Source organism: Cupressus sempervirens, chromosome 5, assembly GCF_028749045.1.
Source record: "Cupressus sempervirens isolate cs-2001-9-10 chromosome 5, ASM2874904v1, whole genome shotgun sequence".
Classification (NCBI taxonomy): Eukaryota; Viridiplantae; Streptophyta; class Pinopsida; order Cupressales; family Cupressaceae; genus Cupressus; species Cupressus sempervirens.
In genome coordinates, this window is record NC_143122.1 from 428,720,208 (window position 1) to 428,792,296 (window position 72,089).

A 72,089-nucleotide genomic window follows, 5' to 3' on the forward strand; every position below is an offset into this window, starting at 1 on the left:
CCTATTTGGGACTTGAGACTATCTCCTCAGCGTGGTGGGAGGCGGTTGGGTGGTAGTGCTTTTTCCTCTTACCATTGAGATCTATCCATAGTCACCATGGCTGGAGAATTCTTTGTCTGCATTTCCTTTCATTCTTTCTATGTATCATTATGATGGATGGTTATATTTCATGATGGATGATTATATCTTTTATGATGGATGGATATATCATGTATGGTGGATGGTTTCCTTTTTTATTGTACTTTGTATCATGGATCTGAGGATGATGATGTATTTCTATTTCTACATATGTTTATTCTTTGTCTTTCATACCCTATGACATGTACAATGGATGATTGAGCATGCTAAATTTTATTTGCCAAGAGGCATTCAGAACAAATGTATATTATTTAAGCAAACATTGGACTTTTAAATTATTCTTTCATATGGATGTGGTATTTGATGGACTTAGTATTAATTAAATTTAAATGTGATTCAATGTCATGGGATCCTTAAGGAATGTAACTTGTTATGTATGCTTTTAGTTGATTGTATGTTATTGCTTCTGCTACTATGTGTTTGATGTGTATGTTTTATCTTTCTTGTTAAAAAAAAATGCTGGCAAACTTAGTAAAACTTTAAGTTATTTCTTGTGGATCCCTTGGTGGGGCGTTACAGAGTAAAAAATAATATGTTTACCAACAATATTGATTATCATTATGCACTTGTATATTATCATGTTATGGACTAAACTTATGAAATTTTGGATTAAATAAATGAAGTTAGTGTTATTTAATCAATTTATGCATTGCTTAGTAGCAATGTTGGGGAATCTAAGAAACATGATGTAGTATTTTGATGTTTAAAACTTATGCTTTAGTAAGATATGCATCATTTAGTTGGTTGTCATTATGTATATCATTGTGTTAAAATTTAAATGTTAGTGTTGTTAGGAATTTTTTTTTTTGGTATGTTCTTTCTAGTGAATTCATGTTGTCCTCTCTTGTTCCCAGGTGAGGACTTATATTTAGATTCCATGAGTGTTTCCTCTAGGCATGTGATTTAGATTATATATTATCAAATATTGTCAAGCTCTACTAGGTAATAATTGAAGATGAAAATTGACTGAGGTGAACTAATTCTACTTATAACACAATTCGTTAATCTCAAGTTGTCCATAAGTTCATAATCTAAAAGTTTGACTTCTTGGAATAATCGCTTATTCAAAATCAAACTTAAAGATGTGCACAAACGTACCTAATATATTAATCTCTATAATTTATTGAAAAGAAGGAGAACATTTAATTATATAGGAATGGTTGTATGTGTCACATGATAATTAGAAATTTATATTTTCTATAAACTACAATTTGAATAAATGTTAATAGTTAATAATGTGAATGTACTTAGATTGTATGTAAACATCATCCAATATAATGTGGTGTAAACTTATTTTAATAATTATATTATTTATTTTATTTTATTATGTTTAGGGAAAAAAATATTGAGAATTCAATAGCTTCTTAGAAATGGAAATATATAAAAACAATTGAAAAACTAAATGAGCACGCTTTCGAAGATTACAAAGAGATATGGATGAGGTTTGAAAAAAAAAAAACAAGTGTCACATAGTGGCTAAGTACTTGCCTTTAGTTATGTAGTGTATATGTTACTATAAAGCTATATATAATATAAAAAGTCATATACATAAGGTGAATAGATATATGATAATAATAATTTTAATGTCTAATATATAGTCCTTGGCAATATAATGTAATGAGCTAAATATTTATTTTGTATATATGATTTTGATTTTACATACGAGATAATTAACATATAAATTTCAAAACTATATAGATTTTCAAAACTATTGTAAAAATAGAAATTTAATCCACTTTTGAATAAATAGATAATGGAGAGGCAATATGGCTCTATAATATAGATAAGGGAGAGACAATATGGTCCTATAATATAGACAAATGGGGCAAAAAAAAGTGCTGAAAATTAGGGATAAGAGAAACCAATTTAAATATTTTATAAAGAATCGCATCTTACAAATTCACAAATAGACATATAAGACTCCAAAACATTCATCCAATCAAAATATGAAAAACTAATATATAAAAATCTTAGAATTAAAAAATTAACGTGTAAACATAATATTTATTTTAAAACATTTAAAAAAATAAATTTTAATTAGTAGAACAAAGCTCATTTAATAACGTAATCCAAAAATACAGCAATACTAATAAATAATAGAAGTGGATAAGTCATACATTTGATTCTATTACAAGATGATCTATAAGTGTTTGATTTGTTTTGGTCATATGAGTGCCATGTTTTTTATTCGTTGTCATGGAAAGACTAACATAAGATTATCAACACAGTTCACAGTTGTGCCTGCCCGGGCAACAAGAACCTTATAATTTTATAACATTTACAAAATAGATTTCACATGATGTTAGATTATAAGTAGAATCTTATTAAAAAGTAAGGTTCAGACTTTTTCTGAACATATTCAACGCTAGTTGTAGTAGGCCAGCAAACATTAACGTGAAGTTGAAGAGATATAAGGAAGAAAAATACTACTTAATAAGTCATTAAACATGTGTCTTTCTGGTATGACTGATTCATGGATTCATCTTTTGAACACCAATTTATCAGATGTAACTAAATTGATCAATTCATACCAAAGTAAATTTATAACTAAATTTATCAAGCTTAATTCAATACATAATCACTTTGAAACTTTGATACGATACTAATTAAAAGTAAAATTTATCATTATCCAAGTCAAAATTCTATCATTTGCAATACGTCATTGTAATATGATTTATAATCTTCTTGTTCATGTTTAAAGTTTGTCTTCTCTCTTATTCATCTTAACGCTTTAGTACATATTATTATTACAAATCTATCGAGAATCTGAAATTGAAAATGAGACATTACATCTCCAAAGTGTATCATTGTTCTTGTTTTGAAAAATAATTGTTATGACTCATTTTAAGATTTTTAATAAATATTAAATCATATTAAAAAAATGACGCACCCAAGTACCTCTATCCCCTTGCAACCTTGATAAACACTATCAAATATGCATCAACTATTGTTATGGTAGGTTGTGTTGTGTCAAATAATAAAAAGAAATGATTTTTTTGTAGGACTTCAAGAGAAACAATTTTGGATAACAGTTAGAATAAAATATTTATTTATGTTCCATGTATGCATGTTAAATAATAAAATATGATAATTGATTATATCTATATATTCTAATAGTTTAGAGAAGTGGTTTGTTAGAGAATATAACAGTTTAAAGTCAAAAATGTTTACCCAAGTAATTATATTTTTATCTCCTATTATATATAGAGATATCATATTATATAACTTTTTTTGAATGGAAACATCTATTGAAACTAAAATTCTAATTCTTCTTGATAAGTGTATATGTATGTATTTGGATACACACACACACAAATAGATATGTGTGTGTGTGTAAAACTAAATAAATAAAAATAGACAACGTATCATAAAGTTCTCTATTTTTAATTATTTAGTCTCTCTCTCACACACACACACCGCGCGCGCACACACACACAAATGAAAACTAAGGTTGTAATCTTCAGTATAGTACACCTTCAGCGTAATTACCGTCAGTGCTATGTCTCAGGTGCCATGCCATTGACAATTGTTTACTTTGACAATTCAATTGTAGTAGTACCCACATTTATTCTGCTTATTTATGTCGGGGCTTTTTTTTCTTCTTATCAAGCATTTATATCTCTTTTATTTTTGTTTTTTTTAAGGTTATGAATTCTAAAAATATAATCGAATTGTTTTTTAAAACTTTTAAATAAACAATTTTCAAAATATGATATAAAAGTTTGACAATCATCATTTCACTATTAAAATATTAGAATGTTTATTTTATTTTATAAATTCAAGCATATATTGAATTATGATAAGATTGATTAATATAATGAAGTACTGCTCAAAACAAAAAAGCAAAAAAAAAGAAAAGCATTTGATGCCTCTCATTTTATATTTCAGATTTTGTACGTATCTTATATATTCTCAAATATGAAATGAAAAAAATTAATATAAGATTAGGCAAGAAATTAAGTCTCTTTTTAATTGATGAATGAATTGGACAATTAAATCAGTCTTTTTTGAATGAATATGTGTTTTAATTTAATAACATGTATAACTATTATAATTGTGGGAGAAAATTTTCTAAGTCCATGTTAGTAAAATAAGTACTATTAAAGCAAAATAACAAGATACCAAGGAAATTGGCCTTCAAACAAACTAAACATAAATACTACAAATGAACAACAGTGGTATCTACATCAAAACAACATAGTAGCATAGAACAACTTCTATTTTCTACATACACACATCCATATTCTATTTCTCACAAAAGACATGGACCCTACCTACCATGATAGTGGTTAATCAAATCTCATCATAATAAATGTCGCTGAGTTTTAAGATACATGTTTGATACCATGATCTAATATAAAATTAATTAGATTTAGATTAAAAACACTGTCTATTCTTATTTTGAATTAATAATTAGTGAACCGAATGCAATTGAAAAATGGGTCTTGATAGACACTAGGGAAAGAATGGCAGGGAATGAAAAAATGAAAACCAATTTAAGTGGCATACATACCCACAAACTAACCTTAAAAACCTATAAAACCTCCAAATTTTAAAGCACTCCATCCCTTCTCCATACGAGTAAAATTCTTGGTAATAGAAGATATCATAATTTGAAGATTACTTATTTGATATTAACTGACGTGTTGTGTGGGGAAACATTAAAAAATAGAAGGCAAGATATTGAGATAAGAGCTTTTGGTCAAGCTCAAGAGATAGAAGGAAGAGATTGCTTGTTTATTTATAATTTAATATAGTGCAGGCTAATCTTACAAAAGGGATGACGATTAATTAGCCACACTAGGTACCCAATTGTCAATTTCCCCACATCATTCAACGTTGAGAGCTTATTTTTCATACACTAGTTATGCTTCACAATCAAATATTAAAATATCACACACAATGTAATCTTCCATCACACTTTGGTACAAATCGATTGGTTTTGTTTAGTTTTTATATGCTCTTGGAGATGTTTACCTATATTAATGGTGGATCTTAAGCACATAATAATAGATCACTCAAGTATACATAGTCAACTCTAGGCAAGAAAAATAAAGGGAGCAACCTATATTGGAAAAATAGAACAACATAAACAAGAGCTTTGTTTGAGCACAAGTCCTTGCGTATTGCGACATTTAGAAGGGAATATAAGAGTCAATAATAAGATGGTAATTACAGCTTAAAGTTCAATTTGAGATAAAGTTCTTAGTTAAAAGAGATATTAATAAGATTCATGGTCCCTAAATTGCCAAGTTCAAATGCTTTAATTTGACGCCAGAAGAAGAAGCTATGTAAAAGTTCGTAACTATTTTCATATATGCCAATCATCTTAGATTTGACAAAGAATATACATAAACAATTATATAATTAATTTTTTAATTTTTTAATTTTTTAATATTGGAAGAGAAAATTTTAATTTTATGGCTATTGTTGCAAGGTGTTTATACTCTTTAATACTCTTATAAAGAAAATCTAAGATCTTAGCTTAATATTATATATAAAGCTAATATGTTTCATTTTTTAATTACATATACATATCGTATATTTCAATATTTCAAAGAACAAAATTTTAAAATGTAAATAAAAAATTTAGCTTAGCTGCAAGACTATTAATTAAATAATGGAAAAGTAGAGAACATTCCTGAATCATTTTAAATATATTTTATTTCATTGTTCCCTATATTTAAAAAAAATAAAAATCAACTAATAAATATTAAAAAATTGTGAAAATATAGTAAATTTTGAATTTTGAATTAAAAAACAAAACAAAAAATTAACTTGTTGCACTTTCACATCTTATATGTCTTACATCATCATGTTTCTAAATTAAATAAGGAGAAAATAACAAAAACAATCAATTTGTAAGTTTTGATTCACAACACCCAAAGTCAATGAATTTTAACTCTGCATCATTCCAACTAATTTTTATATAATTGAATTTATTTTAAAATTTGATTTAAACGAAGAAAATCATTAAATCTTAGAAGTTAAAGTAGAAAATTTAAATTCATTTATAATTACAATTTATTTTTTAATTATTAATTTAGAAAATATTGAAATTATAATAATAATTATTATTGAAAGTTAAAAATATTTAAAAAATCATCCAAATCAAGCAAAATATATACTTCCATTTTATAAAAGTGTACCATTTTAAAAAACTATTTTACTATAGTTACTACTGGCTATGAAAACGATGTGGCAGTGACTTTCAAAGCATGTACGATATAAGCACCATAATTTTCCCAACGCCATTTTGCCCACCGCCATAGTCATTAATATTTTGATGAAATTGAAGGGATTTTCGCTAGATGTTCAATGCAATCAAAATAAAACAAGGAAGTAGCAATAAAAAGTGCAGAAATATCGGGTGGACTAAACAATAAAGAATCGACTCAACTTCAACGCTACTGATATTCTCCCCGCTGAAAATAATAACGTCCTTTGTCCGGTCCTTTATATCGACACATCCGTCACTATTGTCATTTCTCTATTTTTTTAAACAAAAAACTAATAAAAGCACTAGGAAAATCAAATGAACCAATAGGAAAATAAAGAAATTCATTTTGACCTCAAAATTAGAAATATCAAACACGGTGAACCATATCATATATTAATGTTTTCAAAGTTTGAAGGGCGAATTAATTGTCTATAGGCAAAGCGAAAACAATAGTCGCTGCCTTTATAAAGGCAGGGACTAACAAAATAGGGAGAAAGAACTTTCAGCTTGTTTTTTTATTGAATAGTAGATGCTAATTTATACAATAGCTTAACTCAACAACATTCCTAAATGACTGCTAATTAGATTGACAACAAACTACTTGAACTTTCAGCTTGTTTTTTTATTGAATAATAGATGCCAATTTATACAATAGCTTAACTCAACAACATTCCTAAATGACTGCTAATTAGATTGACAACAAAATACTTCATGATTGACAACACATACAAACTTGACAGCTAACTGAAACTTATGGACGCCTAACTCAAACACATCTACAATAAGAACTTGATTCAAACTAGAACTCTTTAACTCAATCCTAAACTAAACTTGTGTTGCCAACAACTCAACAAGGTTTGCCACATGTGCAATGATTATTATTGACTATTGTTGGAACATTAACTCCAACAACCTAAACCCACCCAACCAATATTTGAATATACATAGATAACACGGTAGATCAACAATATAAACAAAAAAATAGAACTTAAATATATAAAAAATATAAGAATTAGCATAGATTAACGTTAGTGATTAACAAATAAATTAAATTACCCTGTAGCTATCTTGATTCCTTACCTGCCCCTTAATATATGACTTGAGTGAATTACAACTGTGGACTGTATTGTATTAATAAGTGTACGATATAAATTTTTTTGGGGTTAAATATAAATTGCAGTAAAAATAATGGATAAGTTTTTTCTATTTTGACGGTTCACATGAAATTATTCCATGTGAATATCATTCTTTCTATCTTTCCAACTTCACATGATTGTTTTTGGCTTGTTGTATGTCAGTGTCATTACTATGTCGATCATCAAATTGATCATAGAGATGTTTGGACTTCTTTGCTAGGACCATATGTAAAAATGTGCATAAAATTATGATCTTGTATAGAGATTGACTTCTTCGTTTGAACCATAATTGGACCGTATGTGGATAAGTGTTCAGATATGACTTCTATGTTGAAACTTGTTTGTGGATTTATAACCTTCATATTGGACAAATTTATTGTAATGTCATCATGTAATGTGTTTTTCTATGATAAATAGTAATAATTAAATTAACATGTTATTTTATTTATAAATTTTTTTGTATGATCAATATTAATATAAAAATGAACCTTTTTTGTTTAGAATTAGTTTTTGTATGATAATGTGTCAAAGAATAAAATTTAGCTTTTATTTACAATTTTGTATACTGTTTATGTCAAATTTATAGTAACATCGTGACTACTTTGTTATTTGCAACTAGTTTTTATAACTTAAAAAATTAACCTTATTCATAAATAGATCTAAAAATTAATACTTAATAAATAATAAATAAATTTAATAAATAGGAAAAATTAAGCAATAATTTTTTTCAAATTTTAAAAAAGTAAATAAAAAAATTTTAAAAATTGATTTAAAAAAATTTTTGATTCCAATTTTACAAACTAAATGTGGAAGATATATATTCCCACCCATCTTCCAAGTTAACCAAACAATTTTTTCAAAATCAGATTTTGAAATTCAAAACCTGATTTTGACAACACCAGGTTTTGAATCAAAACCCACTTTTGCTAATTCCATGAGCCAAATGAGCCCTTAATGACTTGGGGCTTTTCCACCTTTGAACCCATTATGCCACATATTTGATGTCACATGGCTTGAAGGATAGCTTGACCCACCTTTGAGTTGTATGAAGCTTCTCCTTATTAATTTGGATGATTAGTACATGATATTGACTCACCTTTCCTTTGTAATTAATTATTTTTGAATGGGCTTGTTCACTACCCATGTCACTTCATTGAGTGTCCAATAGACCTGTCTCTCCCCTTGTCATTTGTTACTAGTAAGCATTCTCTGCTTCATTAATGGTGGGTCCATTTTGTGAGCTGAGATCGACTTAGATTCTACTTTATTTCTTAGCTTATGATGGACTTTATCTATGTTCCCCTCTAATGTTTATCTTTTACTACTTCTATGCCAATGTCTATCTATCGATCCCACACGTAGAGTTTAATCTACTTATAGTCTTGCAACTCAGCAATGAGTCTTCTTTTCACTTTAAGTGTATCTAATGTTATGATGCAAGAGCATCTTGGGTTTGCTTAGTGACTACTTTGGAGTTCATGGGAGGAGGCTCAATAGTTTCTTTGGAGGGTGCTTGGACTAGTACTTGGTCAAAGAAGGACTGGTGCTCCTCATGGTCTATGGAGCTCAACATGGTCTTGGAGCTTGACATGGTCTGGGAGCTCGGCATGGTCTTGGAGCTTGGCATGGTCTATTGTGTTCAACATGTATTGGGAGTTCAATGATGCTTGGGAGTTTGTTGTCACTCGGTAGTTTGTTGGTGTTGACTAGAGTTCTTGGTGTATTTAATGCATGTAGTGTGTGATCATGTCATGGATCAATCTGGGAGTTTGTGTGGACCTATTTGTGGTCTTGGTTATCTCTCTTATGTGCATTTAAATCTGTATTGTAAACTTGGGGCTTGTCCTAAGTATTTTGTGTGGTTATTGTATGTTAACTATAGGTTAATGCAAGGGTTAAAATTTTGTATTAATGTTTTTTATGAGCTGACCTATGGCTTAAATATGCATTTAATGCAAGGGGTTTATTTAATTTGTAATTTCTAGGCTGACTTGTGGCTTAGACTGGTATAAGTAGGGGTTGTGGTGAAGTCTTTAGTCATTATTCATCCATCTTGGAGAAGAGGAGGTGGTAGAGGAGTGAATTTTGAAGAGAGCTAGTAGCTGAGGCTTGGGAAACAAGGAGATTGCTTGGTGGGCTTGCGAGTACCAGTTGGATCTTCCTTGGAGGTTTCTACTAGAGCGTGGATCTGAACTAGCTAATGTTTGGGTTGGATCTTGAGGGATCTTGCAGAGTTGTTATTATAATTGCTATTGTATTCAGTCGTAACCGGGAAGGCCTTACAACCTAACACATTGCATGTAATAGTTATCTTATGAATAAAGAGTTGTTACTTGGCTTCAAATCTTGCATTGTTATTGTGTTTCTATCATGTGGTTATTTGCTGGGGGCTAGTACATCTTCTACCTTGCATTACATCAAGTGGTATCAGAGCCAAGGTTGTTCCCAAGTGTGTAAACATATCACCAAAGTTGTGGTAGTTCATACCAGGACTTGGGTTGAGAGATGTTCATCTGAGTAGATCTTGATCTAGTGGTGGATTTTATTTCTAGAGTCCTCGATCTCTTGGTTGTGAGGTGACAAATTGTGGTTCTAAATTGGGAATTGCAGAGGGCTTGTAGATGGAACGATGGATGCAAAGATGGAAGACTGATCTTGTTGAGGCATGATCGTAGATAGTTTGTGGATTGTGTATCTGTGGTCTGGGACTTATGATGTGGTTTTTGGTTGTTAGTGCGAGGTGTCAGGTTGCAATTTGACTTGCAAACAATTCGGTTTTATCACAAGGAGCATGGGAAGGATTTGTTGTAGAGGATTTATGAAGATCTTGGGAGATGGCTCCAAGAGGATTGAACCTTGAGATGATTGTGAATCTTCATAATGTGGTGGAGAGGAGGTTTACTGGGATGTCCACTCAATTTGAAGCTAGCTTGGCTGATCGAGTTAAGGACAGGGTGAGGAAGGCATTATGTGGATTTTTGTGGAGTTGGAGTCTACCGATCTGGAAGAGAATTGTCTAGCCAATTAAGAGACTTGTTTGTGAGAGAAGATGGCATGGAAAGGTTGAGGTGGAAGAGGTTGGTTTTGTTGATCAGTTTGTGGAGTCTGATACAAAACCTGCAGAGAAACTTGAGGTTATTGTTGAGGATATTCCTAACCTTGTTGATGTTGGGATGGAGATTGGTTTTCATGATCAGTTGGTTGAGTCTGACATGGAGATTGCAAAACACTTGGTCGTGGATGATCCGATTGCTATTGGTGGTGAGTTATGTGTTGCAAAGCATCTTTTTGTGAGCAATGAGATTGTTGGTGTTGTGAGTTTGGCATGTGTTGATGGAGATCTACATATTATTGTTAATGTGGAGTTTGTTGCCGCTGGTGTGGATTCACTAGTTGTTGCTATGGATGAGGATTCATTGATGAAGCATTATGTTCAGTTTGTTCCTAGGAGTGAGCATGTTGATTGGATGATTGAGATTTTGGTGTTTGATAGATGGATGTGGACGTGGATGATGTGCAAATTAGTTTTCTTGTCCCTATTGGAGTGGAAGCCTTTGGTGAAGATGAAGATGGTTGTTGATCTTTCTTTAGACATCAAAGTGTTCAACACACTTTTCTATTTCCCTAGGGAGTCTAATGTAGGAACATCTTGGGTTTGCTCGGTGACTACTTTGGAGTTCATGGGAGGAGGCTTGGTAGTTTCTTTGGAGGGTGCTTGGACTGGTACTCGGTTGAAGAAGGATTGGTGATCAACATGGTCTGGGAGCTTGACATGGTCTGTAGAGCTCAACATGGTCTGGGAGCTCAACATGGTCTTGGAGCTTGGCATGGTTTGTTGTGCTCAACATGTATTGGGAGTTCGGCGATGCTTGGGAGTTTGTCGTCACTTGACAATCTATTGGTGCTGATTGGAGTTCTTGATGTATTTAATGCATGTAGTGTGTGATCATGTCATGGATCAATTTGGGAGTTTGTGTGGACCTATTTGTGGTCTTGGTTATCTCTCCTATGTGCATTTAAATCTGTATTGTAAATTTGGGGCTTGTCTTAATTATTATGTGTGGTTATTGTGTGTTAACTGTGGGTTAACACAAGGGTTAACATTTCGTATTTAATGTTTTTTGTGAGCCGACCTATGGCTTAAATATACATTTAATGCAAGGGGTTTATTTAATTTGTAATTTCTAGGCTGACTTGTGGCTTAGATTGGTATAAATAGGGGTCTTGGTGAAGTCTTTAGTCATTATTTATCCATCTTGGAGAAGAGGAGGTGGTAGATGAGTGAATTTTGAAGAGAGCTAGTAGCTGAGGCTTGGGAAAAAAGGAGATTTCTTTGGTGTACTTGTGAGTACTAGTTGGATCCTCCTTGGAGGTTTCTACCAGAGTGTGGATTTGGACTAGCTAGTGTTTCGGTTGGATCTTGAGGGATCTTGTAGAATTGTTATTGTAATTGCTATTGTATTCGACCATAACCAGGAAGGCCTTATAGCCCAACACATTGCATGTAACAATTATTTTATGAATAAAGAGTTGTGACTTGGCTTCAAATCTTGCATTGTTATTGTGTTTCCACCGTGTGGTTATTTGCCAGGGGCTAGTACATCTCCTTTAAGGATTCTCCTACCTTGCACTGCATCATATTAATATCTTCTATTTATTATGGGATATTCGTACATCCATGTCACTTCCTTTATGACTCTACCAAGTTATTGGTGAGTCTATTTTTTCAACTTATCTTCTTCACATAAGATGCATGTTGATTAGAGATATTTTTAGATCATTGATCGTTTCTATGTATCAATTGTATATCTCAATCATGGATGTCGTTGAGTGAATCAATGGTTCACATGATTCTCTTCCTTTTTATTTATTTAAATTTCAAACTCCTCTTACTCAGATTTCCTTTGACATTGACTTTTTTGTTCATTGTATCCATTTATTGTCTCCATTCGATAGTTGACAAACTTCTCGTATATTAGGTAAGGATTTTTTACATTTGTAGTTGGCTTTGATACCATGTTGAGGTTGATGGGATCATTGCAAATGTATCAACATTTCCTCTATGGTATATGTTTTCTAAGAGTGACGATCTCTCTCTTATATTGTAGAAAAAACATGGACAGACATGTCCCATGAAGAGACATGTTTATTCATTATTATTTAAATAGTTATATATATATATATATATATATATATATATATATATATATTCAATTTAGTCTCATGGGTTTATCCAACTGAAGCTACCAAACATTAACAATAATTCCCTACTCATTGGTTTGTTATCAATCTCCACTAAAACGTTTGTGACTCATCTAGAACATCACATATTATACTATGACCATAGGCATAATGTCTATACTCCCCTTGCAACATAAATGTGTTCTTGTATTTAAAATTTCCATTCACTATTCGTATGCTACTGACCAATATCATGTAACATATAACCTAAGTACATTAGCAACCACAAAACATATGTTGGCATAAATGACAAAACATGTCACCAATACAACATGTTTGTCATCATAACAATATCTCCAAGTGCCAAACTCTCAACATGCCATGGATCAAATGCTCCATTTTGTATGAATAAACAAACAATTAAGTAGCTATTTTGGGCTTATGAGCATCATGGTGGGTTCCCTTCTCAAAAAAAATGCCCATAAATACTGGGTACCTTGTGGATCTAGTAACTACCTTTAAACTTGAAACCTTCATGGATTTCTTGACAATTTGATTTAAACAAAACAAAAGGAGATCTTAGCTAATTTTGACCTTTTACGTACAATGTTGACCTTAATTTTGAATTGGCAAACTCCAATTTTTATTTTCAATACAAAGTTACAAAGAGGATGTTGGAAGTGGATGTTATTTTGAGAGGGGAGGGGGGGGTGTGAATTAGAACAGTAAGCTTCTATATGAGTTTTAATCCTTTAGTACAGCATTGAAATACCAAATATAACTTTCACTTCAATCTTTTATTTAAGAATGATTGACCGTAAACTGAAACATAACTCTCATTTCAAAATAAATAATCATGAATGGAAACTTAGCCAATCAAAGGAAATATTACAACTCACAAAAGATATGCAGATTTGTGCGGAGTGGGAAACCCTCAAAAATCTGTACGGTTTCATCATAGGGATAAAAATCACTCCATAACCTGTAGCTTTATTAAGTAACAAATCTTTTTACAACAACAAGTTCACTTGCCTGGGCTACAACCCTTCCTTCTCCTTTTTACAATTTTCTTACACATACAACTGCATGTTGCTTATACATACATTTATGCATATAACCAATCTTAAAATTTTCTTTCAAAGTTTCAGTTATGTATTTCAAGCATACATAAAGAAATATGCCTCTCACTTGCATTTTCTACAGACACATTTGCTTATATAGGAAAGTATGATATACAGTAATCTATTACAAGAACTATTCATATTTGAATAGTTGAGAAACCATTTGAGATAATACATTTAACATCTCTATCAATTTGTAGCAATTCGTGCATTGGACAGTTTTAAATTTTTTATAACATGTATAATGTTTATACACCCTTGTTGAAGATTTGATACAAAGAATAGACTCATAATGTTCACCGGTACTAAGAACTCTTCAACGTATTAACACACTTTCAAAACTAATATATATATATATATATATATATATATATATATATATATATATATATATATATATATATATATATATATATATATATATATATATATATATATATATATATATATATATATATATATATATATATATATATATATATATAGAAAATCCTTTATAACTAATGTTCAGAGCTAGAATAAAACTATATCAATAACTAATATAATGAATGATAGAAATTGCCACAATATACATGTTCCCAGATTCATAAAATCTCCTTAATTTTTTATTACCTCATGCAGATTCAAGTGAATCAATCTTCTTGTCATTCTTATATTTTCATAGTAGGCCCACAAATATCTAAGAAAAAAGATGCATACCTTCTCATAGTGTAAAAAAAAAGCATTTTCATACCAGACATAGAAGTAATAATTACTTAGGAGAAAATATTTTTCTTTTTTTGATGGACTTCATCTTTGTAGAAATATTGCAAAACTTTTGATTCTCCATAGACACAACACAAACTACAACAACTGAATATTAACTTGCAAAGAGAAACCTAAAAAGACAGGCTTGTTGAAGATATCCATACAGAGAACATCAAAAATGACTTTAATGTTGTTACCTTGCTGGGAGATGCATTAGATTTACTTGAACAAACATATGTATTTTTCCATAGCAATTGAAACCCTATTAGGGTTGAAGAAAATGATTAAAATGAAGTCTCTTTTCTTTGTTGACAAAATATCAACTCTCTTAAGAAAAATATAATTCCCACCGTACTGAGCCAACACGTGGTTGTATCATGCCCAAATGAAATAACTCAAGATCAAACATTGTTTTAATCATGGGTTTAATAGAATATATGTGAAAAGAGCATATGCAATGACGTTCCATCATTTAACCTTTATTACTGTTGGTAAAGTGGCCTTTAGTCAACTTGCATTAGATATTCATAAGACAATGTGCCAGCATTAACCTTTTGAAACCATACATCAAGGACAAACACAAGTCCAACAAAGTCCCCCATTTGTCCTTGAGGAAAAATTATTTGTTCATTTTAAACATTTCAACTGAATCATAGTCATATACAAAAGATGCCAAGAGCCAGAAATAATATACTAAATACCATGCTCCAAACTGTTACTATATCTAAAACCTTTACCTAATCTTGTTTTAGGAAAATTGTCACTGAAAACCAGTACTTGTTACTGAAACAAATTATAATTACTGCAAAAATATTCTCCCCCATTTTGCATCAAGGACCAAAAAATGATTATGCAGATAGAAACATTGTAACACTACTTTTGTACATTTGACATGTCTAAATAGGAGTAGAAAATATCAGACTCCCCGAGAATTAGAGAATTAGTGCAAGAGAGATTGAGAAATAACTCCCAATTGTGCTCAGAATTGCTCAAAACTATCTTGAGACAAAATGTTTTTAAAAATATCTACAACTTGTCATTGAGCTAGAACATATACCAGTTGAAACTCATTATCAATGACCTTATCATGAAGAAAGTGAAGTTTCACAACATCATGCTTGGTTCTAGAGTGTAAAACAAGATTTTTACCTAACTGAATGACACTCATATTATCACACAAAATGGTGATAGGTTTTGAAACTTGAATGCCTAAGTTAGATAATTGATAATCCATCCAAATTAACCAAGTACAACATACTGTAGAAGCAATAAATTTAGACTCACAAGTAGATAATGTAACACAATCTTGTTTCTTGCTATGCCGGGAAACCAACTAGGCACTAAGAAAGAATGCAACACCACTAGTGCTCTTTTTATCTTCATAACCACCCCAATCTGCATATGTATAACCAAGTAGAGTAAAATCATCATTATGTGGATACCATAAACCAAAATCAAGAGTAACTTGAATATAATTAAATATTTGATTAAAAACATTAAGATGGGATTGTTTTGGACAAGATTGAAACCAAGAAACCATACAAACTGCTTGCATTATGTCAGGTCTAGAAGCTATAAGATACAAGAGACTACTAATCATGGATCTGCATGCAGTTTGATTAACAGAAGGGGAATCATCATCTTTAATCAATTTGCAACCCATTTCCATAGGTGTACTAATAGGTTTACATTGAGTCATGTTAAATTTCTTCAACATTTCTTTAGCATATTTAATTTGAGACAAAAATAGACCATGTTCAAGTCGTGAGACTTGCAAACCAAGGAAGATTGTAAGTTCGCCCAAAAAAGTGACATCTCAAATTCAGATTCCATGATGTTAGAGAAATGTTTTCCCAATTCATCATTAGTGGATCCAAAATAATATCATCTACATAAATTTCAATTGCTAAAATATCATCATTGACAACTTTAATATATAAATTGTTATTTGCACTGCCACAAGAGAAACCATTTGTAGTCATATGTTTATCCAGCCTAAAGTACCAAGCTCTAGGAGCCCATTTTAGACCATATAGTGCCTTTTTAAGGCGATACACATAATTTGGTTTATCAAAAGATTCAAAACCTTCTAGCTGTTCCATAAACTTCCTCTTCAAGATAGCCATTTAAGAATGTTGTTTTCAAGTCCATTTGATAAACAATGAACTTTTTATAACTAGCATATGCAAGAAAAATTCTAATAGATTCCATTCTCGCAATTTGTACAAAAGTTTCACCAAAATCAATTTCTTCCTGTTGAACATAACCTTTACATACAAATCTAGCTTTGTTTCTTACCACTTTACCATCTTCATTCAATTTATTTTGAAACACCCATTTTTCGTGCCTATGACGTTCTTGTCATTAGGTCTAGGAACAAGTTCCCATGTTTTATTTTTCTCAATCTTCTTTATTTCATCTTGTATAGCATTCAACTAGCAATAATCTATTAGTGCTTCAATCACTATTTTTGGTTCAAAATCTGATATCAGACATAAATGTTCAACAATATGAGCATGCTCATCTATTTTGGCTTCTCTTCTGGCTAGAATCCCTCCTACATCTCCAATGACTTGAGATTCGAGATGTATTTTAGCAATGATCCTCGATGGAGTGTTAGTCATTTTCAGACCAATATTTGTTATTTTAGGATTTGAACAACTTTCTTGTTTGTTTTCATCAGGTGTATCTAAATCAACATCATCTAATTTTTGGTTTATTAGAAGATTCAAAACCTTCTAGTTATTCCCTAAAATTCCTCTTCAAGATAGCCATTTAAGAATGTTGTTTTAACATCCATTAGATAAACAATGAACTTTTTATAACTAGCATATGCAAGAAAAAATTTAATAGATTCTATTCTTGCAATTAGTGCAAAATTTTCACCAAAATCAATTTCTTCCTGTTGAGCATAACCTTTACATACAAATCTGGCTTTGTTTCTTACCACTTTACCATCTTCATTCAATTTATTTTGAAACACCCATTTTCCACCTATGACGTTCTTGTCATTATGTCTAGGAACAAGTTCCCATGTTTTATTTTTCACAATTTGATTTATTTCATCTTGCATAACATTCAACTAGCAAGAATCTATTAGTGCTTCAGTTACTAGTTTTGGTTCAAAATCTGATATCAGATAGAAATGTTCAACAATATGAGCATGCTCATGTATTTTGGCTTTTCTTCTAGTTAGAATCCCTCCTTCTACATCTCCAATGACTTGAGACTTGAGCTGTCTTTTAGCAATGATACTGGATGGAGTTTTAGTCATTTTCAAACCAGTATTTGTTATTTTAGGATTTGAACAACTTTCTTGTTCGTTTTCATTAGGTGTATCTAAATCAACATCATTTGATTTTTGGTTTATGAAAAGATTCAAAACCTTCTAGCTGTTCCATAAACTTCCTCTTTAAGATTCCCATTTAAGAATGTTATTTTAACATCCATTTGATAAACAGTGAACTTTTTTAAACTATCATATGCAAGAAAAATTCTAATAGATTCCAGTCTCATAACTGGTGCAAAAGTTTCACCAAAATCAATTTCTTCCTGTTGAGCATAACCTTTACATACAAATCTGGCTTTGTTTCTTACCACTTTACCATCTTTATTCAATTTATTTTGAAACACTCATTTTCCACCTATGACGCTCTTGTCATTAGGTCTAGGAACAAATTCCCATGTTTATAACCATCATATGCAAGAAAAATTCTAATAGATTCCAGTCTCGCAACTGGTGCAAAATTTTCGCCAAAATCAATTTCTTCCTGTTGAGCATAACCTTTACATACAAATTGGCTTTGTTTCTTACCACTTTACCATATTTATTCAATTTATTTTGAAACACTCATTTTCCACCTATGACATTCTTTTCATTAGGTCTAGGAAGAAATTCCCATGTTTTATTTTTCTCAATCTGATTTATTTCATCTTGCATAGCATTCAACCAACAATAATCTATTAGTGCTTTAGTCAATATTTTTGGTTCAAAATTTGATATCAGACAGAAATGTTCAACAATATGAGCATGCTCATGCATTTTGGCTTTTCTTTTAGTTAGAATCCCTCCTTCTATGTCTCCAATGACTTGAGACTCGAGATGTCTCTTAGCAATGATCCTAGATGGAGTTTTAGTCATTTTCAGACCAGTATTTGTTATTTTAGGATTTGAACAACTTTCTTGTTCATTTTCATTAGGTGTATCTAAATCCGCATCATCTGATTTTTTATTATCAAATATGGTTTATGTTCTTTGAAAATAAATATTTTCAAGATCATCATTATTATTGTTGTGTAAAAAAGAACTTTCATCAAACACTACATAGCTTCTACAATCTTATTCAATCTTTTATTGTAGCATTTAAAAGCTTTACTATGTGTAGAATACCCAAGGAACATTCCTTCATTAGATCTTGCATTAAAACTTTCCAAAGAATCATTATCCTTTTTAATGAAACATTTACAACCAAATATTTTAAAACTTCTTTACATTTGTTGTTTTCCAATTCCACAACTCATAAGGAGTATGAGCTGTCCTTACTCTTATTTGAGCTCTATTTAAAATATTCACAGTTGTATGAAAAACTTCTTTCTAGTATTTGATAGGTAATTTGGCTTCATTGAACATAGTTCTAGCCATTTCTTTAATAGTTCTATTCTTTCTTTCCACAACACCATTTTGTTGTGGTGTACATGCAGTTGAATACCGCCTCTTAATGCCACATTTCCCACAATATTCAATGAATTCCCAAGAGGTGAATTCACCACCTCTATTTGACCTCAAACACTTTAATTCAAATATGTTTCTCTTTCCACCATTTTTCTAAAGACTTTAAAATGATTGAATGGTTCACATTTGGTCTTCAAGAATGTTACCTAAACCATTCTTGAATAGTCATCTACAAACAACATGAAGTATTTTTGGTCAAGGATGGAGTTTTAGTTGGTCCACATAAATCTGTATGGACAAGTTCTAATGACCTTTTTGATAGATATTCTTTTGTTTGAAAGATACTCTAGTTTGTTTTCCTTTTACACATTCTTCACAAATTTTTTCTGGTTTACTAATATGAGGTAATCCTCTGACCTTCTTATTCTTACTAATTCTAATAAGATTATCAAAGTTTAGATGTCCTAGTCGTTAATGCCATAACCAATTTTCTTCAACTTAACTCACTAGACAAGTATTAATTAACAGAGATTCTTGAACTGTAGAATCAATTAAATTGTATAGATTTCCTCCTATCTAGACCACTGGCAATGACTATATTTTTCTCATCTTTGATTGAGCATCCTTGAGCATTGGAGGAAATTGAGTATCCACTATCACAAATTTGACTGACACTTAGAAGATTATGTTTTAAACCTTCTACATAATACAAATCATGAATAAGTGTTTCTTTATTAAGTATTATTGAACCACGACCTATAATATATGCACCTGAATTATCTCCAAAATGAACAAATCCTCCATCAAAATCCTTTAAGGTTTTGAATTTATTTTTATAGCCAATCATGTTATGAGAACAACCATTGTCGAGAACCTAGGTTGTCAGTTTATGAGCAAATAGGGTTGTTTCAACAATTAATGATTTTTCAACCTTCTTGACAATAGGTTTGCATGCCTGTTTAGAATTTAAATTCAATTTGTATTGGTTAGCAAAATGACCATAATGGAAACATTTGAAACACCTGACAATTTTCTTCAAACCATAACTAGTATTGCTCATATTACATTGAAATGCCTTATGATCAAAGATATTATAATTGAAGCAATAATCCTTAAAAAGTTTGTTTTGTCCTCTGTCTTGAGGCCTTCTCTTCTTTTATGTTTAAATCAGATTTATTAAAAAAAAATTGTAAAGAAATAAGCTTCTTGTCCTTTTCATCAAGTGACAACTATTGGTTTTCAATTAATTTATTTGCTTCCTCCAAATATGCAAGAAGTTTCTTGTTACTTATTTCATGACTAGAGATTAATTTCTTTAATCTCTTCAATTCTTGCAAGGAATGAATAAGTTATTCTTCAAGGTCAACTTCTTCATCTAGATCAGATGAATATTTAGATAGTTTTGATTCTATACTGGGAATATTGACTCTTTAACCCATAAATAATATTTCTTCTTCCTCATCTGGTTCACTTGATTCTTTATTTGAGTCTTCTTTGGACAAGAGACTCTTCTTTTTAAAGTTCTCGAATCTTGAATCTTTTGTTTTGATTCCAAGGCTTCCTTTTGGAAAACTTTTGAATTTTCTCATCATTATCATCTTGATCAACATAGGGACATTTTGTAGAAAAATGTCCTAATTGACCACAGCTAAAACATTTTGGTTTTCCTTGATATTTCTTTTTCATTTTCCTAACCAATAATTCTTCTAAGGCTTCTAGTAAATCTGAATCACTTTCTTCTTTTTTCTTAGCCTTAAAGACTATCTCTTTTGATGTAGAACTAGTTTGATTGCTAATTCTCATTTCATAGGCAGTTAAGGTTCCTTGTAACTAATGTAGAGTCATTTTAGAGAAGTTTTTCTTCTCTTCCAAGGTCAAGATTTTGGTTTTAAACTTTGGTAGGACAGACCTTATGACTTTTGAAACTATGTCTTATTCTTTTATCCTTTCTCCTAAACCTCGTCTAGCTTTAACTGTTTCATCAACTCTCAAGAAATAGGTTGCTATGTTTTCATCTTCATTCATTTTAAGATTGTCAAACTGAGTTTTAAGAGTTATTAGTTTTTCTTCTTTTACCTTCTCATCTCCTTGATAGATGGTCTCTAATTTAACCCAAATGCCATTTGTAGACTGATAATATACTACTTTGGCAAACACATCTTTAGTAAGACCACATAGAAGAGCATAGCTTGCCTTTTTGTCCAACTCACATGTAAGTTTATCATTTGGATTAATAGGTGCTATTTTTTGAATAGTATAATTAGTAACAACAACATCCTACATTCTAACATCTAAAGAATGTATGAAGGCTTCCATCATAACCTTCCAGAAAACATAGTCATTTCCATCAAATAATGGAACCCGATTAAAAGAAGCACCTTTGGCTTGAGCCATTATACTTTCAAGAATCCCAAGAACAGTTCCTATAGGCAGACCTAGGAAGGAACTCCTACGCTTTGATACCACTTGTTGGAAGTGGATGTTGTTCTAAGGTGGGGGGGGCGGTGGTGTGAATCAGAACAATAAGCTTCTATATAAGTTTTAATCCTTTAGTACAAAATTGAAATACCAAATATAACTTTCACTTCAATCTTTTATTTAAGAATGATTGACCCTAAACTGAAACATAGCTCTCATTTCAAAATAAATAATCATGAAAGGAAACTTAGCCAATCAAAGGAAATATTACAACTCACGAAAGATATGCAAGATTTGTACCAAGTGGGAAACCCTCGAAAATCCTTATAGTTTCGTCATAGGGAGAAAAACCACTCCATAATCTGTAGCTTTATTGAGTAACAAATCTTTTTACTACAACAACTTCAACTACCTGGGCTACAACCCTTCCTTCTCCTTTTTACAAATTGCTTACACACATAATTGCATGTTGCTTATGCATACATTTATGCATATAACCAATCTTAAAATTTGCTTTCAAAGTTTTAGTTATGTATTTCAAACATACATAAAGAAAAATGCCTCTCATTTGCATTTTTTACAGACACATTTCCTTATATAGGAAAGTATGATATTTAGTAAAATCAGTTACAAGAACTGTTCATATTTGAATAGTTGAGAAACCATTTGAGATAATACATTTAACATCTTTGTCAATTTGTAATTGTTTGTACATTGGACAGTTTAAAATTTTTTTAAACATGTATAATGTTTATACACCCTTGTTGAATATTTGATACAAAGAATAGACTCATAATGTTCACCGGTACTGAGAACTCTTCAACATATTAACACATTTTCAAAACTATTTTTTTTATAGAAAAAAATCCTTTATAAGTGTTGTTCGGAACCAGAAAAACTGTCTTAATAACTGATATAATGAATGATAGAAATTGCCACAATATATATGTTCCTAGAATCACGAAATCTCCTTAATTTATTTTTTACCTCATGCAACAACAAGTGAATCAATCTTCTTGCCATTCTGATGCAGAAGCATCTTGTGTTAGGTAAGATTTTTTAAAAAATTGGAGGAGAGAGAAAGTGACAAAAATTAGAGGAAAAATAATTAAAAATAAAAAAATATGCGTAAACAAAAAAAATAAAAAATGGTTGTCATTCCATATATCGAGGTGTGTAGGTGGAATTCTAGAATTTTGTGGACATTTCCTTAAATCATGCATTTAATATTTGTTGAGCCATATGGTGGTGCTTAGTTGTATTTTAGTGGGAATTAAATATTTGTTGTAAGGTATTTGTATTTACCTTTTATCCCACATTGGTTGTGTTTGTAACATCTTGGGTGGTAAGTGCATATTTAAGCAAGGCATATGAGCATTTCTAATCAAGCTTCAAGGTGTGATCTCTTCTTAGTAGAAGCTTGGAGAGAAAGAGGAAGCTAAAGGGTGAGTTTTCTTGAGTTTTTGGATAGAGCGTTGAATGTGAGGTTGTTTATAACAAGATTGTGGTGGAGTTGTGAGTGTGTGGATAGAGTGCCGAATGTGAGGCAGTTTACACTTGGATCTTGGATAAAGTTGGAGAAGAGCTAGTGGTTGTGGTTTAGAAATAAGGAGGTTGCTTGGTGGCTTGCAAGCACAAGTTGAGATCTTGGAGGTTTCTACGAGAGTGTGAATCTGGACTAGCTAGTGGTTGGGTTGGATCTTGAGGGATCTTGCAGAACTATTATTGTAATTACTTTATATTTAGCTGCAACTGGGAAGGCCTTACAACCCAACATATTGCATGTAACAGTTATTTTATGAATAAAGAGTCATGATTTGGTATCATATCTTGTGTTGTTATTGTGTTTCCTTTGTGTGGTTATTTGCTGGGGGTTAGGAAATATCCTTTGGGGATTTTCCTACCTTTCACTACATCAAGTGGTATCAAATTGAAGGTCGTTCCTAAGTGTGCAGACAAATCGTTGAAGTTGAGGTAGTTTGCACCAGGACCTTAGGAGGGCATGCAAATGGATCTATAGTTTTGAAGATGGAAGGTTGATCTTGTTTAGGAAGATTGATCTATTGGTGATTTGTTGCAGAGGGTTTACGAATATCTTAGAAGATGGCTCTGAGAGGATTGGACCTTAGGATGATTGCGAATCTCCATGATATAGTGGAGAGGAGGATTAATGAGACAATAGTTCAGGTGGATGTTGTTGTGGATGTCGCTTTTTCTAAAAGAGTTCAGAAACAAAAGAAGGAAGTTTTATGCTATTGGAGTTGGAGTCTATCGATCCAGAAGAGAGTTTTCGGCCAGTTAGAAGACTTTTTCAAGAGAGAAGATGGCATCACAAGGTCGAGGTGGAAGAGTTTGGTTTTGTTGATCAATTTGTGGAGTCTGATACAGAAACTGCAGAGCAACTTAAGGTTTTTGCTGAGGATATTCCTAACCTTGTTGATGTTGGGATGGAGATTAGTTTTCATGGTCAATTGGTTGAGTCTGACATGGAGATTGCAGAGCATTGGGTTGTGGATGATCCGGTTGCTGTTGGTGGTGACTTGTATGTTGTAGAGCATTTTGTTGTGAGCAGTGAGACTACTAGTGTGGATTCACTAGTTGCTTATGTGGATGAGGATTTTTTGGTGAAGAATTATGTTTAGTTTGTTCTTGGGAGTGAGCATGCTAATTGTATGGTTGAGATTCTAGTGTTTGACAAAGTGATGCAGATGCAGATGATTTGCATGGTGGTTTTCTTGTTCCTGATGAAGTAGAAACCTTTGATGAAGATGGAGATGGTTGTAGATCTTTCTTTTGGCATCAAAGTATGGGACATAAATTTTTAATCTACCTGGGAAGTCTGATGTAGGAGCATCTTGTGTCATATTATAAAAAAAAATGGAGAGAGAAAGTGACAAAATAAGAGGAAAAAAAAAGAAAAAAAAAGGCGTAAATAGAAAAATAAAAATGGTTATTATTCCATTTATCGAGGTGTGTAGGTGGAATTCTAAAAGTTTGTGGACATTTCCTTAAATTATGCATTTAATATTTGTTGGGCCACATGGTGGTGCTTAGTTGTATTTGGGTGGGAATTAAATATTTGTTATAAGGTATTTGTATTTACCTTTTATCCCACATTGATTGTGTTTGTGACATCTTCGGTGGTAAGTGGCTATTTAAGCAAGGAAAATGAGCATTTCTAATCAAGCTTCAAGGTGTGATTTCTTCTTAGTAGAAGCTTGGAGAGAAAGAGGAAGCTAAAGGGCGAGTTTTCCTGAGTTTGTGGATAGAGTGCCAAATATGAGGCAATTTACAATAGGATTGTGATGTAGTTGTGAGTGTGTGGACAGAGCACCAAATGTGAGATAGTTTACACTTGGATCTTGGATAAAGTTGGAGAAGAGCTAGTGGTTGTGGTTTAGAAATAAGAGGTTGTTGGGTGGCTTGCGAGCACAAGTTGAGATCTTGGAGGTTTCTACTAGAGTGTGGATCTGGACTAGCTAGTGTTTGGGCTGGATCTTGAGGGATCTTGCAGAACTATTATTGTAATTACTTTGTATTTGACCATAACAGGGAAGGCCTTATAGCCTGACACATTGCATGTAACAATTATTTTATGAATGAAGAGTCGTGATTTGGTACTAGATCTTGCATTATTATTGTGTTTCTACTGTGTGGTTATTTGTTGGGGGCTAGGACATCTCCTTTGGGGATTCTCCTACCTTTCACTGCATCACATTCTTATATTTTCATAGTAAGCCCACAAATATCTTTAACAAAAGATGCGTACCTTCTCATAGTGTTAAAAAAATCATTTCCATACTAGACATAGAAGCAACATTTACTTAGGATAAAATATTTTTCTCTTTCCTTTGGACTCCATCTTTGTAGAAATATTGCAAAACCTCTTATTCTCCTCAAACACAACACATAAACCACAAAAACTGAATATTAACTTGCAAAGAGAAACCTAAACAGGTAGGCTTGCTGAAGATATCCATAGAGAGAACATAAAAAATGACTTTAATGTTGTTACCTTGTTGGGAGATAGATCAGATTTACCTAAACAAAAATATGTATATTTCCATAGTAGTTGAAACCCTGTTAGGGTTAAAGAAAATGATTAAAATGAAGTCTCTTTTATTTCTTGACAAAATATCAACACTCTTAAGAAAAATATAATTATTTTGAAGTCCACCATATTGAGCCAACATGTGGTTATATCATGCCCAAATGAAATAACTCAAGGTCAAGCATTGTTTTAGTCATGGGTTTAATAGAATACGTGTGCAAAGAGCATATGCAATGACTTGCCATCATTTAAGCTTTATTGTTGTTGGTAAAGTGGCCTTTAGACAACTTGCATTAGATATTCCTAAGACAATGTGCCAGTATTAACCTTTTGAAACCGTGCATCAAGGACAAACAAAAGTCCAACAGAGGATCCCATAAGATTGACCAAGAATGTACTCAAGGTCTAACAAAACTATTTAAAGGTACTCAACAAGCTCTGATACCACGCAAGGTTTGGATATGGAGATATCCACCGAAGATCTAGAGGCCTAATGGAAAGTGCAATAAGATGAGTCAATTAATGTAACAAGAAAAAATGTATCCATATAAAAAATGCAATAGATTAGAGCAATAGAATTAACAAAATGATAGTATGTAGGAGACTTCTTGATTCTATACAAGTCAAGTTGAGAAATAGTAAGACATGAAATTATGATAAGTGTGTTAAGCTTATGACATGATACATAAAATGTTAGTGTGACACTTTGAGTAAAAGTAGAAAAGTGATAATACTACTGAAAGTGAGAATTGTAACACCTCGCCAAGAGATCCAAAAGGATTAACCTAAAATTCCACTAAGTTTGGTAGCATTTTTTTTTTGAAACATGAAAGTTAAACCATTCACATCAAACACCTAGTAGCGGAAGCAATAACATTCATTCAACTAAAACATACATAATAAGTACATTCCTTAAGGATCCCATGACGTTGAATCATATTCTAAATTAACTAATACTAATTCCATCAAATACCACATCCACATGAAATAATAATGAAAAGTCCAATGTCCTTAAACAATATACATTTGTTCTAAATGTCTCTTGACAAATTAATTTTTAGAATGCTCAGTCATCGACTGTACATGTCACAGGGTATGAAAGGCTTAAAAGAATATACATATGTGAAAGTAAAGTACATCATCATATTCTAATCCATGATACAAGTGAAATAAAGTAAATGAAACCATATACCATACATGAAACATCCATCATCATAAAAGATATATCATCCATTGCAAAAGATAACCATACATCATAAAACACAATTATCCAAGTGTGTGGTTCCTCCCAACCATCAATAGCATCATTAGACCATCGTGGACCCTAGCCATCCCTCTGTGCGTAACATCCCAAGTCACCGAAGAGATCATCGGTATTATCATAGTAGAAATGTCACTCCTAAAACATACTACTACATATACAAAAAGAAATCCAACATGCTACAACATATACGTAAAGACATCTAACATGAAAATTAAGCATAAGATGACTCTACAGTAGATAATCATCATTTATCACATGCTAATCATCAATATAAGGATACGTGTCCATCATAATGATCCAAGAACAAAATGAAGATAAATGCCAACAAAGAATGCTCCAGCCGTGGTGTCTTAGACGGATCCCAAATGGTAAGAGTGAAAAGGCACTACCACCCAACTGCATAGAACCTAAATGGCCCACTCCCACCGCGCTGAGGAGATAGTCTCAAGTCCCAAACAAGATCTCAAATCACATAACACAAGTACTCTCTAAGTCCAGGAATCCTAAAAGTATACTAACTCAAAGGTTCCAACAAAAAGGGTCGACACCTATACCCAGAGGCACACAAGACACGTAGGAAACCTACTATGTAAGTGGGAAAGTGTCATCACACGAATCACGCTAGAGTTACCCTAGTAGTCTCTCAATAGAGCTCGGCCCCCCAGTGATCCCTATGCGGCCACTAGTATCCTCTCGTACTGATGAGGCATACTACGAAACGCAAGGTCGCAACCAAACGTTCTCTCTACTCCCATCCTAGTTTGTACTAGCACTCGAGGCATGGGCGAGAACATGCAATTATCTTATTAGGTTCATTTAAGTTAGTATTTAGTGTAATATTTTCACTTATTAAACAACTTACAATGAGTTACCCTGGCAGCCACTTAGGGCCTTGACCCCCATTGCAAGCCACTTCTCGACACTACATGCAGATAACCTACCCTAAGCTCATGAAATCACAAAATCACAGAATTACCTCAGTCCTATACAAGCGACTAGATAACATCATAAAGATAATCATAATATCATATCGGTTCTCTACGAGCAACTGAAAAGCATCAAATGATAAATCACAATATCCATCGGTTCTCAATGAGCAACTAGAAAATATCTCAAAATAATACTGATCAAAGACTTCCAAAATGGTCAAGTCATACAAGTCACAACATGACATCATCAAGATCAAGCAAACACTTCAGTCCCTTCAAGGCGATTGGAAAGTAACCCAAATATAGCTGATCGATGACTCAAAAGTGGTTAAGTCAAGTATCTCACCATATATATATCAGAGCTTACACAAGAAGACTGGAAAGCAGTAACAACCAATAACCATACACATCATAGAGCATGCCATCGCATTACCATGGTTGGGTTTAAAAAGATCGAGACCAAATAACATCAGCATGACATCACATATCATAACCCCTGAGCCTCTGGTAGACGTCCTATAACTGGTCAACAATCTAGTCAACCTAAAAACCCAAAACAGATATCATAGAGAAACACAAAATGTAAGCACATATTTTGGTTTCATTAAAATCACATAGTTGAATTAAGTATGGGGTTTCAGTTTTCGTTTCAGATTTAGATATCAAGTGAAGGAACATTGTTCGTCTTCCTTATAACTAACCCATGTATTAGTTTCAATAGGCTAAGACTTTTTCCCTCCTAACTCATTTGAAACAATTTTCTAAAGTGTCCAAAAGATAAATTGTATATGCGTTATTTTGGAAATAACTCCCATCGTATTTCACTTAGAACAATAGAAAATTTAATATGAGCAAATATAAGTTTCCTCTTATTATTTACTATCCCTAATTTAAGAAAAAAAATATTATAACTTTAATTAAAATAAATATAATTTAATTAGCCATTATTCAAACATAAAATAATTAAATCTTAATTAATTATTTAAATTTAAATTAGCATTTAATAAATTTTATTTAAAACAATAATATATGTAAAAAGTAACAATTAACAATGATTATTAATCATATTTTAAATAAGTTTTAAAAAAAATTAAATTAAATTTAAACTACTAAATATACTAGCATTTCTTTTAAAAGGTCCCCGCCTTTAAAGAACAAGTCACGCAGCCCTGCCTGTCGTCGCAGGGCTTGTGCATTGCAGATATGCAAGTACCCTGCAATTGATTTCTCTGCCATCGCATGGGATTGTGGGGGTACGGGTCTGTCCCTCCCCAACTTATTATTATTATTTTCATAAAAGCGTTTTGTTTAAAAAACAGTTCAAAATTATGTATATATATTTTTAATAAATAATCATATTCACAAAGACCCCGACCAAGTTTAAAGCTTTTTCCACTGCAACATTTTTTTAATATAAATTCTTTTATTTATAATTCAAATTATAAAATTGCACAACCAAATTTTATTCTTAAAGGGTTTATATATATATATATATAAATCAAGATCAAATATGAGATATGACTACAACATAACCTCTTTTCTTAAATTTATTTATTTATTCCTCCTAAGAAGATTTGACCATAGACATTTAAACCCTATCCCAATACATTTCTCAGATCTACTGAAGAGAGCTATACACATGTGGTGTTTTAATTTCCATACAAAAAATTAAATATTCACAATCGGGAATGCATACAACTGAAAACATTCATTTCAAGAATTCCTCAGAAAGCATTCAGAAGACACGAAGAAGACATGAAGTAAAAATGAGTGAAATAATGCGAAAATTACGAGTGTCTACCTAGACACTGATGCTAATTCGCCACTCCTCAGAAATTGTAGAGAAAAGATCCCTTCCTTCTCCAACATTCACAGATCCACCCAAAAATGCACCCTGAGCTACTAGGAGTGCCTAAATATAAGGACCTCTCAGGAAGCACCTAGAACGTCTCTAGAAACAATCAGAAGATAAGATAAGTGTTGACAATTAAGCACGAGCCTTTTCCAACCTTCTAGATGAGTCACAAGGTTGTAGACACCATGTGCTTAATTTGTGCACTAACTCTTGCGTTGTAGACACACCTACATAAAAGAGGCGTGCATACTCCTAAGCAAACTTATGACTTTTATTTTAATTCTTTTAATATTATTTATTTATTATTATTATTATTTAATTTCTTTTATTTATTTAATTTCCTATTTAATTAATTAAAATCAAAATATCATAAATATCATAACATCTTATTAATTTTTTTATTTTTTATTTTTTTCCAAATAATTAAATCTTTTTTTAATTTAGACTTAGTTAATAGAAAATTCATCAAAGACCTCCAAAATAAAATATGAAAACCCATCATAGAACAATCCATGCAAAATCAATCTAAAGGGTTAAAATCACAAATTACGTCATCTGACGCATTCAGAAGGTAAAACAAGTTAGATACTTGTCCTACCTTTCTAGGACAAATGGTTTAAGGGTTTAGGATTTGAACTTGAGAATTTATCTCCCCTCTCTTACCATTGAGGTAGTGTGATAGGGTACGCTCATCTTGGCAATTCAGAGAAGTCGATACCCAATACTTGCAACCTGCATAAAATCCATACATGTACATACATAGTATATATATGCTAAGCTAAACAGGGAATGGCAGGAAGTGGTGCATCGTGTAGATCTCGACTAGCAGGTGACTACGACTCCCTTCCTTAACCACATTAGAAACGCCATACATAAATAAAACAAACATGCACACCATACACATGCAGTATGGGGTAAGTATGCATAAGACAACACATATAATAATCCATTTAGCTAAACATCATCAATAACTGAGAATAATGTAATAATCATCATGCATACATGAAAAGTAGAGTCCAAGTAATCTCATCATATATCAACTGAATCTGAAACACAATATCTGATAATCTCAAAACAATGCTACTAACCATCAGAAATGAAACTCGCCTAACACAGTTCAGTAATGATAGCAACAATGTAACTAAAAAAAATGTAAACTAGGGCAAGCACTACAAGAATGTAGACTTAATCAACATGTGTCTTTAAAACCTAAGATTTATCGTACAACTTCCCTCTCCTCACAAACAATACTTCAATGCATTGTAATGTTATGATGCATTAAAGTAAATTTGTTTGCTATATACTCCCAAAATCTCTTAATTTATTGTATCCATAGAAAGGTCTCTTTGATAGTCCATAATATCAAGAGAGGTCTCCATATGAATCTTATATTTATAGACAGTAAGGAACATTCATAAATGGTCTTTATATAAACCAACACCAAGAAATCTATAAATTGTGTTATTTCTCTTCAGAATAAACACATTTGTACAATATCTGATCTGAATTTCAATCAATTAATAAATTACAACCCCCAAAATTAGAGGGAGGAAACCAATATATGGCTTCCGCGTGTCATATTCCAAACGGTTAGAAATTCTATACCTATCCAAAATGTGTGTGAGACTGGACGGAAGACGATATTAATTTGAATTAATCAAATTTCTCCTCTTTCAACTCAGGCCTGCAAATCTTGCGCAGCTCTGCATATCTCGCCGCGTCAAAATTTCTGAGTTTCATGAGTTTTCTCTGTTTACAATTGAATCGAAACGCGTGAAAACTCTCAAAGCTAAGATCCCTCTTTGTAACCAGGGAAAATACATATCTTGCACACAGAAAAAATGATGCAACACAGAAACACACGGGTTCCATTACATCCCATGAAAGCTCCCAGTAAGTTAACCAGAACAAAATCCCCGATTCCAGACAGAAATATCCCAACCCACAATACATTTCACGGCGTACTCGTTTTTCCGATTCAATGTCAATTGCCCTCTTTTCCTCTTCTAAAATCTTCAATTCCTTCATCCACCTGCTCTCTTCCGAATTCAGAAGCAGAAAATTTTCCGCTGCTATGGCTACCTGTAAATGAATCCGCAAAAACGGTCAGAAGAATCACAGACATTCAAAAATGGCATAAAATTTGAAGCACAGACATTAAGATTCGACAATTTTAATGAAATGGGTACCTGCTGAGGATGAATATAAACCCTTTCCCCTGTTATAATAACATTCCCTGATTGCTCCAGAGAATTTACGATCTCTAAACCTTGTTCCGCATTTTGAGCACAATTTGTGCAAAGTTCCAGCAATTTTTTGTACGAAATGCAGGCCTCTGAGATTGTCTGCAGCTTTCTCTTTGCGGTCTCTGTTTGTACAAATCTCTGTGTTCTTGACGCCTCTTCTGTAGAAGACGAGGGGCATTCTGATCTGGGGGAAGTGTGGGTATTTTCAATGGGCGGATTGATGAAATGATCGGAGAAAACAATTGATTTGAGGAAAGAATGGAGATGGGAATGTGAGGGGGAAGAAGTGATTTGAGCTAATTGACGGTGGTGAAGGAAGTACGGAACAGGCTTCTGCATAAAGCAGCTGGGTGGAGGCAAGATTGAATCTTGAGAATGGCGAATGAAGGGTATTATTCCGTGGAGGGTACTTGGGGATTTTCCAGAGAGCAAGGTTCGTATTGCTTGTCTTACGGTTCTGTAAATGATGGCCATGGAAATGGATCGAAAGGTGCGAGAGAGGGGGTTTGGATTTATGAGAGAATGAAAGATGTCGCCATTAATGGCACCGTCCCGCGTGAAGGTTGAGAAAGACCACGGAGCCAACGAGGAAAATGCTTGGAAGGGTAGGAAAATGTAAATTCTCTCAGAATGAGATGTACACGCTTCATGCTATTTCCTTTTGGATGGAGATTAGCCTATTCCTTTTCTTTTCAGCTTTACAAGTATGTGTTTATAAGTAACCATCATATTTTTTATTTGCACAATCACGTTCAATTACATAATGACTATTCATGGACTAAATGAGCCCAATTGGTAAGTATTACATAAAGTATGTGTGTTTAACTAAAGTCTTTTATAGACAAGTACCAAACAACTACCCACTCTCATTCAACTTATACCATCTTCCCTGTGACATCGTTGAAATAGGGAAAATATCACATAAAGAAAACTCCCTCCTCATTATGTCTCTCTTGACCTCTATATATTATTTTATTTTTCTTTCATTTGTCATTATTAACATCTATGCAATATAGAGACCAATTTGAGATGAGAGGTATGTAATGTCCCCATTTTAGCAGTTGACCAAGTGTGTGCGCGTTAGCCTTGTTCTACATGGTCCCGAGGGCTAGCGAAGGGTTTAATGGGACCTTGGAGTGTTTTGGCCTAGTCATTTTCAGTTTGGGCCAAAACGAAGTTGATTTACTTAGTTTCAGGCATACTTACTATTTTTAGTAAGTCGGCAGGACACAGTGCAGGTCAATTTTGGTGATTGGATTCGATACTCCTCGGTGAGAGCTTTCCGATGAGCTATCACTCGCATTATTCGGAGTCCGATTGCTAATACATTTTAATGCCTAAAATTTTATTAAAGTAACGTCTAATTTAATTGTAAAATATTAAAGTGTTACTTTAATATTTATTTTATGGTGATGTGTACCCAAGGGAGACATAAGGGGTATTTTAATATATGTTTTATATTACACATCTTTTATCCCACATTGCCCATAAGAGTTGAGGGGACCCGTGGGAATAGAATAAAAGGAAGCATTTGTGGCTTCATTAGACAGGTTGAATATGAGAAGAAATTGGTATGTGAGTTGCAGCTCAGTTCTTGGCATTTGAGGACGTCTATCCTCTCTTGTAACATTCTAGACGTCATTCCCTTGGGGTTTGGCCTTTGGAATTCTTTGTTTTTGGCTTCATTATCAGGCAGTTTAGTTGCATTTCCGGCTACAGGCAGATTTGGTATTTTGCTCATATCTTCTTCACTACTTGTCCGACGCTTATGCCGCTTTGAGGGAATGGTATTACGAAGGTAGTGGACTGATTGAAGGACAAAGTATTGTAGCAGCAAGTTCGTAAGCATGGGCTGGAGTATTATGACAATATTGCTGAAGTAATTAGTGAGTTGATAAATCTGCCATGTATTTGGTTTTATGAATTCTGAAAATAAGATTTTATTAGCAGCAGTTCATTTCCGCTTTGCATATTATTGTAGTTCCTTTCTTGTTTATGTTGTATGATACCAATTCCATGCATGGAACACAACAAACAAATAAACGTTTGATTTTCGGAGTTATAAGGGGTTTTAAGAAGTTGAATGCAAACTGTTTGACATAATTCCTTTCAGCAATTTGGTTTAGTTTTTTTGGGACATCCAGGGGTGCCCATTACAGTGGTATCAGAGCTATAAGTCCTGCCATCCTGTGGAGGTCTTATAGGGAATTTGGAACAGCCGGATAGAGGGAAAAAGTAAGTAAAAAAAACACAGGCTAAGCATTTATGTTTGAGCATGCGACAGGGGTCTTATAATTTCCGCGATACCAGAGCAAGACAAAATAGGATTTCAGACTTGCAAAGCAAACAGTCTAGTACATCCGTGCAGGGGGACATTAAATTCAACCATACAGACATAGAGGAGATATTCTGTGATCAGGACAATAATATGGGTGATCGAGATGACAGAAATACAGGATTAGGCGGAGGCAGAAATGCTGGTCCAGATCAAGGGGAGGTACTATTCCGACAGTTACTGGATACATTAGAGCAGGGGCAGCGTATGCAGCAGGAGCAGAATAGGCGAATGGACATGATGTTGCAACTCATGGCTAGACAGATGGGTGTCAATATTAATCCAGGTGATGCCAACAACAGAAACAATAACAACGAGGGAAACAATAACAACGGGGGAAACAATAACCATGAAGGCCAAGGCAACAACAATGGTCCTGAGAATAACATTAATGGTAATAATGGACACGACAACAATGGGAATGAGGCTGATAACTTTAGACATGTTGCACGCCCAGCACAGACTGTGAGCTCGAGACCTCTTCTACCCACTTTTCCACCCAGAGATCCGGTTCATCCAGTAAACGAACCGCAGATTACCGAGTTACAGGATCAGTTCAGGAGGGACTGGGAGGCTAGTGGACCAGAGTTTCAGGCGGATATTTCTCTTAGAGATTATATGGACTTGAGGATGAGACACATGCCTAAAGCAGGAGGGAGGAATCAAAACTTTGAGCTGAGGAAGAAAGTTGGAAAACTTTCTTTACCTTATTATGATGCTTCAGGGAAGATGTCTGCACGAGCTTGGGTGCAGAAGGTAGATACATACTTGCAGCTTAATCCTATGCCTGAGGAGGAGGCTATCAAGTATGCGGCTATGCACTTGGATGGCGTTGCACATGAATGGTGGCATCATGGCATGGCGACTTTGGGGCATAATCAGATTACATCTTATGAGGAATTCACCGAAACATTGATTGGGAGATTTGACACTAAGGATCCCGAGTTACATTTCAAGGAGCTAGCACAGTTAAAACAGTCAGGTTCTGTGGATGCTTACATTGCCAAGTTTCAGCGCTTGTCTGTACTTGTTACTGATATCTCTCCTAGGAGATTGGTGGTGTTATTTTGTGATGGTCTTGCTGATCCATTACGAGGTTGGGTGAAGGGACATGATCCACTCACGTTAGCTGAAGCAACTAAAAAGGCACGAGATTTAGCCCCTTCGGTATACAAAGGAAAAAATCATTCAACAGATTCTTCCTACCGCAAGGACAAAGACAAAAAATCATTTCAGAAAGAGTATAGCAAACCCAAAGAAGGATCGAAAGGACTAGACAATGAAACCTTGAATGAACTTCGAAAGAAGAAGCTGTGCTTCCATTGTAGAGAGCCTTGGGACTTATCTCATAAATGTTCTCTCAAGGCTAAGGCAAATCAAATGGAGTATTTTTCAGCAGAAGAGTCAAAGTCAGAAGGGGAGGATCAGCACTCCGATTCAGATGAGGGTAACACTATAGAGGAGAGCAACATTCCTAAGGATGATAGATCGTTGGCACGCTTGACAGGGGCCCAAAAGGCAATCACATTTAAGGTTAGGGGTACTATCCAGGGGCAGAAAGTGATATCTCTTATTGACACTGGGGCTACACATAACTTCATAGATCCACAGTTGGTAGCCAGGAGAGGGTTACAGACAGAGGAGCATGATGGGTTTAGAGTCATGGTGGCTAACGGTGATAAGTTATTATGCACTCGGAAGATATCTAATCTTCGCATCAGGTTTGGAGATGGCTACGAGTTGGAAGATGAGTTCTATGTTGTGGACATGGGAGATTATGATGTCATCCTCGGCATGACATGGATGGCTTCACTAGTTGAGTTCACACTCAATCTAGCGAAATTGGAGATGAGATTCCAGCATGAGGGGAGAACTGTGGTACTTAGAGGGCTTTCAGATGGAGGTTGCAGAATAGTGTCCTTGAGGAGAATGCAGAGACTTTTTCGTCATGATGACATAGAGTGGGCGGCAGAGTGCCACATTATGCCAACTTCACCAGAGCCACAAGAAAAGAGTCATCCACTAGATGTCCAGAAGATACTTGATAGACACGCTAAAGTATTTAGCGATATTCCTCATGGGGTTCCTCCTGACAGAGGGATGGAACATGTTATTGAGCTCGAGGAGGGAGCCAAACCAGTTATGATTACTCCCTATCGTCATCCTAAGAAACACAAGGATGAGATAGAGAAGGCGATTAAGGATTTGTTGGAGATGGGGCATATCAGGCCCAGTATGAGCCCTTTTGCTTCAGCAGTAGTATTGGTAAAGAAGAAGGATGGGACAATGCGCATGTGCATCGATTACAGGGCACTGAATAAGAAAACAATTAAAAACAGGTATCCCATTCCTAGGATTGATGAGCTGATTGATGAGTTGCATGGGGCATGCTTCTTCACCAAAATTGATTTGCGATCCGGATACCATCAGATCAGGATGAGAGCAAAGGACATTGAGAAAACAGCCTTCCGATGTCACTATGGCCACTTTGAGTTCATGGTTATGCCATTTGGTCTAACCAATGCACCTGCTACATTTCAAAGTTGTATGAACCAGGTATTCAGGAAGCAGCTGAGGAGATTTGTCTTGATCTTCTTTGATGACATCTTGGTCTTCAGTAAGACCTAGGAGGAGCACTTACATCATCTGGAGGAGGTGTTATCTATTCTGGAGAGAGAGTCATTGTATGCCAAGGAATCTAAATGTGAGTTTGGCATGACTGAGCTCCTTTACCTGGGGCATATCATTAGTGCAGATGGCGTTCGGGTTGATCCTGAAAAGATTAGAGCTATTGTAGAGTGGCCTACTCCCACAAACCTTACACAGCTTAAGGGATTCTTTGGTTTATGTGGTTTTTATAGAAGGTTTGTTAAGGGATTCTCACAGATTGCTACACCCTTGACAGATCTTACCAGGAAAGGAGCCTTCGTGTGGACAGGGGCAGCACAGAGGTGTTTTGAGCATTTCAAGCAGGTAATGTCTTCATGTCCAGTTCTAGCTCTACCGGATTTCACAAAGCCTTTTGAGCTTCATTGTGATGCATCAGGTGATGGGATTGGAGCAGTATTGATGCAGGAGAAGCATCCCATTGCATTCGAGAGTAGGAAGCTCCGAGGAGTTGAGAAAAGTTATTCTGTCTATGACCGAGAGATGTTGGCCATAATGCATGCATTGGCCAAATTTCGATCATATTTGGTAGGTGGACGTTTTGTGATCAAGACTGATCACAACAGTATTAAATACTTCATGAGCCAGCGTGATCTTAATGACCGGCAACAAAAATGGGTGACTAAATTGCAGGCTTATGACTTTGACATAGAGTTTGTCAAAGGTAAGAAAAATGTGGTGGCTGATGCCTTATCTCGGAGACCTCACTTATGTGCTCTGGCAGAGATTTCAGGAGATTGGAGAGATCAGATTATAGCAGAGTATGTCGGAGATGCTTGGGCTTCTAGATTGATTTCAGGTACCATACAGGATGATCGCTATGAGGTGATAGATGGATTGATCAGAGTTCATGACAAGGTTTATTTGATTCCGTCATCACATTTGAGAGAGGCGATATTGAAGGCATTTCATGATGCACCCACAGCAGGACATCCGGGGGTCTTCAAGACCTACAGGCAGATCCGAGAGCGGTTTTCATGGAAAGGGCTCAAGGATGATGTTCAGAGGTATGTCAGGGAGTGTATGGTTTGTCAACAGAATAAGGGAGAACACACATTTCCTGCAGGTTTATTACAGCCCTTGCCCATTCCTGATAGGAAATGGGAAAGTATTTTGATGGACTTCATCACTGGTTTACCACGAGTGCAGGGAAGGGATTGCATCTATGTGGTGGTGGACCGCTTGACGAAGTTTGCTCACTTATTTGCTATTCTGTCCACTTACACAGCAGCACAGGTGGCAGATCTTTTCTTTAAAGAGATATTTAGGTTACATGGGCTGCCCAGATTCATTGTCAGTGACCGGGATAGTAAGTTTATGAGTGTTTTTTGGCAAGAGTTGTTTAGGTTGTGTGGTACAGATCTTACACCTAGCACTAGTTATCATCCGCAAACAGATGGGCAAACAGAGATTGTGAATAAATGGGCGGAAGGATATTTGAGGAACTATGTAACTACACAACAAAAGGCTTGGATCAGATGGTTGCATATGGGAGAGTATTGTTATAACACCACTTATCATATGTCCATCAAGATGACTCCTTTCATGGCACTCTATGGTTATGAAGCACCTAGCTTCATGGATTTAGTTTTGGGGGACAGTAGAGTGCCCAAAGCCAAAAACTTATTGCAGGATAGTCAGGACATCCTGAAAGTGCTCAAAGAGAATATACAACAGGCCCAGAATCAACAGAAATTGTATGCTGATCAGCACCGAATAGAGCGTAGCTTCGAGGTAGGGGATATGGTTTACTTGAGGCTACAACCATATAGACAGTCATCGCTCAAGAAGAGCGGAGCTGAAAAGTTGAAACCTAGATTTTATGGTCCCTACAGGGTGATTCGCAAAGTGGGCAAAGTCGCCTATGAGCTTGAGCTTCCAGAGGGCAATCGAGTGCACAATGTGTTTCATGTGTCTAGGCTTAAGAAAGCCATTGGTCAGAGTGTAGTGCCTTCTGCAGATTTACCCCCTTTGGATGAGGAGGGGAAGCTTGTGTTAGTACCTGAGGCTATTGTGGATACCAGAGAGAGGAAGCTTAGAAACAGGATAGTGAAGGAGTATTTGGTCAAATGGAAAGACCTGCCGGAGGAAGATTCTACATGGGAGAGTGAGCAGGTTATTCAGCAGGCTGGACTGAGATTGCTTGAGGACAAGCAATTTCAAGGGGGGCGGACTGTAATGTCCCCATTTTAGCAGTTGACCAAGTGTGTGCGCGTTAGCCTTGTTCTACATGGTCCCGAGGGCTAACGAAGGGTTTAATGGGACCTTGGAGTGTTTTGGCCTAGTCATTTCCAGTTTGGGCCAAAACGAAGTTGATTTACTTAGTTTCAGGCATACTTACTATTTTTAGTAAGTCGGCAGGACACAGTGCAGGTCAATTTTGGTGATTGGATTCGATACTCCTCGGTGAGAGCTTTCCGATGAGCTATCACTCGCATTATTCGGAGTCTGATTGCTAATACATTTTAATGCCTAAAGTTTTATTAAAGTAACGTCTAATTTAATTGTAAAATATTAAAGTGTTACTTTAATATTTATTTTATGGTGATGTGTACCCAAGGGAGACATAAGGGGTATTTTAATATATGTTTTATATTACACATCTTTTATCCCACATTGCCCATAAGAGTTGAGGGGACCCGTGGGAATAGAATAAAAGGAAGCATTTGTGGCTTCATTAGACATGTTGAATATGAGAAGAAATTGGTATGTGAGTTGCAGCTCAGTTCTTGGCATTTGAGGACGTCTATCCTCTCTTGTAACATTCTAGACGTCATTCCCTTGGGGTTTGGCCTTTGGAATTCTTTGTTTTTGGCTTCATTATCAGGCAGTTTAGTTGCATTTTCAGCTACAGGCAGATTTGGTATTTTGCTCATATCTTCTTCACTACTTGTCCGACGCTTATGCCGCTTTGAGGGAATGGTATTACGAAGGTAGTGGACTGATTAAAGGACAAAGTATTGTAGCAGCAAGTTCGTAAGCATGGGCTGGAGTATTATGACAATATTGCTGAAGTAATTAGTGAGTTGATAAATCTGCCATGTATTTGGTTTTATGAATTCTGAAAATAAGATTTTATTAGCAGCAGTTCATTTCCACTTTGCATATTATTGTAGTTCCTTTCTTGTTTATGTTGTATGATACCAATTCCATGCATGAAACACAACAAACAAATAAACGTTTGATTTTCGGAGTTATAAGGGGTTTTAAGAAGTTGAATGCAAACTGTTTGACATAATTCCTTTCAGCAATTTGGTTTAGTTTTTTTGGGACATCCAGGGGTGCCCATTACAAGGTAGAAGAAATTAAGAATAGGGGTGTAAGGAGGGTGGAGCAAGTGGGGGTAAGTAAATATCACATTAACACTAGATGTATTACTTTACTGATAAATGTTATATAGTCATCGTATTCTTGTGTATAATGGGTTTGTCAAAAGAGGTATAGAAAATAAATTATTATTTTTAACTTTTTGTTTCTAATGTATGCATACATATATGAAGTCAATTTGGAGAGCTTTAAACCAATTATGTGTGTGCCACATATTTTTCAAAGACAAATAACAACTATTGACTCTACATCAACTTATGCCAGTTTTATAGATTTTTATTTAGTTCTTAAATGTCACATCTCTTTGAAATGCACAAAAATTATTATTTATAAAAATAAACTTTATTTTTATATCTCTATGTGTGCTTCTACATACATGCATTTGGTTTGTCATTATTAAATTGATGCATCTTAGAGAGAAGAACTTAGGAAGATAGAGTAAAGATGCAAAGGAGCCAGAAGGAGAGGGTCACAAAAAGAAGCAGAGAGATGAGAATGGATAGAGGAACATCAATGTCTATGAGGATGTTTTGTGTACTATAATGGGAACTGAAGTCAATATGATGCCTATGATCATGTTTTATTTATTGTAAATACCTTCAAATAACATATCTTTCACACACGCAAATTTCCATGATAAATAATAATAAGATTGATGATAGGAAAAAAAAATTACTTTTATCATCTAATATCCTATTTCCAACCAATTAAAATTAACTTGAACCCTTATTCAACACCAAATGTATTAACTTGATCCCTTATTCAACACCAAATGTATTTTTTTAGCACTACACAAGTCCTACCCCTTACCTGTACTTGCCCATAGGTTGGATTACTCCTATTAACTAGTTATTAAATGGATTCTTCTCTACCAATTAGAATTCATTTTACTTAATGTTTTTCTATAAATATTACATTTCATTTAAGTACATGTCAATTTTTTAACTCTATTATTTATATATATTAATTTTCTAAATTTTATATGTATTAAAAAAACATAATTTTCCAAGTAGATTTTTTTTTTCAATATAGATTGGTTTTTCCATACCTTGAGTCATCTATAGTGTTTCTAATTCTTATCCAAAGTAATTGTTCACCGACAAATTGTGACCATCACTCCATGTGAGAATGGTAGGTTTGGCATAGTCAACTACCACGTTCAATGTGATTTCTTGCAGAGCTACCTAACTATGTTCCGTTTTTTTGAACCCTTGTACACCATTTATTCTACAGATTTGCAACATCTGTTAGCCCATGATATTCAAGTGCATTTTTCAATTCATTTAAAGACAAAGCATAATTATTTAATTTTTCTGACACCTACTTCCATCCATTTAATGCCCTTTTCAAAATCCCTTTGTTTCCTCATCCAACGGCTATGGGCAAGCCATGTCAGTATTTAGTTTTCCCTCTCACTCGAGATTACTTTCATCATCTTACATTTAATATTATTATAGAGTGATGCCCATAGACACGTTGCTCTTTGTGATAGAGAGACCGTATTAAGAATGATGTTTTAAGAAATCTTAAGTTTAGAAGTAAAAAATTGTTAGACGCCCAGAAAAATAAAAACAGTCTGTCAATATTCTTACCGAGCCAGGCGGGAGAAAGGGACGAAAGAATGTTATTGTGTTTCAACGTCTGACGCTGGTAAAATGGAAATGTTGGTTTTCAATGTTAGACACCGGATAGTTGTGCTGGTAAATTGGCTGTCGGCTGCCAGATATTTATCCGATAGGACGAGTTAGCCAAGCTGTTGAAAAGACAACCAAGCACAATTCACACGTTGAGAAGAGACAGCCGGCCCTACAATTGGCACGCAGAGATGAGATAGTCGAGTACCTTTCGAAAAAGAATACGAGGTAGTCTCAGATCACTGTCACCATTCCTAAACCCTTTGACATAGTGTAGTGGACTATAAAAACCCCTTCCTTCCCTCCTTCATGTCCTCCTCCCCTTTTTCGCTCTTATATTTGAGGTGAGCAAAAGCGATAGTTACAGATTTGCCTCTAAAACCTAAGAATAAATTGTAATGTCCCCATCTCTTTAGCCTCTCAATAGGTTTCTTAGCCTCTCATCCTTCAAAGGCTAAGTGGAAATAATTAATTTGATTTCTTATAAAGTCATTAAATAATTTAAAAAAGAAAAAGAAAAAGAGATGACTTTATATTAATTAATATTAGGGAATCGTTGTGAAGCATAGCTCATCTATTGTTGGAAAGGAGGAAGCTTTCAAAATAGTGTGATAAGATAACACTTATGATTCTTCTAGAAGTGGGGGGGAGGGGCAGGGGCAGGAATAATATAAATAGAGGAGAGAGCTTCATGGGAAGGCATCCGAATTTGTATTGACATTTGCCTATGTGTTTGTGGAGCCAAGAGCTTGCAGATAATCAATTTGTCTTTGGAAACGAAAACTCTTAATGATAGCAATTTTGAGGATGTGAAACATCACCTGAATTATTGCAGATTGGAGGTGATATTTTAGTCACTTCATTGTGTTGAATTTGTGGCCAAGGGCCAGGCGTGAAGAGAGAAAAAAAAAGATGGGGGCTTGCTACAGGCGCCTGTTGCAAGAACATGCTATTACTTGTCATTAGGGTTTCATTCAGGGCACATCATTTGGAGCTATTTGGCAACCTCATTTTGAAGAATCAAATACTTAAGGAGGCTGCAACATAACCAAGTTTCCCTTATTTATTCATGTATGCTATATGCTACTGCTGTAGGTGGAGGTCTTGTAAGTTTCTAAGCATTCATTCCTACATATATTACCAAAGTCTTGGGTTTGAAAATTGGCATTGTATTGGATGAGGAAAAATTAGTAGATTGTTACAAATATTAGTTTTATATTCAGATCTTGTAAAGGTTCATTGGCTGTAGATGTTTCATATTCTCTTAGTTGTTGCTTGCATAGTAATTGTAGAACTCTTTAAAAGTAACAAATAACAAATAAGACAATAGGTGATCAGATTTGAGCAAGGCTCATTACATAAATGGTTTGAAATTTCCTTTTTTGAGTTTTTTTCTCACTCGTCTCCATCTCTCTATTTAACAAAGTTAATCTGAAGTTCACCTTCCTATTTATTCTCTTGCTATTGTGTTGTGCTATGATGATAAAACATGCTCTAAAAAACCTATACACAGTTAAATTCAAAATTCATCTCCTCCAATTTTGGTTCTATTTCTAGAGTAGGGTCATTGTGGACTGGTGGATCATCCCCAGAATGATCAGCTAAGTCTTATCCTTCTCCTTATGTTCTTGGCCTTTGAGTGGTTGTTTTTCTTCAGCATTGCTTTGATCTGTTGTTGCCCGAATTTCTGGCATCTCTGAATTCTCCTGATCAGAAAGAGCAATCTCAATTAAATTGTCTTCTTCCGACATGGACTGAGCATCCCCTGCATGCACAATCTCAAACAGGCTTTCTTTCTCCTCTTTTTCATCTTCCTCAGTCCAACTAGAATGAAAATCAACAGGCGATTCTTCACCTCCGCCATTGGAAGGAAGTGATGAATTCTCAAGGCTTTGTACCGAATGGGATTGTTTGGGATCATCGACGATATATAACAAAGGCCCCAATATCCAGTCAGTCAAGTTAAACATAGATGATAAAACCTTTCAATTCTAGGAGGCCTACCTGATTACCTAGATATGGGATCTCCCGTAAAAGAGCAAGAGAGGTGCTACATGTAATTATAAGAGATGGATTAAAATTCCTAGAAATTGTTTAAAAAATAATAAAATCCATTTTTTATGTGAGCTAGATTATAGATGGTTGTTTGAAGTTTTTACATTTGAAACTATTTTAAATTACATTTTTTTAATCATGTACCTTTTTTTTTTCTTTGATATTAAAATTATAGTACTTCAAATTTAGATATATGTGTGTTAATTTATTCAACATAAGATTGATATAAGAATTAACTTTCCTATAAAAAAAATTATAAGAATTAAATAGCAGTATATATAGTCTATAACAATTGGCTTTTAAATTTCTATCTTTCTTAATAAATGCAATTATGATGAAAACCTACTATAACATGTAGTTCAAAAATGCAGACAATGGAATCTTGCAATGATAAAATTGAAATTGATTCTAAGAGAGACAAAAAAATTACAATCGACAATACTATGCATCACATCGAGAAGCCCAAAAATAAAACGAGTCAGAAATCACAACACCAACATATGGCAATGCTAACTTTATGGAAGCATTAAAAAGATTTTGTCACCGAATAGACTCCTTGGCAAACTTACGAATATGCACTACGTGCAAAGAATGTTATCTAGGCATGCTTTTGCAGTCATCAAGCTCAAAACCATCTTGCAAGGGATGCTTCAATGAGAAAATGATACATCGATTCTCACCAATGAACAACATGGACCTGGGAGAGCAACCTTTGGTGTTGAAAAGACTAACCCAACTTGAAGATATGCTTATTGCCAGAATCAATCCAATATTGCAAGTCAACCATAGTTTTGGGGGGTAGTATAAATACAATGGACACACAATAAGTTTCACACAAGACATAAAAAACATTGCAAAAGTGCTTCCACGAAGAATACAGGAATTAGATGTGCTCATTATTCGAAGAGTGCATACACAAGGACATTATTATGATTGTTATGTGAGTAGAAGTCATGTATAGATGCACTACAATACAAAGTCAAACATGATCCATATTGTAGCAATGTCACCATAGATGTTTTGGCACTATATCCTCTATATGTCATGTTCGAGCAATTACTATACGATTGAAACTTTGATATTAGTAAAATGAATGTACTCGGAGTTTGTGAAATATGCAATCACATACATGCTCTTATTTCTTCAATATGGGTATTTCAACACTTTTATGTTTATTACCTGACTAAAAGTCTAAAGCTCGTAATGAACTCTATCTCCCTTGTTGCCTTATGTTCCTTTCATTATTGAAGTCTCTTTGATCTTGTAGATAGTTCTTGAGGTAATCATGATAGTTTCGTTGCATACTTGACCTCATTTGCTGGTTGTATTTTTTTTTAACTTGTAGTATCAACCCATGAGCTGAAATAATGCATATACATGACTATAGATATATTCTATCCAATTCCAAAAAAGAATAGCTTCTCTTTTATTTTATCTTCGACTTTGATTTTGCTAGCTATAACATAAATGGCATCTTTCAAGCTCAATGTGTTATTAACAAAAAGACCCATCAATTGCAAAGTCAATTTATACAATTTATAGGAAAATTAAGCATGTCCAAATGTTTGGACATTATCCACATGTTTGAGGGTGTAAAAAATATTCTCAAGTGAGATGAGAATCATTGAGTTTGAGCTGCACAAGTTAGTTTCTGTTGGTACAATATTATTTGTTTATATTAGGATATTCATCCATGTTTGTTAGTGGATACAAAAACTAGTAAATGATATCAACTACAACCTTGTACTAGTTGGTACAAGTGCTAGTAATTATGATTTTTTAACATTGATGATTGTGATACTGTGATAATTTATGATATACATAGAAAGTACTAAGAATGATAATTTTAGAAAATTTTAATTTAGAAGAGAAAATTGTGAAAGTTATTATAATTTTTTAATATTAATGTTTGTAATATTGCTGTTGATGATTGCTATATTGTTATTAAAGTTGAATTGTGTGACTTTTTAGTAGTTGATCTAAAGAACTATACAATTTAATCTAAGAGTAATATTACAATTTGATTTGAATAATATGTCTTTGCATATAGAAATTGACAATTAGTTTTAAAAGATGATTAAATGTTCAAATTTGAAAATTTAGATAAATTTATAGTTATATTTTTAGTTGATCTATATAATTATATAGCTTTATTGTGCTTTCATGCATGAACTTGGACTAAAGAGTTATTTTTTTTGTTTGATGAAAGATGATAAGAATTATTTTGCAAACATTATTTTTAACTCAATGTTATTACTCTTAATAGTTATATTCTTTTTTTGTTACATGTAATTTCATCAAGCATTTTAAGGTTAGAAATAGATACTTTTTTAAAAGTGTGTTAGAAGGGGATGTCATAGTGTATATTTGAATATCATATTGAAATGTGTTGATTTTGGAATTGTAAGAATAAAGTGGGGATAGTTTGTTTGGGTTCACTTCGTAACTTAAGAAAATTAAGTTCTATTTGAAAATAAAATTATGCTTATAGCTTCAAAATGATATATAAATTTATACATTTTAAATAGTCTAAGGTAAAAAGCTCAAGGAACTTGAATTAATCATAGACCTCATGATTGTTGAAAATGATTTGGAAAAGTTTATTTAATAGAACAACAAGCAGTAAAATAAATGATTATTCAAAGAAAACTCTCTAAAATTCTAAAAAGCCATGTTAAGTACACATATATTTTCAATACAACCACTAATTAACAAGTTTGAGCTACAGAATGTATGTCACCCAAAAATTTTCAAATCAAATGTCTATACTCTTAGTACCCTATAAGAATTATACAAATTTACAATCAAATTTAGACCTCTACTCTTAATATTCCAAGTCCACACAAATTTACACATTTTATAATTGTTAAGTTGAATTACTATTAATATACAAATAATAAGATATAGATTTCTCATCAACAATCAATCAATATAGTTAACAAGTGAAGTAATAATAATAGACAATTATATGACAACTATTAAGCATTATAAACAATGAGGTTGTCAAATAAAATACAATAGTGACATTATTATCTAGTTGGATAACATCAAGATGAACACCATCTTAAATGGAAAAAAAAAAATCTCTTGCATAATAGAAACCAATTTAACATTAGATTCTATATCATAAAAATAATAAGATATATATATATATATATATATATATATATATATATATATATATATATATATATATATATATATATGACATTAATAATATGAAAAATATCATCTAATCATTATACTTGTTGAATATAATTATTCAGTATATTGTGTCATAAAAATCTTTGAAACTTATAAGAGTCCTAACATTACTAACAAAATATTAAAAAAAACTTTAAGTAATATGCTATACATATATTATCATCAAATCATCATATTTGTTAAAATTCAACCATTTCATAAAATTTATTATAAAAAAATAAATAAGACATGTAAACTAAATTTCAAAAAATAATTATATTAACTATTAAAGAGACATGTTAGAATCACTAGTGAGGAAGTTAAGGCATTGTATCAATCAATTAGTTCCAAACAAATTTATCCATTACTGATCCTACTTCCATATCATGTTGTTGAAGGGGACATTATTGATAAATTATCTAGACAACTAATAAAGGATTTTCCTCTTCTTGACTCAAGTAGAGGGAAAAGGAAGGAATTCACTTGAAGTTAATCATGGTGATAAAAATCCTACATGAAGAGGTTGAGTGTATTGCATCTTCCTCTCCTTGGTTAGTTGAAATGGGTTTCTTTATTTTGGGAAGGATATTGTAGAGAGATATTCATGAGCATGAGGGACTGGGCATATGTTCACAATTTGAGTTGACTTGAGTCTTGGCTCCTATCCTCCCTTAGACAAAATGCAACCAGGGCTAAAATGATACCCGATCATTGGAGAACCCATAAGGTGTAGGGAAATGGGTGTGAGGGGATTCTAGTTGGTCCTAAAACACCGATTTCCATTGTAGAGGAGTAGGGCTTCTGTTCTAAAATACTGGATGTTCTCTTACTTCTCTAGTAATCCTTCTCTATCACATTCCTTGGATTAGTTAAGCATATTGTGATTCTTCCATCCCAAATCCACAACCTCAAAGGCTAATGATTCTTTCTCCTCTAGGTGGACCCAATTGACAACCTAGTTCATTTTCCCTTCTCCATGCATACATAGTGAGTTTGGCCTCATAAGTAAATTAAATTGTTTGATGTCTTTGACAACATGGAAATAATTTGGTTGCTAGATTACCCCAATAGAAAATAGGCATGCATGCAAGTTGGTAACAAAGGTAGGGGTTGTCAAATTATTGGCATTTTACATATATAATATGTCCAATAACTATCCCCTGTGCACCACCCTCGAAAGAAAGAAAACTTCTTTTTTCCTTAATCAAGTATATTTAGGGAGGAGGAGGAGATTGAGAGATAGCTCAATTGACATGTGGTACCAATGTATGAGTTGGTCTAGCCATCTATATCTATGCTATTGATATACACTCATAGATCTTGATTTGGAAAAGTAACAATCTAGATAGGACTAGGGTGGGGACCTCTATAATTTAATGGGGGACCTCTATAATTTAATGGGAGTTGGTTAGGATGTGTGTCTTCTAAAATAATCAAGCACTACTATTCTAAAGGCCTATAGTTGATGTGGGGATAAGAAGTATCATGGGATTGGGTGAAATGAAATTGGAGATGTCAGATTAGAAGTAAATGCTTTGGAGGGCAGACTACTTCACTGTGGTAGATATTCGGTCAGTTGACATCTTTACAAATGGATATGTGCCAGGGTCTCTATCTAAGAAAGATAGTAGTAGGTGGAAGTTATTCTCTACTCATGGTGAACTCTCTTGTCAATCATGTATCTCGCTTACCCCACTTATTTATTACTCACATTGCTTCTACTTTTTTCACAATTGTAGGTAGTGTTTTTCCACTACCTCTGTTGCTAGAAGATCTAGAACTAGGTATTATGCTAGTGGTACTTTAGCAAGTGTAGTTGGAAAGTAGTAGGATCATGTGGATGAGGAATTTGAGCGCTATAAATATTTCAGTGTAGTGGGGGGCACCCCCTATAGTTTCCTACCAACCGACTCACATGCATGACCCCTACCCCTATGTCTAACCTTACCCCCCTCCCACCTTCTATATAAAGTAAGGGTGAATGTAAAGGTAAAGGTAAATAATAGGGCCCTTAGTTTACTCCTTCCAGCCACCCCGACCCCCCACTCTGTCCCTATCTTCCACTGACCCTATGAGATTGGGGTTTCAAACCCATGGTAACCATGGAGACTATAAGGGACTGACCAACACCATGCTAAATAATAGGGGACTACACTCCCCATCAAGAGTTAGAGAGGTGCCTAACCATGCTACACACACCTCCTCTTTAGTTACTCGACTATGGAAAAAGAGGAGAGTGGAAAACACCTTTTTCCCAACATTTTGATTGAAATTGAAAGTATCCTATAGTATATGAGAGAACCTAAAACTAATTAAAGGAAAGCATTAACAATTACATGAAAACCATCCAATAGATATTAATCCCCTAATAGTACATTTAAAATCCTACAACAAAATAAATTAAAATGAAAATGAAAACCCAGGACAATTATCAAAGCATTCCTCTGTAAAAGTGGATTTAAAAATAAAGACACTTCAAAGTAAAACAGAGAACCTAAAACTAATAAAATGAAATGATTTCAAAAAGCATAAATAATGGCATTGAAATCATTAAGAAAATATCTTATTAAACCACCAATCCTAATATTAAATCTAAGTAAATAAAAAACCCTAAACACTAAATTTGAAACCCTACAATGAAATAATTTGTTATAACTAAAAATGATTCCACAAATAATCTACCTATGAGAACATTAATCCATAAAAGTGAAAACAAAATAATGAATCCTTCAATGTGGTTTTTAGAATCTGGAACGGTGACACTAAAACCATAAAGCATATAAGTAGTAAACTATTAATCCCCAGCATTGGAATTGAAACTAAAAACCCTTATGATTATTTTGAAATGGAAGCAAGCAAATAGAAGCCTTAATGCAAGATAATATGCAAACATGCAAAATATGTAAGCATGCAAAGCACAAATAAAGAAAACTAGTAAGACCATTAAACCCTAACTTTTGCAAAACCCATTTCTATTATTTGTCAAATTGTCAAGCATAAATCTTTTCATCTTTAGTTCTCTACCAAGTACATATTTGCTCCCAACTAATAGAAGAGAATGGACAAAAATGAAATGGAATATTAGGTGTCTCGATCCATGAAGAAAGTGTGTTGAATGGCTTTGTTATGGTAAATGAAGTCGCTGAAGTTAAATTCAGGTGACTAGATGTATAGTAAAGAATTGCATGTTGCATTGCAAGGTGTTTATTAGAAGTAATGGTGAGCAAGGTGGTGGATAAGGTGGCCAAACAAGAAAATGTCATGTGTCAACTATAGCATAAACCCAAGGCAAACCATAAAGGTTCCCCTTAGTGCCTGTGTACATATCATTTGACCCTTTGAAATGACAAGTTTTTCCTACCTTGCACCAATCAATGCGAGACACATGGCATGTGTTTACCAAATGGACTTAACTCTTGATTTCAATTTGCTAACATAAAGGACTTGGTCCAAGTGACAGCCCATGTGGATCCTTGATCTTAAGGTGCACATATCCTAGCTTCTCTTCCCTAGTCATTATCTAGTTGAATAACATCTAGATGAACACCATCTCAATAGAAGGGAAATATCCTCTTAAATTATAATAGTAACCAATTTAGAATTAGATTCTATACTTTAAAAAATTACTATGATAATGAAATTGAAAATGGACAAGCCAAATTAATATATGATCTAGGATTTATAATGTCGAAGTTGTTGCAAGTACCATTAGTAATATAAAAAATGAACAATACCATCAAATCAATATACTTGTTGAATATAATCATTCATTACAATGCATCATGACAAAATCTTTAAAAAGACAAGAAACATATTGTTTCTAATAAAATTATATTGAAATACAATTAGTAATATCAAAATATAATATCAATAAATCACTATACTTGAATAAAACCACTCATTACAATTTATCATAAACAATTCTACAATTCTTGAAAAAGATAATGAACCTATTATTTCACCTAAAATTAGTTAAAAATACCACGAGTGCAATATAGGAAATATAATAACATCATATCTTTATACTCGTTGAATACAATCATTCATCATAATGTATTGTTAATTTTTTTTTTTTAAATAAGGAATATATTATTTCTCATTAAATTATATTAAAATACCACCTCAATTAATAAAGCTTATTATAAAGAATTCTAATTTTGAAACAAATTTATATGAATCATTAAATAAACATAAAACCAGTCATTAAATTAACTAAATACATATATAATTAAAGTAATGAATTGACATTTTTTAATTTTCTTAAATATTGTTCTATTATCAAATATTGAAATTAATCTTATGAGATTTTCACAATCTATTTGACCATTTGAAATGTAAATATTTATTTCTAGATTTGATTGTATATGTTTATTTAGCATTAATAAACATACATTATTTAGCATATTTAATATTTCATCCTCATAATAGATCACATAGTATAATCCTTATGCTAAATAAACATACACAATCAAATGTAGAAACAAATATTAATATTTTAATACTAAATTACACTAAAAATTAAGATTAGAAAAATATCATACTGGCCACTTAAACTTTTCATAAATCTAAGACCAAAGATATGCTATACATACTCTAATAAATCTAAAATATATAACTAAATAGTAATAGAACTTCTAACAAACAATACTTTAATCTATAAAATAAATAATATAAGTATAATCTATAACCACAATCTGACACACACACATCTTTATTAAACCCCGCTAATACAACAAGAAGAACTCCTAAAACTTAAAGAGACATGACCATAATAAATCTAACAAAAAACCATATGACTTTTCGTTCAACCCATCTGGACCGTAACTTCAGCTAATGATACTGTCACGGCTTCAAACTGTGCGTCTTATTTTTTCAGTTTGTTTGCTTCCCAAACGTTTGAAAAAAAAACAAAGCGGAAATATGTGCCTCGCAGAATGCCCAAATCGGCGGCGGCGGAGGTTTCAAGTTTCAAATCGAAAAATTCATAAAGAAAAGCAAAATCAAAAGCAAGCGAGATAATTCTGCAGCGAAGATTGGGAAAAATGGCGTATGTTTTAAACAAAAACTTTTATCTACAGATGAACTTTATCTGGGGGCTTGCAAATCCTCTGGAGCTCTCTGTATCTCTGCAAATCAAATTTCTTACGTTTCATCACCTTCCTTCGATTGATTTCCACTCGAGCGGCACACAAATTCTCGAATGACGGCTCCCTCCAAGTCCTCAGGAAGAACGCATACCCCACCATGAAATATACAGAGGTGAGGTAGAAACAAATGGGTTCCATTATATCCCACGATAATTCCCAAAATGTTAGTCTGAATAAACCCATCGTCTGTACTGCGAAAAATCCCAGTCCACACCACAGTTCTTTCCGCGTCATGCTCTCGCTTTTCTTCTCTATTTCCCCCTTTTCCTTCTCCATTTTCCTGAATTCCTCGACTGATTCCTCATCCGCCGGCCATGGCAGAACATTCTCCACGGCTCTTGCCATCTGCAGATAAAATCCCTTGTCAAAATCTCAGCAAAAACCCCCAAAAAAACCAGAGCATTAACAGAGCCAAACAAACAGGGGAAAAACAGGGTGAAACAGGGGTAAATGAGAGCAAATTGCAGAGAAAATGAAAAGGGTACCTGGTGAGGATGAGCATAGACATTCTGGCCAATCCTCAGAATCTCTCCGGATTGTTCGAGCGTCTTTATGAAATCTTTTCCCTCATCTTCCGACAAGCTCGTTGTGCAATCCAAGCACAAATTGAGCAACTTCTGGTACGAAATGCAGGCTTCTGGAATCTCGCTTATCATTCTTTTCACAGCATTCAAATTCACAAATCTCCGGACTGCAGCAATGTCTTGGGTCGTCAATTTCTCCTTTGCAATCGAAGGATGCGCATTCGCCCAACGCATCTGATCATGAATTATGTGATCACTGCTGTTCTTCCCCAACACATAGCCCTCCGAGGCCGATTGAGATTCAAATGTTGGTTTAGGATCAGCAAAATCCAACAATGGAGGGCGTGTGTGAGCAAAGCTCCGCACGGCAAAAGAGAAATCCCCAAAACAGAGAATCGATCCTCTGCATCGCAATGCCTGGCTAAATCCTCTGCACAAACTGGCCATGGCAGATTTTCCCCAAATCCTACAGAAAACGATCCTCTCGCGACTTTGAGCAGACAAAAGAAACAGTTTTTATATCAAATCCTACAGAAAACTATACATTTTTTCTTATTCTGAGCAGACAAATTGGACAGTTTCAAAACCAGTAGAGATTGAATCTCGACAGAAATGACCGCCCAACTGGGGGATCGTTTAGGACCAACTGATCCAACAATTTATATCTGTAAAATTTACTATTTTCCGGCATTGTAAACTCTACCCAGATCAAATTAATTAGGGAAATCGGGCAGCCAGCTTTCTATCATCGTCATTCATATTAATTCACATTAATTGGTGCTGAGATCCAAATGTTTTGAGGCAGTGCCACCTAAATCATACATAATTCTCTTGCAAGGAATCCTTCGGTTGTCAATAAAGCATTTAAAAAAATGATTCCCTCGCAGAGCTTGTTCCAGGGTGTACTGCGTATGTACACGTATAAAGTTTATCCTTTGAATGCCTAAGACCAGCTTTTCTTGGAAAGAGTGGGACCCATTTTACTGATTTTTGTTGTCTACGTGGCAGCTGCACGGAGTAGTTAACTGAGACGCGGGGAACAGCCTGCGCTGGTTAATGAATGAGTGCAAAAACGAGGTGGATTGCACATGAAGCCTAATGACGCGTGTTTAATGTATCCTTCTATATTTACTAGTTGTGGTGCGTTGTAGCTGAACAACTTTTAATCACAAATTAATATTTCTTTCTTATATGTTTAAGCTCTTATCTAGATTGTATTTTATCTTTGGTAAATTAGAAGGCAACCACCCATATGAATAGACTCCTTTCTTAATACATGAGCAGAAATTTCAAGTTATGGTATTGGTTTCTGTTTTTAATTTTTTGAACGGACTTTTTTTTTTTTTTTTCAAAACATCATTATATGGTTGGCATTTTTGAATAATGTGGGGGATAAAAAAATGAGATTGAGGTTGAAGTTGATGGGGGAGATGAATGGTTATTTTAACTAATGATCTAGTTGAATAATGATCTAGTTGAATATGAGGATATGTAAACATATAAGAAAGAATAGCTAAATTATTTTGAATATTAGTGGAAGTAAAATGTCTAAAGTAGGCTTGCATATATAGGCAAGAAAAAAAAAGTGAAAAGATGGAGAATGATGAGTGGTTACCCCTACATAGTTGTGATACTAAAAGAAAAATGGCATGTGACTATGGAAATGGAAAGAAATGTTGCAATAAGTGGTCAACTCTAATGGGGAGTACACTTATCTACAGTGCCTAAGATAAGACAAAAGATTAAAATACCTAAGTAAACTTAACCTTGTATGTGAATAGGACAATCTATAAAGCACTAGCAATTAACTAGTTAGGTAAGGATACTATTTACTATAAGGCCTTTTAAGTACAACTTATAAAGTAATACGTGTATGATGATGAGTCTTAACTACCAGACCATATTGGGTATTCATATATATATTTGTCATACTAGGGTGTGAAGGAGATAATCCAATGGAACAAAAATTATTTTTCAAAAAGAGAAATTATAAAATATATTGGTCGTTAATTTTAAAATGTTAGAATTTGAAGAGATGAAAAACCTAGAAAAACTATGCAAATGAATATAAATAAAATTGATTTATGCTTTAGGTAAGATTGTGTGCATGTTTATTAATATCAACGTTTCAGATCATATTTGATGATCCATCATCATAATCAGTATGCAACAATATCCTCCAAAATACATAACTTTATTCAACACTATCTAAAGTCTATAAAATGACATCAAGTTTTGTAAAAAAAATCTCAAGTTGTCGCATTTGTCGTTACAAGTGATATGTAGAGATTGTGACATCTTTTTGAACTTTGTAGTATACACAAATTTTAGTAAAACAAAAAAATATTTTTACTTTTTAAACTTCAATTGAGTCGTACAAACATGAATATAAGCCTATAGTTTGAGTCTGTAACTTTGGTACCAATTGATATGAAATTTCTTGATAAAGTGAGAAATTCCATTTACATGAGCCCATCCATATATTTTATTCAAACTTTAGATATCTACTATTTATCAAACATGTTAGAGTAATAAGATGTTTTCTTATTAACTCTATTTTACTTAAGCTAAACTTTAGGCATATAATAATTAATTCTTTTATTAATTATTATCACGCAACCTAGAGTTTACCTTTTAGCCCTTTGATCTCTTTGTAATATTTCATTTACTCAATATATCTTTGTTTGATTCAATTCAAATGTCTCCTTTGTGGATCTGTGAATTCCAACCTCCATAGTTTTTCTCATCCTTTTTTGTGATAGGCATTTGCATGCAGTGATTCTTAAGAGCTGTGGGGTTGAGCTTTCCTCAACTTCAACATGGTAGCAGGGCTTCAGGACATGTCTAAGATCGATCACCTCAATACACACATATGTATTCTTTTGTGCATCTTGATTGTGGTTCCTCGACATGCAATTCTTTTGGCCCACTTTTCCAGTTTCCTATCATCTTACCCTCATCAACATTAGAGGGGTTCTTTTGATGGTTCTTATGCTTCCTTGGTTTGATAGAGTGAGCTATGCATTCAATATTTGTTCCTATGTAATAGACGTATCCAGTGGCTGGGTGCCTATGCATTTCGGTGACATGAATCATTTACCATTTAGATACTTTTCTTTTTGTTTCTACTTTGGTTGCAACCTTCCATATCAATTGATCAGCTCTTCAAGTTTTGGTGTTTTATGTCATATGTATCTTCGAGTTCAATGTTTTGCCTTTGTTTGCCTCATGATTTGAGTAGTGTCTTTTGAGGGCACTCATGCAATTATACTCTTCTCTACATGTTCAAGTTATATTTTAGTGGAGGTTCTTTAGATCAACAGTTACTTTAAAAAAAAGCTTTGTAGCTTCTACATGCTTTGGTGGTGTTCTTCATGATTGTCCTTTCGTTCTTATCTTCTAGGACATTCTCTAGTTTGGAAGCTTCTTTAGTCCTTTACTAATTCCTTTAGCATTCTTTTCATCTCTTCTTGGAGTAGGGTTTTTCCCATGTGGTTTTCTTTATTTCTCCACTTTACAAAGACTTGGTTGTGCTTGGGCATCTCATTAGACCTTGTTGTCAGGACCCATATTAACTTTCAGTAGTAGTTTCTAGGTTTTTAGCTACTCCCTAAGTTTATCTTAAAGGGGGGTGTTATAGTAATAAGGTGTTTTCTTATTAACTCTATTTTACTAAAGCTAAACTTTAGGCATATAATAATTAATTCTTTTATTAATTATTGCCATGCAACCTAGGTTTAACCTCTTAGGGTTTTGATCTCCTTTATCAAGATTGATGTCTTTATACTATTTCATTCACTCAATATATTTTTCTTTGATTCAATTGCAATGTCTCCTCTATGGATCTATGAATTCCAGCTTCCATAGCTTTGCTCCTATCTTTTTGTTATAGGTGTTTGCATGCAATGATTCTTGGGAGCTGTGGAGTTGATCTTTCCTCAACTTCAACATGGTATCAGAGCCTCATGACATATATGAGATTGATCGCTTCAATACACACATATGTATTCTTTTGTGCATTTTGATTGTGGTTCCTCGACATGCAATTCTTTTGGCCCACTTTTTTAGTAACTTGTCACCTCACTCTTGTCTGTATTAGGGGGCTTCTTCTATTGGTTCTTATGCTTCCTTGGTTTGATGAAGTAAGCTATGCATTCAGTATTACTTCTTATGTATTAGGCAGATGCAGTGGCAGGGTACGCATGCATTTTGGTGAGATGAATCATTTACCATATATCTACACTTTTCTTTTTGTTCCTACTTTGGTTACAACCTTCCATGCTTGATTGATAAACTCTTCAAGATTTGGTATTTTATGGCATCTATATCGTTGAGCTCAGATGTTTTCCTTTGTTTGCCTCTTGATTTGAGTAGTGTCTTCTAAGGAACTTATGCAAATAATAGTCTTCTCTACCTAGTCAGGTTATATTTCAGTGGAGGTTCTTCAAATCAATAATTACTTTTTGACATAGCTTTGTAGCTTCTACATGCTTCAGTGGTGTTCTTCATGATCATCCTTTTGTTCCTATCTTTTGGGACATTCTCTAGTTTGGAGGCTTCTTCAGTCCTTCACTAGTTATTTCAACATTCTTTCCATCTCTTCTTGGAGTAGGATTTTTCCCATGTGGTTTTCTCTATCTCTCCTCTTTACAGATATTTGATTGTACTTGGGTACCTCATTAGGCCTTGTTGTTGGGACCTAGATTTACTTTTACTAGTAGTGTCTAGTTTTCTAGCTACTCCCTAAGTTTATCTTAAGGCATAGGGGGTGTTATAGTAATAAGGTGTTTTCTTATTAACTCTATTTTACTTAAGCTAAACTTTATGCATATAATAATTAATTCTTTTATTAATTATTATCATGCAACCTAGGTTTTACCTTTTAGTGTTTTGATGTCCTTTATAAGGATAGATCTCTTTGTAATATTTCATTCACTCAATATATTTTTGTTTGATTCAACTAAAATGTCTCCTCTATGGGTATGTAAATTCCAATGTCCATAGCTTTTCTCTTCTCTCTCTATAATAGGTGTTTGCATGCAATAATTCTTGGGATTTGTGGGGTTGAGATTTCCTCAACTTCAATGAACAATAAGCTTCACTAATTTTACATGAAGAAAATTTTACATATGAGAAACAAACTCTCTTACATCAAACATAAGGTAAGATAGATTTTAATTATCCTAGAAAAATCTAACCATATTAAAACAAATAATAATCTTGCAATCTAATTTACTAATGAAAATAATATATACGTATCTTAGTTATGATAAATATAATCCTTATCATGACTTGAGATTAACACATTACTCATATATTAGATCTTGAACGTAGTACATGTGGATCTCAATCTATTTGGTCCTTTGATAATGGACTAGATTGTGAGAGATTTGTACTACACTTTGATTATAAAATATACATGACTCTATTTTCAAAGAGTGCTATATCAAATTCAATGAGAATGTTCTAGAGCCAAATGGTCTTAGAAGCAACATTAACTACTTCCCAATATTTGACCTCTATATCTAAACATGCATTTTAAAGATTTCTATTTGTCTTGGATACCTTTGCATGTTAGGTTTGGATTTGGTCATTATGAACTTTCATGCCCTAAATTTTGTAACAATTTTTGGTAGGTCATGGCTTTGTTAACATTAATAGGGCTCATTCTATTTGTGAAATATGCCTTATTAGTACTTGCCGTAGGCTAAGTACTATTGTGTCATTTTAGAGATTTCTCATATTAACTAGTGACTAAAATAAAATATTTCAACCAATCCAAATTAAGTAAACTTTTCATTTTCTTAAACATTACACCTTCACTATAGTATACATGTTATGTTTTGTAGTTTATAATCGATAAAAAATATTTTCCCAACATCTCATTGGCCAAATCAATTGATGTCTTATATACAATTTTTGGAATTCAAAGTTTGATAAAAATTTAATTTCCATTATTCTCGACATCATTTTTTATATATAGGTAATTGGCTAAACCCTAGAATATTTATTATTATTGTTAAGATTAATTATTATTATGTGTTAATCTCGAGTAGATTTGAACCCCAGACCTCCCAAATGAAAGGCTCACAATTTATCGATGTGTTGTAGGCTCTTGCCTCTTATTCTCATCATCATTATAGACACTATATTTGATGAATTAATTAGGATACACTTCATATTATGTTTTAATAATCACAACAATGTTATTTATTGATTTCTGTTTTTTTTAATGTCATATGTGTAAAAATTTAAGTGTTATTTTTATTATTAAATTATGTAAGTATTATTTTTAATGTACAATAGTAAGATATAAAATGATATAAATTATAAAAGTTTATAATATAAAATACAATAATATATCATATATAGTCTTATTCATCACATATAATTAAATAATATATCAATAAATTAAAATTTAAAAATAATACAAATAAAAGTAAATTAAAGAATTATACAAACAAAATAAAAAATTATCAATTAAATTAATTATAACTTATAAAAGTAAAAAAAACTGAAAAGCTAGATGTGGGCGGAGACTCCACAAGAGGAAGACCTAAAGAAAGGGTCATGCATCAAAAAGTCATTGCAAGGGAGATTGCTACAAGAATGTAACTCACACTAGACACCCATCTAAGAGGTAAGAAATGATCTTCATATCTTGGAATATAAGAGGGCTAAACAACCCTAAGAAGCAATTTTCTATTAAACAATACATTTTTTAGCACAAGGTGGACACCCTATTGATTCAAGAAGTTAAAATGACTTACAATAACTTTTCCCAAATTCTTAACAATCTCTGGTCGAGGGCCATGTATTTGAACTCTGAATCCAGTGGAGCTTCTAGGGGTATTACCACCCTTTGGAACCTATCTAGACTAAAGGGTTCCTTCCTTTCCTTTTCCCAAAACTACCTTCTGGTTTCTTTTGAGAAAGGTTAGAACTCATGGAAGCTTTTTAATGTATATGCCCCCAAAACTTGGGCCAGGAAAAAATCCCTATGGGAAGAAATACATAATTGTTTATAGTCTTTTCCTTCTAACAATTACCTATTAGGAGGGGACTTTAACTCCCCTTTGTACCCATTTGAAAAGGTGAGGGGGCTTGCTGACTATAGTGATAGCATGGGAGACCTTGTTAGCTTCACAAATAACTCCAACCTTGTGGATATAAACATCACTGGAAACCATTTTAAGTGGACAAATAATATGAAAGGAGAGCATTTGATCCAGGTCAAATTAGATAGATTCCTTGCCTCCTCTACTTGGGTGGCTTCCAATAATTCTCATTTGAAGTCTCCTCTCCATATTGTCTTTGATCAAAACCCCTTGATATTTCGATGGAAGGATACTCTTTTGTGTTGTCCTCCCCCATTTAGGTATGAGATTATGTGGTCTTCCCACTTGTCTTTCAGGGAGATGGTTAAAAGGTGGTGGAACACTACTATAATGGGCACTATTATGCTTAGAGTTGCTTCTAAATTGGAGATAATTAAGCCTGAGGTCAAAATCTAGAGTAAGCATTTTTTTGGGACATATTTGTTACAAAGAAAGATCTCTCTTGCTCACTATCCCACCTCCAGGCCCAACTAGATAAAAGGAATGCTTCGTTGGATGTTCAACACAAAGAGGAAAAGTGCAAAGGGGACTGGAAACAACTCCTAGATAAAGAGGACACCTATTGGAAACAATGCTCAATAGTCCATTGGTTGAGGGAAGGGGATATGAACACTTCCTTCTATTGATAACATTTATTCAATTGTATTTTGTCATTGATGTTACACAAATGTTATACTCTAATTGAGCACTACCAGTTGGAACTGAGTTCAAAAGACTCCAATATACACCAAACATAAGTACAAGGATTCCTATGTAAACTAAGTCAAGTCAGTTACCAAAGGAGTTCAGTGTAAACCAAGTCAGGTCAGTTACCAAGGAACTTAGTGGTAACCGAGTGACCCAATTTTTAGTTTTAGTTGACCTACAACAGATTAGTTTTATTTATTAATTAGTTCATGCAAGCTAATGTAATGGATGTTATCTGTTTATTTAAAAGGGTATTCAAGCCGACTTGACATTGGATTTCATATATATGAAAGGTCAAGATGTGGATTGAAATATGAGAAAGTGGAGAAGAAAATAAGATGCAAATAAAGAAGGATATCCAATTTAGAGTAGAGTATCCAAGGAGCTACAAAGAATATTCTGATCAGGGAGGATCTAGAGGATAGGCTAGACTAGTGACCTGAATTTGCAAATTATTTGCTTCATCAATTAGGTCAATCATTGTTACTCTCTAAGAATTGTAGCAATGAATAAATCACTTAATAGAGTTGACTTAATAGTCATTTTATAAATCCTCTAACCAGGTGATATTTCTAGATTGAAGTGTCTTATGACCTCTAACAAGGCCACTCCTAATAGGGTGATTCAAATGAGCATCAAACTCATCAAGAACTTTACCCAAGGTTTCTACATAATAACTTCCTTGAAGTACATCAAAGAATGGGAAAAAGATTTTTCATTTTACCCAATGCTCGTTTTAGGACTCTACTCTTATTTTCTATCTTCCTCTAAAATCTCTCTTTGGCCTTCACAAAGGCCATTAATGATAGATTCATTAGTTGATCCTCATCATAAGTTTCCAGATCTTCTTCCTTAGCAACTCTAGCTAGAACCTATTGGAAATAAAATAGGAGTAATTGAGAGGGGAGGGGTGAATCAGTTACCATAAAAAGAAATCTCACATCCCTTAGATGTCAATAGAAAACATAAACTCTACTTGAAATTGTTGTTACTCAATTAACACATAGGCACTCAATTAACACTAACAATATGTTGTAACTCGGCAAGCACTATAATATCAACTATTACTCAAAAAATATTGAACATGTAGATCTTAAGATATTATTGTGGTTAACCTTAGTTGTATACACATTAAAAAAATAGCATGAACACCAGTGACACCAAGATTTAACGTGGAAACCCAATTTGGAAAAAATCACCAATTGCTTAGTTACTAATTTTCACTCTTCTAAAGTAAGCTCTATTAGGAGCCAGCCCTGTTAAAGATTACAAAAGCACACTGTTAGGTGTGACCTTGTTAGAGGATTTAATCACCCTGTTAGGAGTGGCCTTGTTAGAGTTCTTTAGACACTTCAATCTAGAAATGCCACCTTGTTAGAGGATTTGGCAAATAGCTGTTAAGCCAACTTGGTTAAGAGATTTGATACACTACACTAATGGTTAGAGAGTAAAAATGATATGACCTAATTGCTAATGCAAATGTATTATTGATTTCAAATCTCAATTCTGGCTCAAATACTTGATCCTTCCTAATCAGATTAATCTTTGCCGCTCAAAAATGATATTCTGCTTATCCTTCCAATTTGCTTCCTCTAAGAATCCTCTTATCTTCCACACATTCACACATTCAATCCTCAACTTGACCTTATACTTATATCATATACATTATCAAGTTGGCTTGAATAAAAATTTATAATAATTAATATCCATCTCCTTAGTCGGCTAACCAACAAACAAATCTTTTAAACTGAATATGCCAAAACAAGAAAATCCTTTGTTAGCCAACCCTGCTCGGTAGAGACTAACACTATGATGATTTTCCTGTGTTAACTTAGTGAACTTGGTTAACACCGCATCTTTACAATCTTCCTTTGATAAACGAGTGAGCTCAGTTAACATTACTTCCATCCAACTTTCCTTTGTTACTCTAGTGAGCTTAGTTAACACTCAACTTCCATGAACTTCTCTTCGACGCCCAAGTGAACTCGATAGGCACTATATTCTAAACTTGGCAAACACTGGAAATGCGTGGCAGACACAAGAAACTATCTTTATTACCTAAGTGAGCTCAACATACACTAACTGGTAAAGATATGACATTTTGTGTAACATCAAAGACAATATACAATTGATCAACAATCTCCCTCTTTTACATTGATGGCAACACAACATGTCATAATAAAATGAAATTTTAGAGAAAAATAAAGTAAGGAAAATGTCCTTAGTTTCCTTCTGATTCTCATCCATGAGAACTCCCTCTATCAATGTGAACTCCCTCTGACTTCAGTTTCTCCCTCTTTCAACAAACTCTATCTTCAACATCTTCTTTTGATAGCAATCTTTCCCTCTTTGATATCAGACCAAGTTCATCCACTTTGACATCTTCAAACAAAATTTATGTGATATGACATACACAAACTCTCCCTCTTTGACATCTTATGCTAAAGACAATATTCAGTGAATATCAATGTACTTGATGTACAAATTCATATGCATTCTAGCCTTTCATTATAGCATCAACTTGATTGATCTTCAACATGCTCTGGTTGATGCATCACTAAACTTCATTTAGTCAGCTTAAGATAGGGGAATAACCCCTAACTTACCTCTTAGATACAATAATGCATCCTTAGGTAATGGCATGGTGAATATGTTTGCAATTTGTTCTTTAGTATTCACATATTCCAATCTTACCTCTTTGTCTTGCATCAATTCTCTTAGAAAATGATATTTTATTGCAATGTGCTTGGTCTTGGTATACATCATAGGATTCTTTGATATATTAATTGTACTTGTGTTATCACAGAAGATAACCACTAGATCCTTGATTTTTACCTTCATACCTACCAACAGTTGCTTGAACCAAACAACATTGGAGCAATTAATTGCTGCCACAACATACTTTGCCTCTTTTGTAGACTGAGAAATGCAATTTTGCTTCTTACTTGTCCAAGACACTAGTCTCTTACCAAGAAAGAACGCTCCACCATTGGTGCTCTTCTTATCATCAACACTTCTTGCCCAATTTGCATTAGTGAAGGCTTTCAAATCTAAATTGCCTCCTTTCTTGTACCATAATCCATAGCCTTTAGTACCCTTCAGATACCTCATAATTTACTTCATTGCTATCATACGATTTTCTTTAGGATTAGCTGAAAATCTTGCCACCATACCAACTGCAAGAGCAATATTAGGCCTAGTATGTACAACATACTGAAGTTTGCTAGTCATTGATCTGTATGTGGTCTAATCTACCTCCTTAGAATCATCATTTTCGAAAAGCTTATGTCCAGTAGACATAGGTGTTCCAACTAGTCTTGAATCCTCCATTCTAAACTTCTTTAGTATCTCCTTGATATACTTAAACTGATTGATGTAGATACCATATTTCTTTCGTTGAATCTGCAAGCCAACAAAGAATTTGATTTCTCCAAACATTAACATCTCAAATTCCTTATTCATTTCCTCTAAAAAATATTTGAATAAATCATCATTTCCAGTAAACAATGTGTCATCCACAAAAAATTCTACCAACACAATCTTCTTGTTTGGTCCTTTAATGTAAAGGTTGTTGTTATCATTTGTTCTTTGAAAACCAATCTTCATCAAATAATTATGAAGTCTTTCATACCAAGCTCTGGGAACTTGCTTGAGACTATACAATGCTTTGGGTAGTTTACAAACCATATCCTTTTTGCTAGGATCTACAAAACCTTCAACTCATTCTATGTAAAATTCTTCTTCAAGAATGCAGATTTCACATCCATCTAATACACTTTAAATCCTTTGTATGCAACATAAGAAAGTAAAGTCCCGACACCTTCTAATCTTGCAATAGGAGCACAATTTTCCCCATAATCAATACCTTCTTCTTGAGAATAACCTTTGCATACTAACCTTGCTTTATTTCTTGAAACTTCTCCATCTTCATTCACCTTATTTCTGAAAACCCACTTTGTGCCAATTACATTCTTATACTTAGGTCTAGGAACAAGAGTCTAGGTCTTATTTCTTTCTATCATTCTATCTTTTCATTTATTGCTTCAATCCAAATTTCATTGTCCAAAGCATCTTTAACTATTCTAGGTTCAAATTCAGTAAGCAAACATGTACCTTTCAATTTGTTCCTTGTTATTGTACCATCTAACTTGTCTCTAATGATCTGCTCAAGTGCATGGTGCCTTCTAACATATCTTGCTAATACAAGTACTTTGGATTTAGAACTTGTTCCACTTGCCTCACCATGATCTTCTGCATCATGCTCAGGTCCCATTGTCTATGAATTGGTTCCTTCGGATTTTGACTTGGGTTGCATTGGCTGCAACTCGGTAGCCTCTGACTATAACTCGAGTCCTTCAATTTGTGACTCGAGTTGCACTAGTTGCAACTCAGGTGCTTTTGGAGATTTTGGGGACTTGATAGGTGAAGTCTGCTAACTTCCAATTGGATTAGGCAATGTATCAGGTTCGAAGTAAACAAACTTTTTGTAATCTTCGGGTTCTTCATTGCTCTCTGCTACACTCTTTTTTGCAAATTCATCAATCTTCACATGTGCACTTTCTATGATTTTATGAGTAGTTAGATTCAAACATTTGTATGCCTTACTTCCGCTAGAGTATCCTAGTAATATGCCTTAATCATTTTTGACATCAAATTTTCCTTTCCTAGTCTCCTTCAAAATATAACATTTGCTACCAAATACTTTCAAGTAACTTACATTAGGTTTTTAGCCATACCATAGTTCATAAGGAGTTTTATTTGAGTCTTTCTTCAGTTGTATTTTGTTCAAGGTATGAACTGTTGTACTGATTTCTTCCTTCCAATATTTGATTGCAACATTCTTTTCTATCATCAAGGTTCTTGCACAATCCATGATTGATCTGTTCCTTCTTTTTGCTGAGGTGTACCAAGGGCTGATACTTGTCTTTTGATTCCTCTTTCAGTGCATGATTCATTGAATTCATTATAAATGAATTCACCTCCTCTATCTGATGTTAAACATTTTAGCTTCTTTCCTATTTCCTTCTCTACTCTTTTCATATACCACTTAAACTTTTGAAAAGCTTCAGATACATTACTGTCATCATTTTAGAGTAATCATCGACAAATAAAATAAAGTACTTATCTCCACTATAGCTCTCAATGGCAATAGGTCAACAAAGTTCTATGTGAACCAGCTCCATGACTTCTTTAGAATGATAGTTCTTGCTCTTGAAACTTGTCTTGCCCATCTTACCAATTTGATAATTTTTGCAAAGACTCATATCAGGTTTCCTAGGAATACCTCTTACTCTTTTTTTTTTCTTATCTTGATCAAGCTATCAAAGTTCACATGACATAACCTTTTATACCATAACCAACTTTCTTCTACTTGAGCAATGAAACATGAACTTTCACTAAGATCTAGGTAGAATAAGTTACCTTTTGTTTGTTTACTGGACCCAACTAGATTTCCTTTTCCATCTAGCATCTTGGCCTTCCCATTCATGAATTCTACCTTCGATCCAATGTTATTCAACTATGCCACACTCAGTAGATTATGTTTCAATCCTTCAACCCAATAAGCATTATTACATCTAAGTTCATTGGTTAGAGAAATACAACCTTTTTCTTTTATGCAACATGGTTTATTGTTTCCAAATCTTACACTTCTGCCATCATAGTGTTCCATATTTTCAGACTTTGTCTTATCACCAGTCATATGATGAGAACAACCACTATCAATAATTCATGTATCATTTTTGCTAACATGAGAGTTAAGTTCCATTTTATCTTCTTTACTATCAAATTCATCTTTTACAACAATATAGACCATTTCATCATCATCACTACTATCTAAATCTTCAGCCATGAAACAATAATTATTACCTTTTTCCTTGTAGTCTTTGTAGCTTTTGAAATCCTTCTTGCCTTTATACTTGTTCTTCTTCTTTTCATCTTTGCCTTCTCTGTTTGGAAACCTTGTAGCAATGTGACCAACTTCTTCACAAGAAATAAAAAATTAGAGGAATTTTACTTTTTGATTTCCCTTTTCCTTTGGGATACATCCTTGCAAGTAATGCTTCAATGGCTTCAAGACCACTATCGGAATTGTCTTCCTCTTCACTTTTAGATTATTTTCCTTTAGACTTTGTAGCTTTCTTTTTGGGTGACAACTTGGCTTCAAATGCAGACTCGAGATTGCTAGAACTAAGAACATAATTATCATAGTTATCTAGCTCAAATATTGTCAATATTCCCTCTAGAGCATCCAAGGTTATCTTATTATTTGGATCACATCTCATCTCTTGAATAGCTAACACTCTGATTGCATAGATAGGAAGAAGGCTTCTGAGTACCTTGCTTACCACTATCACATCTTTAATTGTCCCTCTAGAGGCTTTGATTGTACTAACACTAGCTTTGATTCTCTCAACATATTTTTCAATGTTTTCATCCTCTCTCATCTTCATCTGATCAAACTGACCTCTCAAGTTTTCTACCTTGGCTCTTCTCACATTATCATCACCTCCATAGATAGCCTTTATCTTTTCCCACATCTCATGAGTATAGCACACCCTTTGACCTCATCAAATTCAACATAGTTAAGAGTTGATGCGATGCCAATCACCATGATATTATGATTCTTCTTTTCAACAATCTCCTCCACAATCATTGTTCCAATAGGAGCCTTATACTAAGAATTCAAATATTTTAGACTTGAATCACTGATGGTCTCCAAATGTAGCTTCATAAGTTCTTTCCATGACTCAAAGTTATCTTTGTTTAACTTGGGAATCTCTCTTCTACAAGACATCCTGATCTTTAGCTTAAGTCCTTGAAACCTTCTCTGCAAGCACCAAAAGCTTTGATACCAATTGTTGGAAATAAAAGAGGAGTAACTAAGAGGGGAGTGGTGAATCAGTTGCCACAAAAATAAATCCTAGATCACTTAGATGTCAATACAAAACATAAACTCTTCTTGAAATTGTTGTTACTCAGTTAACACACATGCACTCAGTTAACACTAACAATATGTTGTAACTCAGCAAGCACTATAATATCAATTGTTACTCAGAAAATACTGAACATGTAGATCTTAAGATATGACCTAATTGCTAATGCAATTGTATTGTTGATTTCAGATCTCAATTCTACCTTGAATACTTGATCCTTCCTGATCATATTAATCTTTGCCGCTCAACAAGGATATTCTACTTATCCTTTCAATTCACTTCCTCTAAGCATCTTCTTATCTTCCACCCATTCACGCATTCAATCCTTAACTTGACCTTATACTTATATCATATACATTGTCAAGTCAGCTTGAATACAACTTTAGAATAATTAATATTCATCTCCTCAATTGGCTAGAACCAACAAAAAAATCTATTAAACTCAATATGCCAAAGCAAGAAAATCCTTTGTTAGCCGACCCTGCTCAGTAGACACTAACACTAGAATGATTTTCCTGTCTTAACCAAGTGAACTCAACTAACACTGCATCTTTACAAACTTCCTTTGGTAACTGAGTGAGATCGATTAACACTACTTCCATCCAACTTTCCTTTGCTACCTGAGTGAGCTCGATTAACACTCAACTTCCATGAAAATCTCTTCGATGCCCAAGTGAACTCGGTAGACATTGTCTTCTAAACTTGACAAACACTGGAATGCTTGACAGACATAGGAAATTGTCTTCATCGCCTGAGTGAGCTCGACATACATTGACTGGTAATATATATGACATTTTGTGTAACATAAAAGATAATATACAATTGATCAACAAAACATTACCAAGGTTACTCACCAATAATGTATATGGAGATGTCTTCTAAAAAAAGAAATTAGAATTTTTGTGATACTTTCCATTTTCTCTATCACTTTCTCTTCTCTACTTTCCACTAATGATATGCTTAGTACATCAAAATTAGGATCCTATTGCATATCATGAACCATAACATCAATAATGATTACTAAAGGTTTACCTTCATTAATCACTTGTCTAATTTCTACCTCAATCATGATTTCATCATCTTTTTTCTTCTCCTTACTTGGTTATTTTCCTCCACTTATCTTCCCTAATTCTAATATAATATCTCTTATCTCCTCATTAGAGATGAAATTTACCATGAATGAATATTTTTTCTATTCTTCCTTTGATGCAACTAATGTGATAGGTATCCCTAACATAAAGAAGTTAGGTTGTTGTATAGTGCTAAAGAATTGGTTTATTTCTTGATTTTCATCCTTATTCTTCTCATTTTCCTTGGGCTCACTAGGTTTCTCTATTTGATCCTTTATAGTTATGCCTTTACCTTGTGGTACGTGTGAACCCTTATAGTCAATCCACATCAATACCCGAGAAATGGCCCTTTTAGTCTCCTCACCAATTTTGTCATATTTACCAACCATAATCTTGATAATAATCATCTTTGATATCATCTTATCCTTAGCTATATTAAGGATTCCATGCATTACTTCAAAAAGTATTAATACACAAATTTCATACATTATTTTTTCTCTAATCATTTGGTCTTCTTCTAATGCTCTTTGCCTTTGCACATGCAGTTTCTCAAACAAGTTGCCAGGTATGCTATTTTCAATTTCTATTAAGTATAATTGATCATTAAATCCTCTAAAAAAATTATTCATCAAAATGATATCTATAATAATACTTATTCAGTTGGTTAATCATATGTTGATTCTCAATTATGTCAACAATTTTCTTCATGGTAGGCTTCTACTTTGTCTTTTCTTCTAATATATTCTCTTATGTCCTTCACTTTTTCTTTGTTGTCTCTTTAGGTGGTGATTCCATTACCTTACTCTTTTTAGAACCTAGTTCCTTAGCCATAGCTTTGGGTCCATGAGACTTGGAAGATTTCATAGTAGTTTCAACAATCTCAGTTGCCTCATCTTTATTCTCTTTCACCTTTACTAGTTGTGTTCTCTTAGAAGCTCTTATTGTAACTCTTTGTGGTGCAAGGGTGGTCTCTTTGGCCTTGTGACCACTACTAAGGGTGATTCATATATCTCCAAAGGCTCAAGATCACTTTTACCTTCCTCTATAGTTATTGTTGGGATAAAGGATTCAATTTTGGCTTGCATTGATGCCTCATCCTTCTTCCTAATATCTTTATCTGTTCCTTTGATATACCTTCTTTCTCTACAATCTTGTAAACTATTTTTTGTGTCTTTGTCTTCCTATAACTCTTGGAGTGTTCATGTCATACTTTCTTTTCTTTGTATGTGAACCATCTCTCCACATTGGGATCTATCTTAAAAGCAAGTATAGCTTCTACATGTTGTATAACAACTTAAGGATCAACTTCTATCCCATAGGGGTAATCCATTGAACCCTATGCTCTATTATCTCCATGTAGGTAAAAATAGTTTCTAATATAATCACATTGTATCTACATACTTATCTACTATCTCCTTAGGAATTCTCATCCTTTGTTTCATTTCTCTTTGAATTCCCTTAAAGAGTCCAAAGAGGTCATTAAAAATCATGTTTTTATCTTGCATTATGTAATATTTTATAATTTGTATAGTTGTGGGGAAATTATCCTTCCATTCACTAGGATGCATGAAGGGAAATCTATGAATTATGTGGAAAAATATATATGTAAGATCAGAGATCCAAATTTGAATGCCTGCAATTTGTCATGTTTGATTCTTTTGAGGTTGTTAGCTCCAATGGCACATGATTTAGGTTTCTAAATGTTTAAAATCAAGCTTCAATGAATGATCATTTTTTCCATCATGCTATTCATCTCATGAAAAATATCATCATTTCTAATAGACTCATACTTTTAGTGTATGCAAGCTCTAATATCTTCCACACGGAAAACGCCATTGGGAATTTGCGAAAATGTGCCCTTTGGATCATCTTCCATGGACTTAAATGGGGTTTCTCAAAGTTTTAACTATTCCTTTCCTTAATATATAATACTTGAGATGTATCCATCTTAATTCAAGTGCAAATGAGTATAAAGAAAGATTGTAAGATGAAATTAAATACCTGTTTTCATTGCTAGGGTTTAGTGCTCCCAAACTTAAAATATTTTCTCAAACTCCTTTCAGGATCTTGTTACTCAATTTTATCAACGTTTTCCTTAAATGGTGAAGAATGATTTTGATTAAATTAATTTATCCTTCAAAATTAGAAAATGTATGTGTATTCAATGCATTATGTTGAATTCCTAAAAATGTTGCTAAAAAACTTGTAACCATACAATCAATGGTGATGATTCTAAATAGAAAACCATGGTCTACAATCAACGATATCGAGTTTCCCTACCTTGGCTAACCATTTCCTTTCATCACATATTCTAATTCTATAATCCAAGGGCAAGATGTGGCACTGTCCAAATGTTCCAAAAATTGTAGAATCAAACTAAATGGTTCTTCCTTGTGTTTGGAACCACTCTAGTTCTTGTCCTTTCGTAATTCCTCATTTTGATTCTTTCCTTCTTTTAAAAATGTATCATGGAGATTTTTTTAATACTGTGACTGATTAGATCTATTATTTCTTCTTCCATTATAATTGTCCCTTTCACTTTTTGGTTCTCTCCAATTGTTATCAAATCCACAAAATGTGTAGCATCTAGTTGTATTCCATGGGTTATTACATTTATTTAAGGAGTAAGAAATGGATTCCCACACCTTCAATCACCTCGATTAATCTGAAATCTATAATCTCTTGCAATATATCTAAAATTGTTGAACTCATAACAAATAACTCTCATGATATATCATTATTACATCAAATAGGTCTTCTAATATTAGATATAGAAATAAATATCCCTTTTTCCCTCTGATTTGATTAAGATATTCATTTATGGACCTTGTGCCCATATAGAAAATAATGGAAATAGTATCTAGTAAATAGCTTAGGATCATTATTACCTTTGCAATCCTTTTTCATGTTACCATATTTGTTACACACAAAATATCTACCTTTAGTCTTCCAGGTATTCTTTCTAGGTACTTCATTTTGAGTAGGTGTCTAAATAGTTTTTTCTCTATTGCCTTTGAACTTTTAGCACTATTTTAAGCAAGGTCAATCATATCAGTTTCTATTGTTGCAACTGCTCATCAAGTTTATCACTACTTGAATTGATTTTTTCAATATGCATTTTTGCCTTAACAAGATTACCCTTGATAATATTGGTATATCTCTCAAGTTCCTTATAGTTAGCTCTTAAATCTATAAGTTTTAACTTCATATGTCCAAGCTAAGTATTCACATCATACCATTCTTTAGATTTGATCTTCAAGGATGCTTCAACTCTCTCTCTCTCTCTCTCTCTCTCTCTCTCTCTCTCTCTCTCTCTCTCTCTCTCTCTCTCTCTCTCTCGTGTGTGTGGCCATCTTAAGTGTAGTGTGATTGCATAATCATATTGAAGAGATCTATTTTCCTTCTAAATTATCTCAACTAGATATGAGG

The 72,089-nt window shown here is 33.5% G+C and overlaps 2 protein-coding genes across 2 annotated transcripts; both read right to left on the minus strand.

Annotated features, from left to right (window-relative positions):
• Positions 1-31,173: 31,173 nt before the first annotated feature.
• Positions 31,174-32,640, minus strand: LOC149556622 (calcium uniporter protein 5, mitochondrial-like). Its single transcript, XM_089831038.1, has 2 exons — positions 31,922-32,640; positions 31,174-31,814 (listed from the first exon to the last, which is right to left on the minus strand). Exons 1-2 carry the CDS (start codon positions 32,450-32,452, stop codon positions 31,386-31,388), a joined length of 960 nt encoding a protein of 319 aa, XP_089687164.1. The 5' UTR covers positions 32,453-32,640; the 3' UTR covers positions 31,174-31,385.
• A 19,384-nt stretch (positions 32,641-52,024) lies between these two features.
• On the minus strand, positions 52,025-53,297 carry LOC149556623 (calcium uniporter protein 3, mitochondrial-like). Its single transcript, XM_089785894.1, has 2 exons — positions 52,812-53,297; positions 52,025-52,671 (listed from the first exon to the last, which is right to left on the minus strand). The coding sequence occupies exons 1-2, from the start codon at positions 53,295-53,297 to the stop codon at positions 52,252-52,254; spliced, it is 906 nt and encodes a 301-aa protein (XP_089642020.1). The 3' UTR covers positions 52,025-52,251.
• Positions 53,298-72,089: the final 18,792 nt, after the last annotated feature.

Bases quoted from the DNA above. Each gene is read 5' to 3' on its own strand.
- LOC149556622 (XM_089831038.1), bottom strand. From the start codon at position 32,452: ATGGCCATCATTTACAGAACCGTAAGACAAGCAATACGAACCTTGCTC. The intron at 31,815-31,921 runs GTACCCATTTCA...ATTCATTTACAG, and splicing joins TTTATATTCATCCTCAGCAG to GTAGCCATAGCAGCGGAAAA.
- LOC149556623 (XM_089785894.1), bottom strand. From the start codon at position 53,297: ATGGCCAGTTTGTGCAGAGGATTTAGCCAGGCATTGCGATGCAGAGGA. The intron at 52,672-52,811 runs GTACCCTTTTCA...TTTTATCTGCAG, and splicing joins TCTATGCTCATCCTCACCAG to ATGGCAAGAGCCGTGGAGAA.